The sequence below is a fragment of the Mya arenaria genome, chromosome 6 (assembly GCF_026914265.1).
Source record: "Mya arenaria isolate MELC-2E11 chromosome 6, ASM2691426v1".
Classification (NCBI taxonomy): domain Eukaryota; kingdom Metazoa; phylum Mollusca; class Bivalvia; order Myida; family Myidae; genus Mya; species Mya arenaria.
The window spans coordinates 1,463,811-1,535,899 of NC_069127.1; the positions used below are offsets into that span (position 1 = coordinate 1,463,811).

The 72,089-nt window shown below is 37.0% G+C and overlaps 2 protein-coding genes and 1 pseudogene across 6 annotated transcripts; 2 read left to right on the top strand and 1 right to left on the bottom strand.

Annotated features, from left to right (window-relative positions):
• Nucleotides 1-1,394: 1,394 nt before the first annotated feature.
• LOC128239116 (uncharacterized) lies at nucleotides 1,395-4,943 on the bottom strand. The gene is made up of 3 exons (XM_052955601.1): nucleotides 4,786-4,943; nucleotides 3,779-4,075; nucleotides 1,395-2,350 (listed from the first exon to the last, which is right to left on the bottom strand). The coding sequence occupies exons 2-3, from the start codon at nucleotides 4,071-4,073 to the stop codon at nucleotides 1,794-1,796; spliced, it is 852 nt and encodes a 283-aa protein (XP_052811561.1). The 5' UTR covers nucleotides 4,074-4,075; nucleotides 4,786-4,943; the 3' UTR covers nucleotides 1,395-1,793.
• Nucleotides 4,944-6,605: 1,662 nt separating this feature from the next.
• LOC128237296 (uncharacterized) lies at nucleotides 6,606-52,321 on the top strand. Of its 5 annotated transcripts, none has more exons than XM_052952679.1 (47): nucleotides 6,606-6,859; nucleotides 8,122-8,346; nucleotides 10,531-10,661; nucleotides 11,540-11,663; nucleotides 13,887-13,967; nucleotides 14,330-14,374; nucleotides 15,260-15,355; nucleotides 18,765-18,901; nucleotides 19,393-19,577; nucleotides 20,049-20,180; nucleotides 21,356-21,510; nucleotides 21,717-21,836; nucleotides 22,392-22,567; nucleotides 22,809-22,959; nucleotides 24,339-24,473; nucleotides 25,050-25,210; nucleotides 25,760-25,852; nucleotides 26,625-26,838; nucleotides 27,254-27,364; nucleotides 27,779-27,913; nucleotides 28,296-28,467; nucleotides 30,215-30,375; nucleotides 30,796-30,912; nucleotides 31,160-31,261; nucleotides 34,016-34,114; nucleotides 34,385-34,565; nucleotides 34,723-34,856; nucleotides 35,953-36,027; nucleotides 37,503-37,712; nucleotides 37,992-38,116; nucleotides 38,632-38,770; nucleotides 39,055-39,240; nucleotides 40,019-40,134; nucleotides 40,325-40,502; nucleotides 40,949-41,170; nucleotides 42,832-42,846; nucleotides 45,467-45,645; nucleotides 45,929-46,142; nucleotides 46,458-46,544; nucleotides 46,922-47,107; nucleotides 47,739-47,828; nucleotides 48,392-48,551; nucleotides 48,788-48,957; nucleotides 49,542-49,709; nucleotides 50,067-50,169; nucleotides 50,396-50,563; nucleotides 50,872-52,321. In XM_052952679.1, exons 2-47 carry the CDS (start codon nucleotides 8,221-8,223, stop codon nucleotides 51,003-51,005), a joined length of 6,399 nt encoding a protein of 2,132 aa, XP_052808639.1. In that variant the 5' UTR covers nucleotides 6,606-6,859; nucleotides 8,122-8,220; the 3' UTR covers nucleotides 51,006-52,321. The 5 variants fall into 5 exon arrangements, with proteins under 5 accessions (XP_052808639.1, XP_052808642.1, XP_052808641.1 ...); XM_052952681.1 differs by lacking the exon at nucleotides 6,606-6,859 and adding an exon at nucleotides 6,864-6,969; XM_052952682.1 differs by lacking the exon at nucleotides 42,832-42,846.
• A 5,922-nt stretch (nucleotides 52,322-58,243) lies between these two features.
• Nucleotides 58,244-68,556, top strand: LOC128236789 (5'-nucleotidase-like; annotated as a pseudogene).
• The last annotated feature ends 3,533 nt before the right edge of the window (nucleotides 68,557-72,089 follow it).

Consider the following 72,089-nt stretch of genomic DNA (forward strand, 5'->3'; position numbering starts at 1 on the left):
TTGTATTATATCAAACATAATATTAAGAATCCCAAGAGTAATGGCACAAGGTTTAACTGCTAAATAAGATTACTACGCGATATACTTGCAGCGGACTTAAACGTACCACTTTTTGAGTATGTAAACCGTCCAAATACATCCGAGGTTGTTTTTGAAAAACATGGCCGAGGAGTTCCGAATGGGTACACCGGCGTCACCTTGGTTCAGCTCCATATTGCAACGCAACTATCAATTTACATGATCCTCGGAATAAGAGCTCTTTTGGTTGTTTACCCCTACTATACCTAGCCAGCAGCACCACGGGGCTGTGAAGCGCTAGACATTTATTTTGATCAAAGCTTCCACCTTTTCTCCGCTCAGTATTTCGGATGAGTTTGTGATCAAATTTATTTATTCGTTTGATAAACTGTTAGTATTTTATTTCGCCTCTCTTTCCGCTAGTATCCAAGCTGGCCATTTTGATTGGTCATTGACAACTAATTCATGGATATTGAAAGAAATTAAATGCATGTGTGTTGATTTCATAATTCTTTCTGGCCCTTTTGGAAATGAGGAAGATTGCAATATTATGAGTAGCTTGGCAATGCTTCAGAATATCTCGACACGTGGGATAAGAAGAAAAAAAGCCTAGCTGTCTTGTTTGCCGTGCGTCTTTCATTTGAATTTGATCTTCATGTATACGGACAGTCATGTCGTTCAGAAAAGGACATTCAATGCTGTTGGTTAGTTTGGGACTCTGACGAACAGTAAACTATGAATTTGAACGCATTTGTTTTGTATCTGCGTAGTCACTTGACACTGGCATAGGCAGTGGTCGTCTTATTAACAAACCCATAAAAGGTCTTACGACTAGTGTGCACGTGTGTGGTGTTGTTTCTTTAACATATCCGATGATTTTAAAAAGATGTTGTTTAGATTAAAGACGAATACGGAATACAGTCTTTTCAGGCTGGCGAGCGAAGAACAATTCTTGAATCGCTTTTTTGTAAAACAGACATGTTAGTTCGATTAAATCAAGCTATACTATCAAGTTTCTGCTTTGTCTTTTGTCGTCTGCGTAGTATGTCCGAAAATAATGTGCAGACAGAGTTCGTGTAGAGGGGGAGGCTCTTTGGCTCACAGTGGTGACAAATACAAAGTATATTTACTTATGCGGTAACATATTCATTTTATGACAATGGCTATAATACTAGACTAACATTACAAAATGGCTATTTGACATAATGTGAAAAGCTAGTGACGGCGAGTCTAAGACCGTAAAAGTAACGTACTGGACAGCGTGTGCTTAACCTATTGCTTTTAATCCCTTAACTTCTTAATGATTAAATTTCACTTGATGAAGCATTGCGATAAGTTCAATGTAATAACCCGTATATCAACATATGATAAACTCCTTATAGTTTTATTGATTTTTATTCGTGTGTTTTTTCTCTCTCTTTTTTCAAAACAAAATATATAACAATAACAGAAAATAATATGCAAAAATGAGAAAGTAACAGGTTTCATGGACAAAGAATGGATACAACATTGGTCTCTTGAACTCTCATCGTGGACCTATATGCAACGCCAAGAAAAGATAGCATTGAATACATTGTAATACATATCTGCATTATTTACACGCATTTAATATCTTGTGCAAAAGAAAAATGACGAATAAATGTCTGCTACTGTGGTATCATTCCATCTGTCACCGTCGCATCCCTCTCTGTCTCTCTTCCCACCAGCTCCGTAGAACTGAGATTCTGGGACCGCCAATACATCGTATATATACATGAACGTTTCTAAGCACGTGTTCACGTGTCTCTGTGGAGTGTACATCTACCCAGGGACTTGAAGTGCACGTCTCGCACACACCGTACCACGGCTTCCTTCTGTCCACGACCTTTCACCAGCTCAGCAATACCCTCAACAATCTCGAAGTCTTGTGTGTTCACGTTAATGAGGCTGTGGTCACTGAAGTGGGTGTGTTTGACAGAGCAGGCAAATCTGACTCTCACGTTCTTAACAACGCTTGAATTGTCTTCTATTTTGGTGCCAAGCTCAATTTGCGGAAAGTCAACTTTGTGCACCTCCACGTGTCCAACCTCCTGTCCGTCAGCGTCAACCACGCGGTAGGCGTCTCCCTCCCGGACCGCCTCGATCGTGAAGGCGAATCCGTTCGGGTTGCTATCGGTCCAGAAGAAGCAATCATTGAAGTTGAGTCTGTCGCCTTGGAATGTGAGCCGTCTCGCGTAGCCGAGCCCGATCGATTCCAGCCGCCTGGCTTCCCCCTCGAACAGGTACTCGGAAGTGTCGATATAGCGGACCGTGTACCGGAAGCCGGGTGCTATACGTCTGTCCAGCTCCAGACCTGAAAGAGTGAACACGGTCAAAAACTCCGGAAATCTCGAGAAAAAACAATGATAAGAGAAAATTTATCATCCAACTACATCCTGATTTACTGTTGTTTTTACTGTAAATGTATTTGGTAAACACCTATTTCTTTTGATGTTTTAGCTCTTTTAGACCTTTTGTTACGTTTAATTAAGAGTGTAATGTCTGGACACAAAATAAGATATTTAGGATAAATTTCTTAAAATGAGTACAAATGACTTTTTGAAACAGTAAATAGTATAAAAATGCGTAAAAGTAATTCAAACTCTTTTGGATAAATCCATAACCTCAAACAGCATTGGCTGCAGTGTTGGATTAATTCCGTTGCTAAGCAACTGTTTATCCATCGCCGTAGACTCAGAAATCTGAAACAATTATCGTGTAACAAACAAATCCTAAATAGGCATAGGAGACCCCTTACATCATTAAATGTCAAAACGTGGTGGCAGACGGCCATCCAAAGGAGACAAGTTTTGAAGAGATGCTAGCAAGTAATATGGACGGTTCCACAGATGGCCGGTGCATCTGTTTTTTGTTCATTAAGAACGTCCACATTACCCGCCAATAATAGACTACTCAGAGATATAATTAACAAACATTTCCTGCTGCAAATTTTGAATATTTGTAAAAGGTCTCACTTAGATCGAAATGCGGTTTATTTGTTAAAGCACATATATATATTGTACATGAATGAATGGATGGAGGGCTCCTTTCTCACTTGACCTTATAATATATTAGTAATTCAATTTGTTGAAATAACAGCAATTCTTTTATTGCAAATTATAAGTAACTGCAAATTAAGACTAGCTCTTGGAAATAAAGAATATAATTAGTGTTTCTAGTCACATTGTGTCACAATACTGTTCCACGTAGAAACATAGGTAATGCTGTATAGACCAACACTCTAGCATAAGTCAAACTTGAAAAAATGTAATACAACTCGCAGTAATATATTCACAATGTAAACTGTGTCTATCACTCAAGTAATACAGCACAAATACTTACATTACTTGGCTGCAAATTTGCAAAACTGAACTTTCTCACATTTTCGCTCATGATCACAATCGCTCAAGTGCCCGAAAGAACAGCGACTTCTGGCCTTTTTGCTCTGTCTTTGAGTGTACATAATGATTTTGAAAAGGAAACATGTCTTTATAAGGACTTTATGTGGCGGTAAAATATTGCCAAGAAATGTACGTTTGCTGCGGAAACAACTCGTCAATGCGGCTGTTTCCGAATTTTCCAAAATTTAATTATTACACAAAACTTTGTGGTGTGTCGGTGACGTTGTCTGGAAGTGACTCGGTCTAACTAAAACAACCCACAAATTACTGTAGGCCAGAAATCGCTGTTTTATGAGTAGAATGTATGATGATGTACAAAACGAAGAGGATCGGGTATTTACCTTTCACGCCGAGCTCATAGTCACGAAGTTCCAGCTGTTCTGGTTGAGTATCCACCTTCTCCTCCTCCTCCGGAAGTTCCTGTTCCCTCTTGACCCGGGGCCAGCCACTCAGCAGCTCAGTGATGGACTGGTGACCCGCTCGTCGCTTGCTAGCATCCCGCCGGAAGTCCTCTGAACGTACGGTCGTGTACACAGAGAGATTCCGGAGGAACTGTTCGTCCGCATCTACATGCCTGAGCGGCCCCAGCTCGAGGTCCGTGGACTGGTGACTGGTATACTTGTATGACGGCATCATGTCTGAAAGGTTTAAACATAACATGGTGCTTCGTTCTGTTCAGATAGGTGGCATGTCAGCATAAACCGACTGCTGGCTCGACGGTTTAATATTTCAGCAATGCCAAATTAAGGTAAGCCGTCCACCATTAATACAAACATTGCTACCGATAAAGCATTTTTAAAGAAACAATATGTTATATTTGAATAACATTTTCATGGAGAGCATTTGGTGAATGGCATTCTGTAATTTAAGAAACAAATTAATAAATTTGCTAAATAATAATAGTAAAAAAATGTATCATAACAGAAGCGTCGTAATATCGTGTTATTAATTGCAATCCATGCAAAATTTAGAAAATGGTTAAATAATATAAATTAAACATTGAAATACATTACATGTTCATATCTAAAATGCACTAACACATATCTTTCCATCCTATATAATGGTGTATGGCATACCTTATTAAGATATATATATATCATACAGGTATTATTAAGATGTTTATATACATATATATAATATTTATAATGCAATATGAACAGATTTACCGTTCAATGGTGTTGTTGTTTTAGATTATTATTATGCTGTGTTAGATACTGAAAGAAGATAACGTGATGGCCAATTCCATCAATTTTACCAAAATCGAACAAATATGTTTAAAGATCTACAATCACACGGCAATGGTAAAAATAATATATTATAATGAATTAATACGTGCATAGTTACTTACACTATTAAGAATTATTCCTTACAATATCAATATAGAATAGCAATATAATATGTTTATTTAGTTCGCCTTTTTGGAGATCCTTTCACTTCTAGCGCGTTTAGTGTTATGAAGTTGTTCGAGAAGCAGTCTGGTATTTATTATGTTAATTGATCTGTTCGGTATTTGCATTCCTATTGGCTGACTGGCTGGGGAAGATTCGATCACGGAGCTTGCACGCAGACAGCACATGGTCGAGAACTTTCCTAGGCCCCGACACCGCATATACATTGCATAACTATTGATATTTTGAAATAAACTGGTTTAAACCGCCTTTGACGAGAGAACTACCAGTGCCCCAGTAAGGATCTGGTACTAACCGGTTACTATAATAACTATTGAATATCGAGACAATGAACGCGACGCTTTTTGGCAATCAACCGTTTAATTGACAGATAAATGGTTTATATTTCGTCAATAAAGAATTGTTAATTAGTGCGGAACGGTCCATTTAGCAGTGTTTGAGTGTGTGCTCCGTATTTGTTATCATTAATGACCCCGTATGCACTTCATCTGCATACTACATGTATTTCTTGTATATTCAGTTTGAAATTGCCTGAATGTGTCTTTTAAACTCACACTTTTCAAAACACTGGGTTCCGTGCAAAACATTGAGAGTCCTAGGCATGGTTTTATACAAATATTATTAAAAAAGTATATCATGTGGATGCACATGAACATGTTAAATAAGAATTACGTAACCGGCATGACCTTGACGTTCATGCACTGACGTTTAATTTATTGCTTTGATGAAAATGTTGTTGTTGTTTTTGTATTTTTGTTTATATAATGGTATGTATGTACCTGAACGCATTATTGAAATAAATGGTTATGCAAATATCAATGTTACTTAGTAATTATTTCAAGTTAAGCATGTATGTTCAAAAATACATACATTGTTACCAAGATGTATAATGTTAGTTGACAACATACATGATTATATATTGATGTTCTACTCTTGTAGAATTCAATTGCTCGTTAAAATAGGACTACCATGCAGTTTGCAACATTAATACTAAGGATGTTGAATGCATGAAACAATGTTTTTATATCATAATTCAAACTATTCGCCATATTAAAAATTAAAAATATATGTAGTGACAAAAAACAAGCAGTGAGAAGGTAGTATGATTTAATTAATGTTTTATATAGAGGATTTTTTATAATTATGCTCTATAGCGCGGGAAATACCTATGCACGGTAGTTATACGCACGTGTATATAGCGATCAAAATTATTTCTATGTCGATGAACCTGAGCAATAACTACTTTTCATTGAACTCCGAAGTTTCATTTTCTGTAAATTAGCATGTAAATCATTAAGGTATACCCTGGAATGTGTATGATTGTATCTGTAGATTCAGACGCCTTCTCGAGTCTATAGGCGAGTCCAGGATTTGAAGTTAGAGTGGGCATAACTTAGGGATGTTATATTTTCACTTGCACCCCTCCATCAGACCCGAAATTTATTTTAATTGAAAGTGGTGGCGGGTGGGGGGAGGGGTAATTTTCTGAAATTATTTTAACAATGTGAAGAACAATATTTCGGTGAAATATGTTAATTTGAGGTGTTGGTTGTCTTGAGTAAGAAGAGACAAGCTATTAATGTTGGCATTCAGCTCTTCATAATAGTATGGTTATATAAGTCTTTGATGGAACAATTAGAATTATATTAAACCATTTTAGAACAATAATTTTCCGTTCGTAACGGAACGCAGACTATCCTGATACCCCTGTACATAAAAATGGACTCATCCGTTGATCACGCGCTACTTGCATGAGATTAAGATTCCCACGCTGAACAACATAATATGTTTATCATTATTCTTAAATAATTTATTTCCAGTACTCTTATTTATTATTTGCAGCTATTTCAACATTAAAAATCTATCATTACACCTATAGATATAAAGAATCCGGTTAACTTATAAAAAAGAAAAGAATCAGCGGGATGCTGTGTGTGGTTTAATATAGCAGCCAAACGAAGGGAGGCTACTATAACTGACGGAAGTACAAATAGCAATTGGAGGTCGCATAAGGTAAGGAGTGTAATAACCTATGTAATTAATTTCAACTCCTTATTTATTATTGGAAAATACACGAAGGAAAACATGTTGTTTGTTGGGGAAACGTAATTGAACAATTAGAAGTGAGTAGATGTTTGTGCACTGAGCTTTGCACACAATTTATGTAATTAATGTCCGTACATGTATATACCGGTAGTTTTAGTCACTTGTATGTACAATTAGCATCAGCATAAGTGTTATTAATTAATACATCAAATACATTTTATTTTGTTAGTTGTTAGTATGTGAATTTTAATCTGCATTATAGATTAATTTAAGTTTATCATAATTCTATGTAGGTGTACATGATATTATGTTAAATCTAAATTAATATGTACCATGCAGGCCCCAATTTCTCGAAACATCTTAAGCTTAACAGGGCTTAAGTCGCTTATTTCAATTAGCTTAAATACATACTTATAATGGTTTTTGATAGATAAAAATGGTTTCTTCTAATTAGCATACAGATTTTTCTTATATATTTTCTAAAACCACTTAAAGCTGTAAATATAACGCATATTAAAGAACAGCAAAACTAGTAAGTTAAGCTTAATCCTGTTATAAGGGACTTAAGAAGTTTCGAGAAATCCGGGCCTGGATATTAATTTATCACAGATTATTTTAGATATTGTTACAGTAAATTGTAGCATGATTTATTACAGTATCTATATATGACCTTGGTGCATAGCTGCATTATATATCAATAAGTGTAATAGTGTTATAGTGAAGCAGCTTATGGCTAGGCCTGTCATCAGCATTTTATGTAAGCTCAAATAAGTGAAGACTCATCTTTCTTGTACACTGGACAGGAATTTCTTGCAATTCTGCATGAACCTCAATATTACTTCTACCTTTACAGCTTCTATGATGAACATAGCTTTACTTTCACAGTACAGCTTTTAGGGTCTATTTACTCTTTTGGCATGGAACAGCTGAATTACAGTCTCTCAATGCTGGGATGTGGTGATGGATGAGTACAAAGTCTTATGTTTTCTCTATTAACTGCGCCATGGCTTGAAATATTTTTTTTAGATTGCAATGCCTTGATGGTCACCACACCAGAGCAATGTACATTCATACATGTTATTCACTGTGACTGTTCCTGTTTTTCTACTTGAATGTTAAGGTTTTTAAAAAATTTCCCATGTTTTATACAACATTTACCCCGTTAACTATTGGGATGATGTTTAAATGACTGAAAGTCACAACTAAATTGTTTATTGAATTTTATTCAGGTCAGAACTTTGAGGGAACACATACACTAAGGCAGACATCAACAGATAGCACAGTCACTTCTTGTCAAACACAACAGGAAGAAACGCTGCACTGCGAGGATGCCGACTGTACCAGGTGCCTCCTATGGCCTGCCAAAGGCCGAGGGTCTGTACAGCCCAGAGTATGAGAGCGATGCATGTGGAGTGGGCTTTGTTGTGAACATCGAAGGGAAAAGGTCTCATAAGGTTAGCTTCCTATTTATGTACTGAGTAATTATCAGAATGTACCGTACTCTTTTTCCGGACCGAAAAAGCATGTGTTCTCCAAGTGTCTCTTCATGGAGTGTTTAAAACCATTTTCAAATTCTTTGTCCCATTTCTACTTTGTATTAATTACACCGCCTTTGGAAAAGGGGCTTATAGGTTTACAAATGTCAGAGTAGAGGCCAGTTGGTGGTCTGTTAGTAGGTTGGTCGGTAGACTTTGTCATGTCCGCTTAATAATTGAGAATGGTTTTACCTAGGACCATGAATCTTCAGTGGTATGTTGCTCTTGACCAGTACATGATCTAATGTTTTTGGGGTCAGTAGGTCAAAGGTCAAGGTCACAGGGTGTTTTTTTACCTAGAGCCATGGCCATGGAATGTCAGTGGTAAGTTGCCCTTGACAGTCAATAGTTTAATGTTCTTTACCGGCAGATGAACCCTCTTGTTTGTCACAGTCAACAGTCATATAGATTTAGGATCGAGTAGTTGAGTTCAAAAGTTCATTTGTATATCTTTCCTGAAAACAAGTGCAACCAATTCATAACTTTGAATGCATTCTTTTTAGAACACCTTCATTTAATTGTCCACATGTTTGTGACAAAACGGTGCTCAGGAGGCATAACGTTTGACTAATGTCTCTTGTATAAGAACAAAGTTGTCTTTGATTATGTAGCTATTGGCGATCATATTAACTTAATGGCGTCATAGTCAACTTTTGAAGGTGAAAAATGTTATGCTATGCTCATAAGGTAACCTGAATTAAGCACAGATAAATCTATTGTTTCATAATTTGTAAGTAGTTCTTCAGATCACTTAGGTGTGGCGATGAATCTTCGATAGTAATTAAAATATAAAAGTTGATGAGGTTGACCACTTGTTACCTCCAACAAAGTTCTGAACTGTCAGCCGAATGTGTGTAACAATGATTTCTGGATTACAGAATTGACAGTTAACCAGCAGCCTGTTGACAGGATTCCAATTTGTCTGTACTGTAGTATTGATGAAAACAACAGTAATTGTTTTCACACTTTATTTGGATATTGGGATGGTCAATGACGCAAGCAGCAGAGGGGAATAAACAAGGTTACCCGCCTACTGCTTCCTCTGTATTGGAGATGTTCCATAAATACATCAAACATGTTGTTTTTCTCCAAGACATTTTTTTTCTAATGAGTCCTTTTGCAGATTAATTTCTAGAAAGATCTTCTTTCCTAGATCAATTTCAAAGAACAGAAATGTTTGCTTTATAATGAACTCTACATCTCACATAGCTTGTTTTATGCTCTCTATGCCTGGAGGCTGCTTGTGATTTTCACTGACATGAAGCTCATCCTGGTTATCAAAGATAAACTTAATGTGCAGTATAAGTGAATAGGTTTGAAATTGTAGTATTTTTATGGATAATGCCTTCCTGGCATAAATCACTTCAGCATGCTCTTGTACTTCTCTGGGTTAAATTACTTACAAATGCAATACAAGGGCTCAGCCAATATGTCTGTAACTCAATAGGAAGTTGAAGTTAAGTTACGTCTGTACTGCACTTAAAGTCCTGGGTTATAGACAGTTTTAGATTATCCAACTTATATCAGGCTGCAAGTGAAAATTGCTTAATTGTTGCCACCTGGCAACTGCTCTGAATACTTTTAGCACATAAAAATCAGGGCTTTTTCTATAGTACCCACGGGTCCGACTATCGGACCCGTTCATAAAGCAAAATATAAGATATTTCTCCCAATCTTCAGAAAAAAATCCCAATTTTTTTTAGAAAGTCTTTTTACATGTACTGGTTCATTTTAAACATCCTAATCAATTATGTGATGTAAAGTTTTTTTGATAATTGAATTCGGACCCATTTTTGGTCGTTTAAAGGGAAATAAACTAATATAAAATCATTTCCTAATTCGCTGTCTAAACAGCTTTTTCTTTTAACTGTAAAATTTCCCAATTTCGGCATTTTCACAACGCAAAATTTCCCAAAATGTCTAGGGTCTTTTTCCCAAATTGGGCAGAAAAAGCCCTGAAAATAAAAATGAGCATAATTCAGGGATTGAAAGCAAAAACATGGTAAATGACATTAAAAATAGAAGCAGATAGGGACTTTCTTGCAATTGCCCCTGCATATGTAAATTCAAACAATTGTTCCCAAATTGGCATGTACATCGCAGATTCTGCGCGACTCAGAGACGATGTTACGTCGTATGGAGCACCGCGGGGCATGTGGCTGTGACAACGACAGCGGTGATGGTGCCGGTGTGATGACTGGCATCCCACATAAACTCTACCGAAAGATCATGAGGTATACCCTTCTGTGTCCATGTATTTGTACAGAACACATAACTTATGTCATATGCATTAAAATCTTATTCGTTACCTGAAAATCGTAAAAGAGTACCTTTTTTTTTTTTTTAAAGATTACTGTAATATGACTAAGTGCTAACATATAAATTTTGTCACCTGCTAATTTTCTTGGTTGGACTTGTTTGATGACCCTTCGTTAGTGTGTTGTAACAATCGTGCATCTTTATTTAAAAATAACAACTGTCGTTTCATGATCCTCCCGATGTTCCATTATGACTGTATAAACCGATTTCATCTTTCACAATTAATGAGTTGTTTAAATTTATAAAATTTATATCAGTTATTTGCAGATCTTTGTGTGTTTGTGTGTCAATGTTTGTGTGTCAATGTTTGTGTGTCAATGTTTGTGTGTTATTTGTGTGTAAGTTTGGGGTACCCGAACAACAATTTTCTACCCAGGTACGAAGAGAAATCTGATGAGAGAGTGGTACAGCGTGTACCAGGTATATAATCCTCTGTCATCTCTCTGTCAGTCATTCCTCATTGTCCTCTTGTGAGTATCGTAGGCATTCACAAACAAATTATTCATCTTGCAGTATACGTGTACATGGTCATACAACTAGCACAAATCAATGTGAACAACTTCAGACTCACAGTATTATTATTATTGACTTCCTTAATGAGTACACTATAAAAACAAACAATTTTATCAGATATTTTCCAGAAACTATTACGATTTACTGCATAAAAGTGTTTTTCTCCATAATCTTATGCTTAATGTTAGGTTGAACATAAAGAATTAAACTCATTTCATCACATATTATGCAAACCTTCCAACACAAACTATATGATAGCCATGTGGCAATTTTGTTTCAGTGGCCAAGGCGTTACACTTCCAGATGAGGGGCGTTACGCCACAGGACTTATGTTTATCGAGAAAGATGAGAGAAAAGATATAGAGGAAGAGTTCACCAAAATGGCCACACAGTTTGAACTTAAGGTAATGGCTCGTTTAGTTTTACTTTAATCAGAGCCCTATAGCCTGACAGTTTAAACTTGAGGTAATGGCCTGTTAAGTTTCACAAGAATCTGAGATGTATGGCCACACATTTTGAACTTGAGGGCCTCACAGTTTGAACTTAAGTTAATGGCCTGTTTAGTTTTACAGTAATCTGTGCCTTATGGCCTCACAGTTTGAACTTAAGGTAATGACCTGTTTAGTTTTACAAGAATCTGAGCCTTATGGCCTCACAGTTTGAACTTGAGGTAATGGCTAGTTCAGTTTTACAAGAATTTGAGCCATATGGTCTCACAGTTTGCACTTGAGGTAATGGTCTGTTTAGTTTACAAGAATATGAGCTGTATGACCTCACAGTTTGAACTTGAGGTAATGGCCAGTTTAGTTTACAAGAATCTGAGCCATACTGGATTGCCTCACAGTTTGAACTGCCATATTTGGTTGGTAGTGATGTGTTAGTCTCATAACTGTTCAGAAAATGTACCATCAATTATATACAACCATGAATTATACATGTATTTGGCTTTTAATTGTGACGGGCCAGATTGATTTTCTTCAACAGACTGATTTTTTTCAACAGATTGATTTTCTTAAACTTTTTTTTTCTTCATTATTCAATCGATTGTCTTTCATTTCAGGCAGAATTTCATTCAAAAGAATAAATCTGATATAACATCTAAGTTGAATTAATTTCTTTCATTATGTAAAGCGATGGTACACTATTTCTTTCATCTTTTACCTGGTTATCACTGCAAGTGTATTGATCTTAGCTTACTTCATGGCTAATTAATTACCTCAAATAATCATTAATTATATTGGTATTGATGGTTAAGTTGTATTTTCAGTGTGCTAAAACGTGATCTAACCAGTGTAGTGAGCTTTGGCACGGATAATGTGATTAAAATACTGGTGAATTCTCATTATAAAACCTTACATGAATACTTAGGTTGCCCTTGAATGACATTGGACCCATCCTGTATTGAAACTCACAGCTTTTTAAACATCTTTAACCATTGAAGGCATTTACACGCTGAAATAGATTTTGATCTACAGACTTGTATTCATTACCGCGGAGGTGCATTCAGGTGATTTATTTATAGGCAAATTGTTACCCTAGATATGACAGGAAATGATATAAAGGTTAACAAACATATAAACATGTATTTGAGATATCCTTATAATAGTTTTCACACGTAATTGACTCAGCACATTTTGGTGCTTTTTTTACTTTTCCTATGATTTATTTCATTTAACATGTAAAACTTAAAAGTTCATGTCTTTTAAATAAATTCAGGCCGCATATTTTAATCTTTAGTTTATATTCTCAATTAAAAAACTAATTGATTTCTGGGAAGGATATCATGTTAAGTGTCCTTTTATTAATAATATCGGTATTTATGGTCAAGTCATATTTTCAGTGCACTTAAACATGTGATTAAACCATTGATGCCTGACATATTATTACTCTGCTGTTATTATCAAAAATACCATTGGAAAAGATGTAACCAGTATTAAATTGACATTTAAAACTCTCAATAAAGATACTATGATGAATACAAGTATTCCATTCAAACCCTTTACATTGCACTGACATATTCACGTATTCACGTAAGGTTTTATAATGACACTTCATGATGAACTTTCATGCATAGTGATATCACAGCTATGACAAAGCTATTATTATCTACTGCTTCTTTTTCTAGATAACAGAGTTTTTAATAGTATTTCACCATTACATTATTTTGCATGGCATTAAGAGTATGGTCATGGTACATAAGCTTGAAAATGGTTTTGAAATTTCAGATGGTTGATTTCTCTTAGCCTATTTCATGCAATTCTAAATTTATTTGTGACCATGATTGACCACCTCAGATAGTGAGAGCAGTCATGTAGTAAGGTGTCTGCTTCTCACCAAAGCTGTCGGCTGTTTGAGCCACACATGGAGCACATTATTTGGCCTCTCAAAATTGACTCTTGTACAGAAACTAATTTTTACTTAGAAAATTGACGTCAGTATCATTTCAGCCTATAACTAAAAATAAATTAGTATAAATTCAACTTTCTGAGAAAAACAGACAGGTGCTTGTTGGCATTTCACAGTTAGTGTTTCTGTATTTGACTTCATACTGAAGATCGGAGCTGTGGGTATGTGACAATGATTGACCTTGTCCATGTGTGATTATTGGCCTTGCCCTATTGTTTCAGGTGCTGGGTTGGCGGGTGGTAGATGTGGATGAGACGTTCTGTGGGGAGGTGGCCCGCACCCTGGAACCTCTCATACTCCAGGTATACATACACCTGCATTACAATATCTGATGTTTTTGTTCAATACAGCTCAGGCCTATTAGATATTGTTTTTCCAGTTTGAAAATTGGATTAGAAGTCCTGTGGTTTTCCAAAAAGTTTGAATTTCCTGATGTGATTTTTGCCTTTTATAAATGCTAAAATGGCAATATAGTAATACATGTATATAATCATGTGTGTGAGTGTGTATAGTGGTGAGAGAGTAAGTCATACAGGTAACAGATGTTCTGATAAATTGAAAGTTATTCATTTTCTATGGATAACATATCTGCAGAGTTAGCTACTGATTATATAGTACAGAATATTGAGGATGTCTGTCAAAACAATTATTGATCTTTTTCCAGGTGTTTGTTACTGGTACAGAAGACAAAGCAGAGTTTTTGAGACAGGTAAAAGTCCTTATAATTAATTTTATAATACTTTTATATGTTTTGAAGTGAAACCATCTACATCAGTTCTCAAAAGCCGTCCTTGACTTACTTTGTGACAGATCTGTTTACATAAAATTTGTACTCTAAATGTATAAAACGTACTTGTGATAAGATAAAATCTTTATTTTAAGTTGGGTGTATGTTAACCAGGAACATAAGCTCAATGAGCATTGAGCTATTTTCCAGCATGTATCTTCTATCTATATGGGAAGCCCCTCATGCATCCTCAGTCATGGAAATCTGACTCATGAACAAACCCAAATCTTTATACTGGTACTTGCCATCAAAAGAATTCACCAAGTCTTGCTACATAGAGTCCATAATTTGAGCAAGCCCGGAAAGCATGATGTCAGTGCAGGGATGGTGGACTTGTGCTAATTTCAAATCCAGCATCCTTTACCTACTTGTCCTTGACAATAACAACATGCATGGTTCACCTACTTTCAACTCATAAGCTGTTAGTGATTAAATATACGCTCCACTTAGTATCACTTAACTTTATTTTGACATGTATTTTTTATTCACATCAAACCTGCAAAAACCATTCATCACTCGCAAAATTGAATTCAATTGCTTGTCTACTTTAGGTTTTTTATCATTGTTTCTTAAGAGCTTCAAAATCTGTGAAAAATATTCTGTTATGTGAATGAAGTCCTGCACATATTACCATATGGTGCCTCTGTAGATTAATTTTAAGATTTTAGCTAACAGCATGAACTAACCAAAAGGCCATCATACCAACCATTGAAGTAAATTTCTTGTTATATTTAGTGATATTCAACCATTGTCAGTCATTTTAGATAAGACTGTTTACACCTGTTCTTCCCTTGATTGGTTTTCCAGGTATACCTGCTGAGGAAGTATTCCACCCACAAGATTCCCGAGAAGGGCCTCCGATACTACATCTGTGGCCTGTCAACAGAGACTGTCGTATACAAGGTATGAACATCATGGGTGCAAATCTTGCAACATACCTCACTTGCATGGAAAATATCCATCATGATTATTTTTTGTAACCCCAAATTGCTCTTTTGTAGATGATTTGAAAGCATTTTTGCTTTCCTCTGCTTGTGCAAGGTTAACTTAAATGAGGACAAAAATGGATATGTATTGTCATGTACATGTATGTTGGACTAAAACAGGCACAAGGCAATTAATAATTGATATTTTCCAGGTTGTTTTATCATTTTGTAGTCATTGTGATTCATATAGTTGTTACCAAACATTAAGTTCATGGTGGTCGATGGGCAGGTATACTGTACATTTAAACATTAACCATAGACATGCAAACATGACATTTAATGTTACAGATTTTCACCAGAATGGGAGATGTTATTTACAAATGCCATGTTGATGTTATTTATTGACTTTCCTGGGGATTTTTTTTCAGACAAGTATGAATATGTAACCCCCCCCCCCCCCCCATCATTGTCTGACATTTTGATTCGCGGGCAGTGTCTTGATTGACTGTAATATTTAGGTCACTAGTGCTATTAAGTAACTTGGGTTTTTGCGGCCTATCACCAGCTTCAGCAGTTTCCCTCATGTTCTCTGTGCGTGATTTATATCAAAAGTTACCATCTAGACTGTAGCTTTTTTCATCTCAGCTCAATTTTCCATAAGTATGTCAGTCAATAGAAGATATCAGACATTGGTATGCTATTTAAACTCTGTTTCAACTCATACTATACAATATCACCTTTTAACATCCTTTATGATACGGCTTAAAGTACAACTATAGTAAAATAGTGGCACAAGGCTTTATTTAGTTCATTCATTGTAAACTACTACTACTTAACCTATAAGGTAGATATTGGTGAATGTCTGGGCCAGTGTTTATATGCATGATAGTAATTTATCTGCTTAACTGTGGTACAAGGTCATGATGCTTGAGAAAGGTCACCAGTTTTCCACTTGTCATAATGTAAACATAAAACCTATTTGGATCAAAGAACAATCTAAAAATATCATCAAATCTAAAAATATTTAGAAGGTTATTGTTTATTTTAGTGTTAAGATAAAAATAGATTTCACTGGGTGAATACTAAAAGCTATATATCACTGAAACAAACAATTTTCTTTTCAGTTTATACCTAAAAAGGGTATTATTAACAGTGATTTATAGTTTTTCTAAAAAAAGTGTGCTAACATAATGTCATATGGGAAATGGAATCACTGAAATTTTGTCCTGAACCTGTGCCAGCTGATATTTGACATGAGAGCAGGCTAAAATTCCAAAACAGTGCAAAATTTTAAATTGATATTTCACTATTTGAAACAGCAAAATATCATTTTTAATTCACTGATAAATCTTAATAAACCAATGGAAAGCATATAATTAACAAGGGTAATATATAAATGGTATTAAATTACTAATAACATTTTAGGACAAAAATGTTTTGCTGTCCCAGGCATACTGAATGTTATCAGTTCATAGATTTTCTCCATTGTTTTTTTGCCTAGTCTACATAAAGATGTAAACAACAAGTGGTATATATTTTATATTTGTTTTAAGATTACTACAGCCAGCATACATGTGCATGTTCATGCAGGGAGACTTATCCTTGAATGTTAGCGCTGATAAGGGTATCTAATGTACACTTGTGTAAAATATCGCTCCCTGCAGGTCAACCCATATAATTCTCATACCATTTGAAAGGGTTTTACAAGGAGATAGAGAATATGTTAATAATATACCTGAAAGATTTCAAAATCGGTCATTTCACATTAGATTTCAGTTGATTTAAAGAATAAAAAAACACAAACTGCAACTGCAATAATTTAAAAATGTTTCACAAGTCATTATATTTGTATATTAGAAATCTGTAAAAAAAGCCTTTCAGGTGATAACGATAAATTATGGGGTCACCAGTCATCAAATGCTATCTATGAAAATACAATACAGCCAACTTTGAAAATGAAACTATTATTTGTACTCTGGATACATCAACATGAAATTTATATAAACCTCCTTCACCTTCAGCAAGGTCGTCTGAATGAGTAAACATTGTGAACTTGTATCATAATAATGTCTGAGTGCAAATGTTCTGTACTATTTAAACATGGTTTTAAAACATTCAAGTAGATAAAGATTTGAATGACTTGTTATTGCATTTTATCTTATTTACATGTTAATAAATGGCAGTTTAATGATAGGAAATTGGATTTGTTTCCTTGATCTGAATTGTGCATTATCTTTGTTAATGTGACCCTAGCCAAGGTCATTAAATTCATTCATCAAAAATGGGTTTTGTATTTTTTGACGCACTGCAAATGTCTGGTAAGAACTGTTGTGTTGCTGTCTGCCTTTTTCTCACTTTTGACACCCATTACAATAAAAGTCTTGTGAATATTTCTGTGTACACCTGTTATCAAAAAAGAATCAAGTCAAAATAATCGTCAATTTCGAATGCCTTTATGCGGGTTCTCAGACAATCATTATTGATTTTTCCGTTCGAATGGTACTTTCTAATCAGCCAAAGTCCAAATGGTAGTTGGTTAACCAGCCTAGAGGCTAATGGGATCATACAGTATTCAACTGACCAATTTATTGTCATTTGATGCAGAAAGTATGGAGTGATTAAATAAACAACAACATAGGCGATCAGCGGATTAGGAAAACCAAGACATGTCATGCTCTTACCAAGTTTATAGACTGTAAAGAAGCATTGTATTTTTAGAATAAATCAGCAGTTTTCTCCAAGCAAATTATCAAATTCCTTTCATATTTGACTTTGTTGGAATATAATCTCAGACTAGGACAATTTAAAAGGATGGATTTGCTTTAAAAATTGACAAGTCCATACAAAAAGCACCAGATTTCAGGGGCAAAGTTAGGGTGTCATCTTATAAGCGGATTGCCTTTTAAGGGAAAAAATGTGCCTGTTATTCCATTACAAGGTTAAAAGAACAAAATATTTGAAGGATTGTTACTATATGTGCCTATTATTCCATCCCTAGGTTAATAGAAACAAAATATTCAAAGAAATGTTACTGTATATGCCTGTTATTCCATCCCAAGGTTAATAAAACTAATTTTTCAAAGTGATGTTACTTTACCAGCTACTTGTTCATGTATGAAATACTGTAACTGCCTTTTATTATATCTTAAGGGAAAGTTAATAACCTGTTATCTATATTAAAGGGTATTTCCCCTGTGTTGAATTGTCCCTTGAATGCTACTGACCACTAATTACCATTTCCACACCCTCAGGGTCAGCTATTTCTCTGTCTTATAAAATAATAAGTGTCTATTGTTCCACCCCAGGGATCTAAGAGGTACTCCCCTGTATAAAATACCCTCATGACTGATAAAAATGGCAATGAGCTACCATTTCTCCACTCCCAGGGTCAACTGAACACAAGCCAGCTATGGGGCTATTTCCGGGACTTGAGTGATCCTGACTTTGAGACCCACATCTCCCTCATCCACAGTCGCTTCTCCACCAACACATTCCCCAGCTGGGAACGGGCCCACCCCCAGAGGTTAGTGTTACCATGACTTGTATCTCTCCTATAGCTGAACTGTAACAAGCAGAAATAGGTTTTTTTAGTAAAAAGTAATATGATGTCAAATTTGTCATGTCATAAGGTTAGCTGTATTGGTAATTTTAAAGATCAAAGGCACTTCAAGGTCATTTAAATTTATGTTACTGTTAACAATATTTAGCATGATGCAAAAACCTGACAATTCAAAAATTCACTTTGTAATTGTAAAAGACCTCTTTCTGGTTTTCATGAATCATACCAGTTTACATGAGCATAGCTTGGGTATGAAGAAGGATTAGGCGATTTTATAACCTAAAATGATTGAAACTACAGGAACAAGGCTCCTGCTAATTCTTCACAAGTCTCTCAGAAATGATCTATACCACAAAGAAACACTCCTAACTTGTGTATATACAAACATTTACTATGCATTTGAAGTCCTTAAAGTAATGTTTCTCTTAATTCCACCATTCCCTACTCTATGGCAGGTACTTGGCCCACAATGGAGAGATCAACACGCTGCGGGGCAATGTGAACCTGATGGCCGCCCGGGAGGGTGTGATGCACTCCCCGGCGTATGGGGATAGGCTGAAGAACCTCTACCCTGTCGTGGAGTCCGGCATGTCTGACTCCGGCTGTGTGGATAACGTCCTGGAGTTCCTCTGTATGGCAGGTAGGAAATGAAGAGCCAGATGTTGGAAGTACAGTGTATGGAAATATTGTCCCTTAGTATGTTCCTGTATTGAAATGAATAATCTTTCATGAAATGTGCATTTGAACTCCCAACACACAGAAATTGGATTCCTTGGGCCGTAATCATAAGTGAAAAAATGCTGAAGTTAAATCTTTAGAAACCTGTTTTATACCAAAAATATTAAAACTGGCAAGAAAAATAACAAAACAATAAATGCATGTGATTAAATTTGATGAAAATTGGATAATATTTAAGATATATGTTGATTTACAATATCTGTTGTTAAAAATCAAATAAAATTATTTTGCATTTAGAAGCTTTATGAATGCGGCAACAACGATCTGAGATACACAAGAAATGTGCTTTTAATGAATTAATAAAACACATATTTTTCTTACCCTTCATCTTTTAATGTTTTAATTTAATGCCCATGTTTGTAATGCTACCTAGGTGGTAGAGAGCTGCCAGAGGCCATAATGACCATGGTTCCAGAGGCGTGGCAGAATGACCGGACAATGACCGCAGAGAAGAAGGCCTACTACCGCTGGAGTGCCTTTGCTATGGAACCCTGGGATGGACCGGGTATACTTCAGTATTTTCTTATGCATTGTTAGATGCATTTTGTTTCAAGGAAAAAAGTATTGTGACAGCTTTGGTGTTATCAACACTGCCCTTCAACCTTCATCCTTGGCCATAATTTTAATAGTGTTCCAACATAATTGCTTAAAAATTCTTACACAAGTTGGAAAAGTGATGCGGGCATGTCTAGCAAGGTCAATATTTCTGCGTTCTCTCCTTGGCTTTTCCTATAATACTGATACAGATATATGGGTCCAGAATCTTTTTAATTAGCTGCTCCCTATTTGTTCTTTTCTTAACCATTGACTATGTGGTTTGTTCAGCTCTTTTTTTTTTTTTTTACTACATTTCGTTTCTAACTAACCAATTATTCGTGCATTCATTTAGTATGACTAGTTAAGGGAGGTTATAATTTATTGGTGCTTGAATTTGTCATACCTCAGCAGACAGCTAGAGCTTTTTCACTTTCTATAGCAATCTCCCAAAATTTGGCTACTTCCCAACTGAAAAAAGTATATTTTACCCAAGGGGTCATGGGTTCAATGACCTTGAACCCAAAAAGCTTGTTTGTGTGATAACTCGACAATGCCTGCACCCATGGCCCTCAAACTTGACATTTTGGTTGGGGGGATGACCATTAGATGACCCCTATTGATTTTGAGGTCAAAGGTCAAGGTCACACCTCATATTGGTCTTTAAAACTTATGTCATATTTACCTATTCCCTGCTGCTAAGAGGATACATGTTTTTCTGCAAATATCAGTCATCATCTGGATATGATTAAAAACTGTACCTACTTTCCTCACACTTTGAATGGTCATAATCTTAAAACTGCCTCACAGGCATCCAATGCTAACAACAAATCAGCTGTCATTTCGGTCCATGCATATTTCATTCAATTGTCCAAATATGCCTGACAACATGGTGCTCATGGGAGCATATTGTTTGACAAACATTTCTTGTTTTTGAATTATGGAATGTTTGAGTTTGTTGATAATAGTTGTGTTTGTCATTGAATGTCAATCTTTCTCTGAGATTAAACTCTTAAAATTTCTCAAAATAAAAGGCAATGTCTCTTCAAAATTTTTGCTGAAAAAGCCTTGGATGTAAAAGAGCTCTAAGATCCTTATATCGTAATTGGGCAATTTTAACAACAGTCATTCATCATTCAAATACAGCCCTGCTGACATTTACTGACGGTCGGTACATCGGAGCCATTCTGGACCGTAACGGCCTTCGACCATCAAGGTTCTATGTCACCAAGGACAACCACATGTACATGTCCAGTGAGGTTGGGGTTACTGACTGCAAGAGTCCTGATGTCATACAGAAGGTAAGACTAATTAATATATGTGCACATATATGTGATTGTGTTGAGCTGCTGAGCTTTATTGTCTTGAATATAATGATAACGAATTGATGTGTTGATAAATACAACATAAAGAGTTTGTAATCATCAAATGTATCGGAAAATGACGGTTGTTTCCTTATTTGCTACATGAACTCAACTCTTTACCCTTTGTTTTCATTGTATTACAGGGGAGGTTGGCGCCAGGGCGTATGTTGCTGGTGGACACGCAGGAGAAAGTGTTCATGAAGGATGAGTTGATCAAGTCCCACCTGGCCAACCTCAGGCCTGTCTCCCAGTGGCTGCAAGAGGTACTCAACACTCGTCTTTATGCAGGATTAGTCTTGTTAAGCATTAATTAGCTGTCGATAATAATGACAGTCTGTGTGTGGGTAATGTCATGAGTGCATTTGAACAAAATTTTCCACTGAAATTGTAGGGGGAAAAATGCTGTGAAAAAAGTTATTTCTGGTGTTGTACTCCCAGATGTGAATGTCGGATTATAGAAGTTGAATATTTAAAGAGTAAGGAATCTAATACTGGCCCCTATTTCTTGAAAAATCTAAAGTTCCTGATAACAGGATCAAGCTAAGCACACTATTTTTGCTTGGTATCATGCGCAATATTCTGAGACTTTTAAAGGAAATCATCTTCCAGATGATAACAATTTGTTGAATTATGTGAGTAATTTGGCTAAAATAAATAATAGACTCAAACCTGTTATGCTTAAGATATTTTGAGAAACTGTGGCCAGATGAATTTTGTGTATGATTATGTCTGTTTATCTGAACTATCTTTTTCTTTTCAAAGCTATCCTCTTATACAGAAGTTAATATGTAACTGTTCCACAAACACCTTCCTTCCAGACTCTGTCCATGTCAGAGCTGCGGCAGCATTACAGCCTAGGTCGCAATAAGCGTCATTCGATTGACAGGATGCACATGGCGCACGGGAGTTGCCTAGAGGAGGATCGCAGACTGCCCATGTTTGGCTGGACCACAGAGGCTCTCAACATGCTTGTACTGCCCATGATCAGAGACAAGTAAGTCACCGTGGGCTGCCTATTATTCAGTCCCAAAGGCAGGGAGTCCTTTATGATTAATGTATTCATAGACTTGCATAAAATTTGAATTGGTTTAAAAGTAAGTTGGGGTTGGCTTTTAATTTATTTTTTGATTTCATACTCAAATATCATCTTGGATCATCTTACTATAAGCAATAGAATTATACACTGGCTCTTTATTTTTATGAAATGTCAATCTCTTGCCCTTCTGTGCCTGCAGGAAGGAGGCCCTGGGCTCGATGGGTAATGATGCACCCCTCGCCTGCCTGTCCCTGTACAATCCCCTGGTCTTCGACTACTTCAAGCAGTTGTTTGCTCAGGTCACCAACCCTCCCATCGACCCCTTCAGGGAGAAGATCGTCATGTCTCTGGTAAGTCTTGAGAACACCCACCATCCCATCAATCCTTTCAGAGAGAAGATCGTCATGTCTCTGGTAAGTGTTCATAACACCAACCCTGCCATCGACCCCTTCAGAGAGAACATCGTCATGTCTCTGGTAAGTCTTGAGAACACCAACCCTCCCATCGACCCCTTCAGGGAGAAGATCGTCATGTCTCTGGTAAGTCTTCATAACACCAACCCTCCCATCGACCCCTTCAGGGAGAAGATCGTCACGTCTCTGGTAAGTCTTGAGAACACCAGCCCTCCCATCGACCCCTTTAGGGAGAAGATTGTCATGTCTCTGGTAAGTCTTGAGAACACCAACCCTCCCATCGACACCTTCAGGGAGAAGATGGTCATGTCTCTGGTAACACATGATACTTTTTTCATAGATTTACTTCTACATACTACATTGTTCTTTAAAAAAATTTAAAAGCACAGCTGAAAGTTTAAAGTTAATTGCACAAAGGCCTCCAACCCATACACAAACACAAATACTTACTTATAAAACAAAAGGAAGTGATTGACTCGGACATAAACATTGAGGAGGTTTTATGATGTCAAACATTTTCTTTCTTTAAAGACATTGTGTAAATACTTTGCTATGTGAAATCAAAAGTTTGAACTAGCTTGGCTCTTATTGTACAACAATTGGGCTTACAAGCTTATGCCAGATTAAACCTCTAGCCTTACATGGAGCTACCATAGGTCAGACATATCAAACAACCGTTATCAGACATATGTATAAAATGGAATCGTTCCAGTAAAAGCTTAAACATTGAAAGCCTACCAATGCTTACATTCCCTTACATAAGATCGTGATTGTCCAAACTGGTTTTGGAACATCTAGTTGAAACTGGTATTGCCAAAAATTGTATTGTTTAAAGTCCTGGGATATTAAACATAATTTTTGGCATACTTCGACTGTTTTCCTTCCAATATTTTACATAAACAACAACTTGTAAAAAAAATGTGATGTTGGTCGACCTTTGAAGGGCTATTCCTTAATCAGTGTATAATTTGAGACAAGTTGTCAAGAGTTGTTGTTCTTGATGGTTAGATGGTTATTCCATATAATAACAGTGTGGGACACAACTTGAACTCATGTATTTTCCTTTGCAATGTTCTATATTTTTTTATTTTTTTTACAAATCAGACGAAGGAGAGCCTAGTATTTGTTATTGAGGAAAAATTATGTTTGTTAGGAAAAGTTAATTTGCCAGATTAAAAAAAGTAATTGAGGAAGATCTGATATGAGTGTTTCATTTTTGACATTTATTTTATCCAAGTAACTGTATGGAAAATAAAGCCCTTGCCAAATAAATACCTGACAAGTATTCTGATTTTTTTACTCGTTTACCTCCTCAGGCCTGCCCAGTTGGTCCAGAAGCGAACATTCTTGAACCAAGTGCAGAGCAGTGTCGTCGCCTGTGGCTGGAGCAACCCATACTCTCCCTCTCGGACTGTGACATGCTCAAGTACACAAGCTACAAGGGATGGAAGGTCAGCACAGTTTGTTTGTCAACTTCAGGTGTTACTACAGATTATTGGCTGCAAACAACCTCCTATGATTTACGGTATCTCGTGTATACAAATAAACATGAAGCAAAAACAAATCTTATGAAAATCCTATATCCTGATTATGTGAAATATTAAAAATATATTCTATGAACCAAAATAGGGATTTGTTGACTATGTAGAGGCTGAGTTGTACAACTTATGATGAATTGAACACTGCATAAGTGCGGTCATTTCATACAAAATACTGGTGTCATGTCTGTATCTGTTATGTTTCTTTATGTGTCTGGTTAAAAGTCGTTTTGAGAAGACCACAATCTGTCATCAGAAGTTCAAATTGGCATATCATACACAATAAATCACTATTTTTATGAAAGTTATGCTGATTTTACAAGGTTTGCAATTTTCCAAAGAACTATAATTATTCTTTGTGTATGCCTTTTGATATTGTTACTCCTTATCACAGAATTAATGTTTTCATTGTGTTTAATGCACTGAAAATTTACATTGTTATGAAAGATAAATACATTACGATTTTCATTCCTGACAACCATGTTTTAGACCAAGATTCTGGACAGTGTGTTCCTGGTGTCTAGCGGGGCGGTGGGGATGTTGAAGGCCCTCAACAAGCTGTGTGAAGAGTCTGAGAAGGCTGCCGAGGCCGGGTACCAACTTCTGGTTCTCTCTGACCGCACAGCCGGCAAGCAGTATGCCCCCATCAGGTGAGTTGGATCAGCATGTTTGTGTAATGTGTGGTACATCCCTATAAGCTGGCATCACCCTGTTCAACTACCCAGCAATATAAAGCAATATAAGCAGTTATTGAGTTCTTTCATTAAATGATGATAACATGTTATAACAGTGTATTATGTGCTATTGAAAGTACTGTTGTAGTAAGAATCACATTTACTGTTTATACTGAAACAAGATTAAAACCCTACTGAACATATTGAGTTGTACATGTAGCCCACCTTGGAACTTTTTCAACAATTAGTTAATGACGGGTCATATCCTGTCCTGCACTGGTAAAATGCTTTTCAAGCTTGCTCCAAATAAGGCATATTTATTGCAGGCTTGTTGAAAATATGAAAAGCCAAGAACTCGTCATAAGTGTAAGGAATGGGCTAATGTTCAACAAATTGTTACATCCATGAGGGATTATATCCTCTACCTCCTGCAGTGTTACTCAGTTTGTGAAATGCAGAACCTTTTTCATCAGAACCAAAATCACCTCTGATAACCTGTAGTTGAATATTTGCACTGTTTTTCAGTCCACTGTTGGCAGTAGGTGCTGTTCACCATGACCTGATCAAGAAGAAGCTCCGACTGAAAGTGGGGCTCATAGTGGAGTCCGGTGAGGCCAGGTATGCAGACTCGGTCTTAGGCTATGGGTGGATGTTGGTATTAACAAAAGGGCGCTTCAATTAAGATCTTAAACGCTCATATTGCCAAATTTTTAATATTTTGCAACATATTAATGTGACTTGAACTTAAGCCAACATTGAAAAGAACACAATATTTAGAAAATTAAAATAAATCAAAGTAATTCCATTTTTTATCCTTTATTGAAATGGCCTCTAGGACAACAACCACATGTGTAGCATTTCCCATAATGTCCTAAAATGGTTTGTCAAAATATGCTGAAGAGAATTCCTATTGGCCTGTGGAGCTCTTACTCATGGGTAGTTTTCAGCTTGACTATTAGAAGAATAAGGTGGCTTTACTTCTCGCCCATGCGTCAGCTTCTGTGTTAGCATCTGCGTCCGGTTAAGGTTTAAGTGCAAGTTGCCATTTTCACTTATGACTCCGATACCCTTCATCCAATTCACTTAATACTTCACACATTTGTTTAAGACCATCACACAACAAGGTTACATAACTCTATATTGTCTTAAATACAAAGTATGGCTCCTCGTTGACTTAAGTTTAAGTGCACAAAGTGTCAGGTTAAGTTTAACTTTAAGGGAGAGTTGGGATTTTTACTAATAGCTTCTATACCTTACATTCAATTGACTCTATTTTTAAGACAAGGTGGCATATAGTCGGCGCACTGTCCTACAACAGCTCTTGTTAGTTTGTTAGTCACTTGAATAGTTATGACTTATATTGACTCCTTGTCAATTTATCCACTTGTAGGGAAGTACATCACATGTGCACCCTACTGGGCTACGGCGCAGACGCCATCTGCCCGTACCTTGTGTTTGAGACAATTGCCCGTCTGAGGCAGCAGCACTTGCTTGACCCACCCCTGCCAGATGAAGAGATCTTTATGAACTTCCGGGCAGCCTGTGCTCGGGGCATCTCCAAGGTTATGGCCAAGATGGGCATCTCAACACTCCACAGCTACAAGGTCAGGTTGACCACATACACTTTTTGTCGGACGTTTAACTTGTTTGTATATAAAGTCAGTGATGAAAATACGCTCAAGCCCTGCACTAGTAAAATGCTTGTTGGGCTTGCTCAAAATCTGGAATTTATAAAGCAGGCATGTTTATACCAAGCACTAGTGTATCAAATCCGGGCTTGTTCATTCAAGATTTTATTTTGATGGCTGCATAAAGTGGGATATTTAAAATGGGTAAATACTCAAGACCCATGCAGTTATGACTTTATTCAATCTTCATTAACATCATTATAATGGGAAGGAATGTTCCTATGAAAGTTTTTGGGAATATCTGTGCATTAAAAATAAACATTTGATATTGTGTTATTTACACTGAAAAATATACAAAAGATTTTTACTGAACAGATTTTCACTTTAACAGGGAGCCCAGATATTCGAAGCTGTTGGGCTTAACCGTGATGTGATGGACCTGTGCTTTACGGGCTCTGCCTCCAGGATTGGGGGAGTAGGCTTCACACATCTAGCAGAGGAGGTAAGGGAAATGGACTTTGTTACTTTCTTTACACAGTTGAAATCTCAGGTTTTTACCATGATGTGGTAATATTAATCAGAATGTTCATGTTCTTGGCATCTCCTCAGCTGTGTTATTGTCTACTCCTTAACACTTTCATTTTTACGCTCATCTTTTATAAATTTACAATTTTTATTGGCATTAAATCTTGAGTGAGTTTATTTTGAGACCATGTTAAAATAAGGTTTTGAATCTATTGGAAAATATTTGCATTCGCTATGATGCATATTACTACTAAATTTGTTTGACAACCATGGGTGCACTAACATGGGACATATCCGATTTGGGTTATTAAATCTAAAGAAAATCAATTTAACTTGTGGGGAAAAAGGGAAAATTAAATCTGTTCAAATGTACTAACTGTAACAATTGCAGACCCTGCGCCGTCACTGGCTTGCATATGCAGAAATTGAGTGTGACAGTCGGGTGGTGATGAATCCTGGCAACCTTCACTGGCGGGACGGTGGGGAGAAACACATCAACGACCCTATGTCTGTCGCTAACCTTCAGGTATGTTGCTATGTGGTAACAGCAAGTTCTTAAAAATAATAATTTTACTGGAATTTATGTGTGAAATTGAGATTCTGAAACACTTTTGGCTAGTAAACATTTCAATCAGTTGGTAAATGGTTTGTGACAGAGAACCATGCATTTGTTTTCATGTTTCATCTGGAATCTTTTAGGTAATTGTCAGTCTGTTGGTTCATCTTGACCTGTAAAAACGGTGTTTAAAGGTATTTTTGTGCGTGTATAAGTCTGGCTACTTGTATTAAATGTTCGGGATGGATAAAAACTGTTGTTAAAGTGATAATAGTGCAGTAGATGTTGCATCATTTCACCAGTTACCTTGTTATTGAAATGACACTATTATCCAACATGAAACTATACACAGGATGCAGGACGGACAGGCAACAAAGATTCTTATGCAAAATTTACTGAGACAGCGCTAGATGCGGCCCGACATTGCACACTGAGGGGCCAGATGGACTTCCGCTTCTCAGAGAAACCCCTGGACCTATCGGAGGTGGAAGAGGCTGCATCCATTGTGAAGAGGTTCTGCACTGGTAAGGCTTCTCAAATATGGCCAGGAATTACCTCCTCAGTTTTAGCTCAACTATTCAAAGAATAAGGAGAGCTATACTACTCACCCTAGCGTCGGCGGCGGTAGCGGCTTCGGCGTTGGCGTCAAACCTTGGTTAAGGTTTTGCATGTAAGCACCTTTAAGTCATTATCTCAGTAAATACATCAGTTATTGCATTGAAACTTTGGATATTTATTCCCAACTATCTTACATTCTGAATTAATGAAGTTAGATAACAATTATTTGAATATAATGCAAATAATAGGCCTTTATTATTCGACTTAGAAATTCTGGTTAAGGTTTTGCATGTAAGCACACATAGGTTAATATCTCAGCAACTACTTGAGGTATTGCATTGAGACTTTATACAATGGAAGTCAACCATCCAAACTACTTAATTAACCAAGTTAGATAACTTTAGTTTGCATTTAATGCAAAATAATTGCCCTTTATTATTCGACTTAGAAATTCTGGTTAAGGTTTTGCATGTAACCACATTTAAGTCAATATCTAAGCAAATATATCATGTATTGCATTGAAACATTAGATATGTATTCCCAGATAACACTTTTTTGAATATAATGCAAATTATGGGCCTTTATTATTTGACTTAGACATTCTGGTTAAGTTTTTGCATGTAAGCACACATAGGTTAATATCTCAGCAATTACTTGATGAATTGCATTGAGATTTTATACAGTGGTACTCAACCATCCAGTCTACTTAAATAACCAAGTAAGTTAACTCCAGTTTGCATTAAATTAAAATAATGGCCCCTTTTTTATTTGACATAGAAATTCTGGTTAAGGTTTTGCATGTAACCACTTTTAAGTACCTCAGCGAATACATCATGTATTGCATTGAAACTTTACACACAGGCTCCCATCTATTTAACCTTCTTATTTAATCAAGTAAGATAACTCTATCTTTTATAATATATACTTTTTGCCCCTTTATTATGCGAAATTCGTGTTAAGGTCTTGCATGTTAGCACACATAGGATAATATCTCAGCAACTATTTGATGTATTGCATTGAGACTTTATAAAATGGTATTCAACCACCCAACTTAATTGAATAACCAAGTTAGATAACTGTATTTTGCAAATAATGGCCCTTTATTATTAGACTTAGAAATTCTCGTTAAAATTTTGCATGGAACCACATTTATGTTAATATCTTAGCACACCATGTATTGCATTGAAATCTAATCTAACAGTGATCCATGCATGTTTCGCCTAAATGTTTCAATCCTTACATTGAAAAGTGGCGGAATAGTCGAGCGCGCTGTCTCTGTGACAGCTCTTGTTTTAGATTAGCAGGACAATTGAACATAAGCTCTGATGAATTAAATTTAGTTAGTAATCACTTTTAATTAGAAATAAGTGGCTGTATCTGATAGCACATTTAGAATGTACAAGACAACTGTTTGGCTTATTTTTGAGGTATTTTGTCACAACCTTGGTGTTTTTATCCTCGAGTGCTTAAACTTTAAGTCATTACTCAACCATATATGATATTCTAGTGAAATGTGCACAATACAGACATGAATAGCAAGGCCAGCAACTCTGGCTTTCAAAATTGTAGAGTTATGTTCCTTGTTTGACTGAGACAAAATTAAGAGAGTAGTGTTGGCTTTTCCTCTACAGCGCTATTGTCACGCATAACATATTTATTTAAATGACCTTGACTTTAATACATTTTGTTTATTTTTCTTGAATAACATTTTAGGTGCAATGAGTTTTGGCAGTATATCTATCGAGGCTCACTCAACCCTGGCTATTGCAATGAACCGTATTGGAGCGAAGTCAAACACGGGTGAGGGTGGAGAAAATGCGGATCGCTACCTGAACGAGGACCCCATTAACAACAAGAGGTCCAAAATTAAGCAGGTAATGTGCTTACTTGTTCATTTGAAGCCTCTTTTCATTATTGTTTTACTTCTTTTAATAGAAAAATGATTGTCAACTAGCAATCTTTTACATGCACTGTATGGAAACAAACTAAATAATGTGTGTGTGAGTTATTTATAAAAGTTTGAGGTACAAAATACTGAAAGAGGGTCAACTGTTGCTTTTTTGCACTCTGGGTACTAAAGCAAATAAAGTTTCCCAGGTTCTGGTAGATGGTCTGCCTCCTGACCTAGATGTCCAAGGTTCGATTCTAGTCAGGGAATGTTCTTGTGGCCTCCCACATGCACATTGGTATGAGAACTTGTGAATTTGACCGAGGAGCGGACTCAAGCATTTATAAAATAACCTGTTAGTTTATAAAAATAACTAATGAATGATATGACCTGAATGCTATTGCAGGTGGCTTCAGGCAGGTTTGGCGTGACCAGCTCGTACCTGAGCCATGCTGATGAGATCCAAATTAAGATGGCTCAGGGAGCCAAGCCTGGTGAGGGTGGTGAGCTACCTGGACATAAGGTGAGTGTTAGTAAAAGGGGTACATTTATTATACAGTGCGGCCAACCAGGTCCTCATTATACAGTGGGTTTGGGTACACCCTTGTGAATTCTTGAATATTAGCACTTTGATACCAATTTAATCATGTTTATGGTTACACTTTATATAAGAGAGAGTTGAAGTTTTGTTTAAGTAATAGAAGTTCTTTCTGTTAAGTTTATCAATCTGAATGTAAACAAGTGAACTAGTGCCATTTGTTTGTATGTAGGTGTCTAAGGACATTGCGAAAACACGTCACTCTGTGCCTGGAGTTGGCCTGATCAGTCCACCGCCCCACCACGACATCTACTCCATTGAGGATCTTGCGGAGGTAAGGCACCCAGTCATACATGTCATATTTTAGAAAGGCTCCCCAGGGGATTTTCTCCAGAATTCCAGGGAATTTGGGTCACATACCAACGGATTTTCATCTTTGCCATGTAGCGCTATGGTGCGTGTGCCAATTCATCTTGTTTACCTTTTTTCCAACACTTCCAACTATATTTTAATGAGACACTGTCACTGTCGTATTGCATAATAACAGCACTACATACAAAACACTTAATTAAAATTAATGTCCCTTGCTTTTGTGGCATATTGGGGCATCCATGTCCTATGGACATGTTTCTATTTTTTTTTTTTTAAAGAAATCTAAAAATACTTCTGAAATATGGCCGCAGACAAGTAGTTGCACCCACTTGATGTTCTCTTGTTGTTCCATATCCTTGTTAACTAAACACTTTATACAGGGTTTACAGTTGAGAGTGGTATAGTGATAAAGGTGTCTGTGTCTCACCCAAGAGGTTGTGTGTTTGATCCCAACCAGGGGTACTTTCTCTGAAAATTGACCCAAATACTGGTTTCGAGCCATATTTTTTTTTAAAGATTTATTCATACCATATTTTATCACTGTGTGTTGGATGTTGCAGTCCACATTTTCCCACTGTGTGTTGTATGTTGCATGCAATATTTATGTCTCCCCCTCTCTGGGGGAGACATATTGTTTTTGCCCTGTCCGTCAGTCCGGTAGTCCGTCAGTCCGTCCGTACGTCACAATTCGTTTCCGATCGATAACTGGAAAACCGCATGACCTAGGATCACCAAACTTGGTAGGGAGGTTGGTCGTGAGGTGTAGAGGATCCCTATTGTTTTTGGGGTCACTAGGTCAAAGGTCAAGGTCGCGGCGACCCCCAATATAAAAAACATTTCTGCTCAAAATCTTGAGAACGGTTTGACCTAGGTTCACCAAACTTGGTAGGGAGGTTGGTCATGAGGTGTAGAAGATCCCTATTGTTTTTGGGGTCACTAGGTCAAAGGTCAAGGTCGCGGCGACCCCCAATGTAAAAAACATTTCCGCTCAATATCTTGAGAATGGTTTGACCTAGGTTCACCAAACTTGGTAGGGAGGTTGATCATGAGGTTTAGAAAACTCCTATATTTTGGGGGGTCACAAGGTCAAAGGTCAACGTCGCTGTGACCTCTAATGTAAAATAATATTTCCGTGCAATATCAGGAGAATGCTTTGATCTAGGTTCACCAAACTTTGAAGTGAGGTTGGTCATGATGTCTAGATGATCCCAATTGTTTTGGGGGTAACAAGGTCAATAGTCAAGGTCGTGGTGACCTTCCATGTAAAAATCATTTGCGTGTAATATCTTTATGTCTCCCCCATTCATGGGGAGACATATTGTTTTTGCCCTGTCCGTCAGTCAGTCCATCAGTCTGTCAGTCAGTCAGTCAGTACGTCACACTTCGTTTCCGCCCAATAACTATAGAACTCTTAGACCCAGGAACTTCATACTTGGTATGCTAGTTGGTCATGACTAGTAGATGACCCCTATTGAATTTGGGGTCACTAGGTCAAAGATCAGGGTCAACGTGACCTTGAGGTGAAGAAACGGTTTCCACTCAATAACTAAAGATCCTTTGGGTCCAGGAACTTCATACTTGGTATGCTAGTTGTTCATGACTATTAGATGACTCCTATTGATTTTGAGATCAAAAGGTCAAAGGTCAAGGTTACCTTCAGGTAAAAAATGTTATGTTGGCAGTGACCTTAAGCTTAAAAATGGTTTCTGCTCAATAACTAAAGAAAGCTTGAACCCAGGAACTTCATAGTTGTTCATGACTAGTAGATGACTCCTATTGATTTTGAGATCAGTAGGTCAATGGTCAAGGTCACCGTGACCTTGAGGTGAAGAAACTGTTTCCGCTCAATAACTAGAGAACGCTTGCAACCAGGAATTTCATACTTGGTATGCTAGTTGGTCATGACTAGAAGATGACCCATATTGATTTTGAGATCACTAGGTCAAAGGTCAAGGTTGCCATGACCTTGAAGTGAAGAAAAAGTTTCCGCTCAATAACTAAAGATCCTTTGGTTTCAGGAACTTCATACTTGGTAAGCTAGTTGTTCATGACTAGAAGATGACCCCTATTGATTTTCAGATCAAAAGGTCAAAGGTCAAGGTTACCTTCAGGTAAAAAATGATACGTTGGCGGTGACCTAAAGCTTAAAAATGGTTTCTGATCAATAACTTAAGAACGCTTGTACCCAGGAACTTCATTCTTGGTACGCTAGTCGGTCATGACTAGTAGATGACCCCTATTGATTTTGAAATCAGTAGGTCAAAGGTCAAGGTTGCCATGACCTTGAGTTGAAGAAATGGTTACCGCTCAGTAACTAAAGAACACTTGCACCCAAGAACTTAATACTTGGTATGCAAGTTGGTTATGTAGATGATCCCTATTGATGTTGTGATCAGTAGGTAAAAGGTCATGGTCACGATGACTGTGAGCTGAAAAATGGTTTCCGATCAATAATTGAATAACGCTTGCGCCCAGGAACTTCATACAATGCAAACTTCGTTTACATTTTCCATGATTAATCAACAACACTTTCTTCTCTTCACTATTTAATATAATCGAATAAACCAAACTTCACTGTTGGTTTGTCTCCAGTCCAAAGTTACAAATTTCATGTCCCATCATTTATTTTTTCTCAGCTACGACCACACAATAGGGGAGACAAGCGCTTTTTCAAAAAAGCAATCTCTAGTTTACCAATGTGTGTTGTATGTTACAGTTAATCTATGACCTGAAGAGCGCAAACCCTGCAGCCAGGATCAGCGTAAAGCTTGTTTCTGAAGTCGGGGTCGGAGTGATCGCCTCCGGAGTGGCCAAGGTAGGGAACATATTTTTAAACATGACTCTTAAAAATAAATGTACCAAAAATATAGCTGGACCAGACTATCGGCATACTGAAAATGTATTAAGCTTTAGCTTGGTTGATGGGTACTTAATGTTTCTTGGACAATAATGTTTCCAAAGAGTAGAGTTTAACAGATAAAATAGAAACCAACTCTTATAAAACCAGAAGTATTGAATAACATGTTTACAGATGTGCATCTACACATATTTGCATTGATTTGTAACCCTCTGTCTAACTCAAAAGGGTAAAGCTGAGCACATTGTGATCTCGGGTCACGATGGGGGAACTGGGGCCAGCAGCTGGACGGGTATTAAGGGGGCAGGGTTGCCATGGGAACTTGGTATCTCGGAGACCCACCAGGTGCTCACCATGAACAACCTTCGGTCTCGCATCGTCCTCCAGGCAGATGGGCAGATACGCACAGGTAGGCTCAGATTTTTTTAAAGTACTGATATTTATGCAAATTAACTTAGAAAAACATGCTTGTCAATCAATTTTACAAAGCACAATTTCAAGTTTATTGGAATCATCTTACTTGACAATTAATCTTCTTTCATGACAATGTTTTTCTGTACATTCAGGTCGTGATGTGGTGATAGCGGCCATGTTGGGAGCAGATGAGTTTGGATTTAGCACAGCGCCTCTTATTGTGATGGGCTGCACCATGATGAGGAAATGTCACCTTAACACCTGTCCTGTAGGCATAGCAACACAGGTGAGGGATATGCACTGTGCGGGTCACAGGACAGTGATAAATTAGTTCAATCTTGCATCAATTGTGAAAAAACCTATGCTAAGTCACTCTCATTGGCACGTTATTTCTCAAGCTTGTGGACTTGTGTTGTGTGGAAAACAAGACTTCCAAGGGAAAACTCCTTACATGGCTTTGTTGCCACAAAACAAATTCACATTTACGGGAATAAAATTGTAGGCTTTCAAAAAATATTTTGTTAATAATCCATTTAAATTATTTAGTTCAATTATTTTGTTACATGAGTGTTTAAATCAGTTACAGTCGAAACTCGATGGCTCGATATTCTAGGGACCGGCCAAAGTACTTCAAGCCTCGAGAATATCGAGCCAAGCGGGAATGCTTACAGAATGTTATTTTTTCATTTGTTACATAAAGTCTTATTTACCTCGTTTGTTATTGGCTACGCTATCTCCGCAAGAGAAGGAAGAGTATTTATTGGGCATAGTTATGCACCCTAAATTTCGTAATATGACTTATTCGATTATTAGAAAATATCATTTTATTTTTTATTTATAATAAAAATACATTTATGCGAAAACAAGCAATTGTAAACAGTGGGTAACACAAACATAGCTTAAAAGTTATATCAAAATGCATAGTAATTTAAGGATGGATAACAATTAGAGACATAATTAAAGTGATGGCATGTTTATTCAAACTGTTAAACCATTTAAATTCGATAATAATTATAATATCAGTCAAGCAATTTTAATTGATTAGCGCCTTGTGCTAAATGAAGCCAATCAAACAAATCAAGGCATGAGATTCTTAACTGGACCCGCGAAAATGACATCGACCCAAGCAACCAAATCAAAGTGTGAAATTCTTGTTTGGGACCGCGAAAACGACTTCGAGCGTGGAGAAATATCGACCGTCAAGATATCGAGCCATCCGAACGAAATTTATATAAACAGAGTAAATAAAAATCGGTCCTTTTAATTTGGTTCGAGCCAACGAGGATATCGAGCCATGAGATATCGAGCCAACGAGTTTCGACTGTAGTTTCAGTCCTTGTGGCAAGAAGTGGCAACTTTTTTCATGATATTTTAAATTTTAGGACCCAGTGTTGAGAGAAAAGTTTGCCGGTAAACCAGAACATGTGATCAACTACCTGTTCCTGATAGCTGAAGAGGTAGGTAGTCCACATGTATACACTTTTATATAAATGTATTTTTACCATTCAACACATGTACGTCTTGACTTCATATTACTAAGGCCTGTAATGTTCCGTGGTATTTACCAACTGTGTTGTATTTATAAAAGGTACGAGGGGTGATCCAGAATTACATGGACTTTTCTATGTTTATCGTCTAAATCATTTAAAAATTCATGAATATCTTATTCATAGTGTTCTGCATAGACGATATGAATTTTAGGTCTGTAAATTTAATGCGTTTGAAAAATTACGAGTTTTAAAATTACAGGAATGCACAGTCGGCGCACCGTCTAAAATCTACGTTTCAAAACTTTTTATGTATCTTTCACGACTCACTTTTCTTCCACGTTTATCGACGAAATTCCGCCAAACTATGTCACATATTACGCTGACGTCATACTAATATACTGTTAAAATTTCTGATGTCATTTCCGTTTTTAAGTCGTTATTTTCTGAGGTGAATACACGTACAGTCTGGGATACAACATAGCGTCATCACATTTTGAAGAAGCACGAGCGGTGATAAAGTTTTGCGTTGGATTGGGGAAAACACCGACACAGACTATGAAAATAATGGCCAAGGCAAAATTGAAGCAACCTGTGTGCCGTTCTTTAGTATTCAACTGGCATCAACATTTTAGAGAAGGGCAAGATTCCATAGAGGACAATCAGGGAAGAGGACGGAAGAAGACAAGGGGCACGACGTTAGTGACGTCGGTGAAGAACATCATCGAAGGGGATCGGCGTTGACAGTCCGTGATGTGACATGCGTCGTCAGGGCGGGGTATGGAAGTGTGCAAAGGATATTAACAGACGATTAAGGCATGCTTAAGTTGCGAGATGGGTCCCTCGATTGTTGGACTTGGAGACTGGCGCGCATACGCCATAATCGCCAGATCTTGCACCAATGGATTTCGCCGGTATTCCCAGAAATCAAGAGTCAGCTTAGAGGACATCGTTTTCATTCATTCCATTAACTGCAAGTTAATGTGCATAATGCGATATCCACGTTTTGTAGAGAGTGGTATTCGAATGTTTATACGCAGTGGATTAAGTGCCATAAAAAGTGTGTCAGCGTTGGTGGTGAAAATGTGACGCTTTATGAGCGCAACGTCACTAACGTCATTGGACTGCGCCGGTCAGGTTTAACCATATGTCATTAATGCATTGTAATTCAGCAAGAAAAATTCAGGAATTATACCAGATATGTTATACGAAATGTATGTGAATTTTCTATGTTCTATGTGCAACGATATTTGAATTATTAAAAAAGTCCACGTAATTCTGGATCAACCCTCGTACATTGAAAGAAAATATAGATATAGATATCTAGTTGATAACAGTATAGTATCTTTTTGTGATATTATAAACACAAAAGTCACTAGAAAGCATTTATAAATTAAGTTAATTTATATGTGTTTATTAAGAGAAGAAATATGTTTTTATTCTAGGCCCGAGAGCTGATGTCCCGGATGGGAATCAGGCGGTTCCAGGACCTGGTTGGCCGCACAGACAAACTCAAGTTTTCACCCAATCCCCATAACCCGAAGGCAAAACTGCTGGATTTCTCCGCCATACTGAAAAATGCCCTGGATGGCCGCCCTGATACAAACATTGTGGGAGGTTCTATGTCCCAGGACTTCCAAATGGAGAATAGACTGGTGAGTCTGCAACCAATAACTTTTAATGTATTGAAGTGTCTAAAATTGCATACTGTAATACTCTGTTTTACTCTGTTTTGACCTCTAACCAACTATGATTATGAAATTAGTACTGTATGTAGAAATTTAAAAGTAAATGTTTTTTTTTTAATATAAAAGTTAAGGTAAATAAGCTTAACACACATACATCCCATTCCCCCTGATATGTTCAATACCTCACCCATAAGAGCTGATATTACCATCTACATGTAGATTAGTCAAGTTGATTCAATATTTCAGGACTACAAGGTGATAGAGCAGGCTAGATCTGTGATTGAGGGAAAACAGAAGCAGGTGGTGATTAACATGACCATCACAAATGAGGATCGGACGTTTGCGGCCACACTCAGTAACCTCATCTCCATGTGAGTTACCTTGCCATGTTATATTGCTAAAGCAGAGGTTTCTTTTTAATAAATAGTTTGTTTTAAGTTTAGAGTAATGGAAGGATTCTGCACCCTGTCTTTTTTTGGTAGCACCCTTCTGCCCTCATTAAGACTAGAATGGGCACAATTTTGCCTTCATAGAATATAATTGGCGAAAGTTCCTTCGTTTGATTAAAACTTAATATGTGTTAATACATACAAACTTGTTATATTTGGCAATTGAAACCTAATACAGACCCTTCCCTGCTTGTTGTGGTTAATATTCTCTTATTAGAAACTATATTATCTTTGTTTTTTCTTTGTTTGGAATTCTTATTTGAATCAATCATGAAACAAGTAATTACAATGTTTGTTTTTTTTAAAAAAAAAACACCCCTTGTATCAGATGGCAGGTTATAAGAATTCAGATCTTCAAGCACTTTCAATATCCAGGAAATGACATTAGAATTTTGATTATCGAAATATGCAAAATACACATATGTATGTTATTACAGGAAGACTGTAGAGACTGGACTGCCAGACAAGAGTATCTTGATCAACCTGAAGGGCTCGGGTGGCCAGAGTTTCTGTGCCTTCCTGGCCAGGGGGGTGCATGTCACCCTGGAGGGAGATGCAAATGACTACGTAGGCAAGGTACAGCACTAACATCCACTTTAGATAGGCTTTTCTTTTAAATCTGTTCAATATTTTTAATTGAAGATTTTTTTCTTATATTTTCACTTGTCTCACTTAAGTCTACATACTAACAAAAGGAGACGGGATTTTGCAACTGTAGTTTGATTATATAATAGTTCCATGACTGACTATGATCCAACAATCTTTTTTCTCAATATTCTTTTTTCTCAATATTTTGAGTTGAATAAAAGACTCTTGAAATGTTTCTAGTTTTAATCAGTGGTTATTTGCCAACATTGCAGGGTCTGTCAGGAGGTGAAGTGGTTATCTTCCCCCCCAAGGACATGCCGCCAGCCTTCCGCTCTGAGGACAACATTATTGTGGGCAATGTAGTCCTGTATGGGGCTACATCAGGCAAGGCCTTTTTCCGGGGTCAGACAGCTGAGAGGTTCTGCGTGAGGAACTCTGGCGTCTCCGCTATCTGTGAGGTAAAAGACCATATATTAAGTGTAGTAGTAAGGGTGTATATACATGTAAGTCAGGTCTTAAGCAAGGAAGTTCATTTGGTTTTGCAGTTACCAAGTTCAGTAATGTACATTTGGATTTTTGGATGGGAGACTGGCTTAATTTAATATCTTAGTTGTAGAGTGAATTTATCATAGTGCCGTATGTTCTTAGGTTTCAATATATTTATTTGAATTGAAAAGCTGCAAACTTTACATTTGATATGCTATAGTACCACATTTTCTATCAGCATTCCATATGACAACATGCTGAAATACATTTCTAATACACCTGATAGGCATTTCTGGTGAAAATTGTATCTGGCATGGGGGAGGGGTACCAAATGATTCACCTGCTGTGACGAAATACTTCTTTATCAGATATCTTTAATATTTCTTTAATTATACACCTTAATTAGTCATGATTATGTGATTTCAGTAGATGAGTTCCATAAATATTAATTATACAAAAATATACCGTCAAAACAAAACAGAATAACCATTAAAAAGACATGATACTGGAGGAACTTTTTGACGTATGCAGTGTATAAAAATTACTGCGCGTCATGACATCAGTAAACATCATCTCACACGCTTATACTTTAAAGTATGCTAGAAAAAGTATCTGTCAGGTGTTTCAATTCCGGATAGAAAAATCCAACCCTTGGGCATGCTGGTGCCCTCAGGTCAGATTTTTCTATCTGGAACGGAAACACATGAAAGATATTATTAGGCAATCATCATTATGATTCTGTTCTTTCAGGGGTGTGGTGACCATGGCTGTGAGTACATGACAGGCGGCAGAGTTGTAGTCCTTGGCAAGACAGGCCGTAACTTCTCCGCTGGCATGTCGGGAGGAATCGCATACGTCTACAACAAGTAAGACAGTGCAGAAAATTATGGAATTCAACTTGTTACAGTACAAACAAACATCTTAAACAGAATAAATTGTAAATGTGACCATTTCCATTGGTAAGGAATTATAGACCAGCATAATCTGGGACCAAAATATGTTTTTAGAATTAGGTTTTAACCATTTTCTTAAGTATTGCCACTTTTGTGTATCTAGGTGGGGTAACTTTGCGGATAAATGTAACCCAGAATCTGTTGCCTTGGAGAGCCTGGAGCTATCTGAGGACGTCACGTTTGTACGCAGCTTTCTGCAGGAATTTGTGGACAAGACGGGCTCAACCATTGCACAGCACATCCTTGACAACTGGGCCACCGAGAGGGCTTGCTTTGTCAAGGTCAGATAGAGTTTTTGTTGGAACATTTTGATGGCTTGTGTAAATAAACTCAATAATTACTTGCAAAATGGCTTGCAAATGTGTAATCTATGTAAGTGATCTGTTTTTAGAAGTGCGTCTAGTTTTTAAAGACATTCAACAATCCTTTCCTCAGTTTACCCACATAGGTTTAGAGACTTTAGGGTGTATGCAGCATAACTGAGTTTTTCTTGTTTTAAATACGCTGTCTAATGCCTTAAAAAGCTCAAGGTGAATCTCAAGGGGAGCTTGTAAGACAGAAATAACTAAACCAAACTATAGAAGTTGCTACAGTTTGAAAGGCAACACTTGTTTTGTCATCCATTTAAGTACATGTATTTTGTTGCTCAAAAAATTTCCACTTAAAGAACTGACAACTTAAAGGTATTATTTACTTAAAGTTTATTTTGCATGTTTTTTTTCTGTAGGTTTTCCCACATGAGTTCCGGCGTGCTCTTGATGAACAGACAAAAGAGGGGGCTGGGTCACTTGCAGAGGCCCCTGTCCCCACCCCCCTGGGGGACAAGCCAAGTCCCTTTGGGGAAAACCATGACCCGAAGAAGGAGGAGAAGGACATCGAGACACCAGAGAATGAGTACATAGAGGAACTGATTAACCCCATTGATGATAATGACCCCAACAGGAAAGAGGTGAGATTCTCAGAGTGGATAGTGTCTGCTTACTCCTCTGGGAACTTTTATGGGAATATATTGTCCGATTGATATAAAATGTGGTTTGCAGGCATTGGAGGTTTGACTGGCCTATGCAGGCATTGGAGATTTGACTGGCCTATGCAGGCATTGGAGATTTGACTGGTCTATGCAGGCATTGGCCTATGCAGGCATTGGAGATTTGACTGGCCTATGCAGGCATTGGAGACCTCACTGGCCTATGCAGGCATTGGAGATTTGACTGGCCTATGCAGGCATTGGAGATTTGACTGGCCTATGCAGGCATTGGAGACCTGACTGGCCTATGCAGGCATTGGAGATTTGACTGGCCTATGCAGGCATTGGAGATTTGACTGGCCTATGCAGGCATTGGAGACCTGACTAGCCTATGCAGGCATTGGAGATTTGACTGGCCTATGCAGGCATTGGAGATTTGACTGGCCTATGCAGGCATTGGAGATTTGACTGGCCTTTGCAGGCATTGGAGACCTGACTGGCCTATGCAGGCATTGGAGATTTGACTGGCCTTTGCAGGCATTGGAGACCTGACTGGCCTTTGCAGGCATTGGAGATTTCACTGGCCTTTGCAGGCATTGGAGATTTGACTGGCCTATGCAGGCATTGGAGATTTGACTGGCCTATGCAGGCATTGGAGATTTGACTGGCCTATGCAGGCATTGGAGATTTGACTGGCTTATGCATGCATTGGAGATTATACTGGCCTATGCAGGCATTGGAGACCTGACTGGCCTATGCAGGCATTGGAGACCTGACTGGCCTATGCAGGCATTGGAGATTTGACTGGCCTATGCAGGCATTGGAGATTTGACTGGCCTATGCAGGCATTGGAGATTTGACTGGCCTATGCAGGCATTGGAGACCTGACTAGCCTATGCAGGCATTGGAGATTTGACTGGCCTATGCATGCATTGGAGATTTGACTGGCCTATGCAGGCATTGGAGATTTGACTGGCCTATGCATGCATTGGAGATTTGACTGGCCTATGCAGGCATTGGAGATTTGACTGGCCTATGCAGGCATTGGAGATTTCACTGGCCTATGCAGGCATTGGAGATTTGACTGGCCTATGCAGGCATTGGAGATTTGACTGGCCTATGCATGCATTGGAGATTTGACTGGCCTATGCAGGCATTGGAGATTTCACTGGCCTATGCAGGCATTGGAGATTTCACTGGCCTATGCATGCATTGGAGATTTGACTGGCCTATGCAGGCATATGCTGTTGCAGCAAATGAATCATACTGTGACCAGGCATAGAGATGCTTGCAAAAAACATTCTAGGGACTTGTTCACATTTCATAGGCTCAGCCATTGAAAAAAATATAATATGAAATATATGCTTGATACAATAATCATATAACATCTAAAAAAAAAAAAAATTAGAGATGTATGTTGAAAAATGTGACAGAAAATGCTCTATTCTCTATTTTGAGTCTTGGATTTAAAACATTCTGTTCTATGTGTAGCCAACATAAAATCTGTGAGTGAATCCGTTTGAGGAAATACATTACAAAACAGTAGATTAAATAAAACATGTTTGATGATGATTTATTACATGTATGTCCCATATAACATTCAATATATCTATACTCCATATGTATTTTACTTATCAAAACAGCCCGACATAGTTGAGGTATTTATTGTTTTCATATTTTGAGCAGATTTTTATACATGTACTTGCTTTTACTAGTGTGTGTATGATCTTAACTTTCTATGAGAAAATAAACAACAAATATAGCTTTTAGACACCGATTTTATTTCATATGTTTAGAGTAATTTGTTATTATGTACCCAGACATGTGAGGTTTTTCCAGTGAGGTAGATTAGGGGCTAGGGAGGTAAATTTGTTTCTCCAATGAGGTAGATTCGTTAATCCAGTGAGGTAGGTATGTTTCTCCAGTGAGGTAGATTTTGGTCCTGAGAGGAAGAATTTACAGAATGCACACATTCTGCAATTTCGTTATTTTTGTGTCTTTTTTAGTGTCTTAGACACACTTTATATGATACTCTGTAGTTATTTATCTTCTTCCTTAACCTATTTACTGATGAAAACTTTAAACTTACAAATTTAGAAATCTTTCCAAGTCACAAATTCTAAGCCTAAAGTAGGACTATCTGATTATAACTTGATACTTACATGTAGGCCATGTGGATGGATGTTTCTTTAATCCTAAATGTAATCAAAAAGGAATAATGTACCTAAGTAGACATATCAAATCTATATTAACTATTAATTTTATTGCAAGCATCACATCATTATCAATAAATAAACCTCATGTATTTATTCACATTCACATTCACCTTGATTGCATTTACTAGCAATTACCAAGACAAATTTTTATTATGAAAATTTCACAAATATATAGTTTTTTGGCACAGGTTAGTTGTGTAAGTGCGAACAAATTAAGCGACTTCTGTTTTATTAATCTAGGCCTTTTTACTCACTGTGGTTTTGACCGATGTTGTGACACCATAAAATCACCCATTGATTGTTAACTTTTCATGTTTGTTATAAAAGCAATGGACTATTAATCACTGATTATGCTAAATGGCATGATCATGGCAGATACATCTGCCCGCCAGCAATGTGTGACCGGAAGATTGCTATTATATATCACAATTTTATGACATTACTGGAAGTAAAATGCCATTATACGGCCATTTAAAGCGGTAGATTTCGTTGGGAGAGCAGTAGAATGGCGGGGGGAAGGGGGGTGTGGTCTCAAAAGTGGTAGATTTTACCTTACACTGGTAGAGTTCACATGTCTGTGTTACATAAGTCTGAGATGCACAAGTTTATATTCACTCCTATTTTAGCCAATGATTCTGTTTCTAACAAGCTCTTCCTTTTTTGCAATGAAAATAAATTGCAGTATTGTTATAGCCTTGGCGTTGGTGGCGTTGTCATGCAAAAAAGTTCAGCCTTGCCCATAACTCAAAGGCCATTCAAGATGTTCAAATGAAACTTTGTTCACATGTTGCCAGTCACAAGATGTACATGTACAGCAAGGCCCACAAAACTGCCTGCACTAATTGGCGTTGTTTGAGTCTTTGCCATTGATACAAAAACAAGAACAGATGAGCATTGAGGTTCAGTCTGCACCACTCTCATTTACATGTTATTCTTGTATCTAACACAAAATAACAGTACATACATATATGTATTTACAAGGAAAACTAAGACATGTATTACCTAAATAATAAATACCTGTATTTGTTGTTTACTAATTATGTTTATTTAGAAGCAGTGTGGAGTGTTAATTTTTATTTACTTTGCACAATTAAGTACTTATTTATACTGAACCTAAACACATTTTCCTTCTTCACTGAAGATCAACATCTATTTTAACAGTATCTCATTTGTAATGTTCCTCTTTATAAGTATTTTATTTGCTTTAATATACTGTCAAGTGTGCTGTTATCTGAATGAAACCAATTCTATTATTTTGACAGTAGAAAGCTTTTTATTGAGTGCTGTAGCATGTGTGATGTAGTATAAGTTTTGAAACATGAACACCTTGATGTGTTCTATGCAGTCTTACGATGCTTGTTTGAAAACTGATTTGATCGGAACATTTTCTCTAAAGATAATTGTAGCTGAAACACTTAGTAAATATAATCATGAAGTTTTTCATATGCAATTGCAAACTTAATGTATGATAAATTTATTATTTAAAGAACCTTTACAAAAATTGGATTGCTATATTTCAGGTTTTTTTGTGTTTATTACCTCGAAAATGCGTGAAATGGGTTTTAAATTGATATTTGGAAAACATAAACTTCATGTAGGATGTAAATGGGCTTTGTAAATTTTGTATACAATAAGTCATCATGATTTTTGTGTTCTTCACAGTTTTATTTCTGATGAACTGGCCCTGATTTCTCGAAACTTGCTAAGCTTAACAGGCTTAAGCAGCTTATTTCAATTAGCTAAAATACTTACTTAAATTGAACTTTTATGAAAGGAAAATGGTTTATTGTGATCATCATAAATTTAATTCCTATCTACAGTATAAAAGTTCTTAAAGAAGTAAATATTACGCAAATAATTGAAAAACAAAAATAGCGAGCTTAGCTTAATCCTGTTATAAGGAACTTAAGAAGTTTTGAGAATTTGGGCCCTGTACGGCTGTATAAGCATTATCTTCATGCTGTCAGTATGGTATGGTTGGTTTATTATGGCCTTTGATGTCTTCAACCATCTTGCCATTGAATCATATTCTAATGTTATATCTGTGTATAAATATAACCAGGCTGCTATAGAAGAGGAGGAGGAGGGGGCATCGTCGTCGGACGAGGAACGAAAGGTCAAGGCCGATGTGAACAAGGAGACCGAAAAAGAGGCGGAGCCAAAGGTGGAACCCACCATTATCGATATTGAGGAAACAATTCGGGATGCTACAATGGAACAGAAGAAACTAGATAAACTCAGGTAAGTATTTTTGATATCCTCATAGTGTATGTTATTTAAGAAGAGGTTTGTGTTTTTCATATTGAAACATTGAAATATATACGTTTTAATATTATTAGAGGTGTTAACGTCCATTATTTTTGTTATTCAAATTATGTAAAAGTCAACTGATAAACTTAATCCTGTATATAAAAGTTTATCTGCTTTGTAGCCTAAGGTTGCACAGTTTCATGGAATGAGCAACTTCATGGAAACCTGTTGACAAGTTTATGTCCTATGTTTATATCCTTCGGTTTCTCCACAGAGGGTTTGTGAAATACAAGCGGGCGACAAACCAGTACCGGGACCCAGCGGTTCGCCAGAAAGATTGGAAGGAGATCTACAACCACCGTGCTGTGATGGAGGGTCTGCGCACCCAGGCTGCTCGCTGTATGGACTGCGGGGTCCCCTTCTGCCAGTCTGACCATGGCTGTCCCCTCGGCAACATCATACCTAAGTGGAACGACCTGGTGTTCAGGGTATTACTCTTTGATGGTTGTATAATAACATTACAGTAAGAACTGTATTACTGAATTTTCATATTTGATAAGTCCATAGACAATATCACAAGATAAAATAGAACAAATTTCATCTGAATGTAGACTGTAATTGTTTAAAATACATTCCTTTGTACCAATTAATTTCATGGTTTCATTACCATATTCAGACTTACAATGAATTGTAAAACAACAATAGCCAATATATTTACAGACTAAGTAGAAGAAGTTGACAATATAAATCATAATATGAAAGATAGATGAAAAATCAAATATGAAAGTATCTGTGATTTTCAGGGTAACTGGCAAGAGGCCCTGGCCCAGCTATTGCAGACCAATAACTTCCCTGAGTTTACCGGCAGAGTCTGCCCCGCACCATGTGAGGTAAATGTCCTATACACCAATACAGCTGGTGAACACATCTAATTTTACTGTTGATTACAGGGGAAATATTGCTTTATATATGTATGTCTTATGTCGGCCAACTTGAAAAAAGACTGTTTATAAAACCTTGAATTATATTATCAATACCTGATTCACTTCTTGGGTGATATGCTTTGCTGCATCACAACCCATTCGGTTGTTGCACATGTACAATGAAGTATTGTAATGAAATAAGAGTATTTTCAATGTGCAAGAAAATGGCTAAAAACAATTTCATGTCTCGAACAATAAGTGCAATAGACATTCATTTACAAAACCTTCCACAATTTTTCTTGTCCGGGTGCTTGTGTGTTGGGTATCACAATTTTTCTTGTCAGGGTGCTTGTGTGTTGGGTATCAACAGCCCAGCAGTGACGATCAAGAACATAGAGAACACTATCATCGACTACGCGTTTGAACAGGGCTGGATCAAGCCCGAAGTACCCAAAACAAGGACAGGCAAGAAGATAGCGGTGGTTGGCAGTGGGCCTTCTGGTCTTGCAGCCGCAGCCCAGCTGAACAAGGTAACACACTTGTTTCCCATACTCAATTATTTTAGCTATCAACAATATATGTAGCCTTGATGAATTCTTAAAACTCGGGTATCTTTTTAAGAAGAATAAGGAGTCTCTACTACTTGCCCTGGAGACTTTGTCAGTGGCCGGTTAAAGTTAGTTTGTAGGTAGAATTTATTGAGAACTTTTATGGGATCGCATGTGGGCCCCTAGGGTCAAGGTCAATGTGACTGTTACTAACAATAGAAAAACAGTAAAAACTGAATCTCGCAATGAAGGCTGAAGTTCTTGTCATTGAAAACATGGTTTGGTTGCATTGCAGCATATCTTGGTTACTTTTTTTGTTTGTTTTTTATTGCTTTTGACAGACACTTATTACATTATTATTGTTTTCAATTCTAAGACAAAGCGGAGTGTAGTTGAGCATGCTGTCCTATGACAGCTTTTGTTAATATTGATTTTAACCTGTATAAAGTATATGCCTTACATATGAAACAACAACTTCTCAACAAAGGTCCTAACAGTTTTCAGATCCTTGATATTAACGGTTGAATTTTTGAGTCAATTACAGTATGTTTGTTGCTATGATATGAATTTTTTTGATGTCTGAAGAATCCTGAATTGCTAACTTCTATTCCAGGCTGGTCACTTGGTGACAGTGTATGAAAGAAATGACCGTGTTGGAGGACTGCTGAGATACGGAATACCTACCATGAAACTATCAAAACAGGTGAGAATAGCATACCTGTTTACAGAATACCTGCCATGAAACTATTAAAACAGGTGAGAATATCATACCTGTTTACAGAATACCTGCCATGAAACTATTAGAACAGGTGAGAATACCTGCCATGAAACTATTAGAACAGGTGAGAATATCATTATGTACATGAACCTTCAATTAATAGTAAGCTTCTCCAAGAAAAGGAGTGCTTTCACTCTGTTAAGGTATGTTTATGCTCCCCAAATGGTGATCAGCTTTGACTGTGTGTCCGTCTGTCCCCATTCCATACCTTGAATAACAATCCAAATGTAGTGTAAAAGGAGTGCTTTCACTCTGTTAAGGTATGTTTATGCTCCCCAAATGGTGATCAGCTTTGACTGTGTGTCCGTCTGTCCCCATTCCATACCTTGAATAACAATCCAAATGTAGTGTTTATATGATGAGCATATCCTGGGTTTGATCCCTGGTCTTATAATGGATTATGGTATTATCCATATTTACAACATTGTTGTAAGAAATTTCAACCTGAAACCTATCTTAAAACGCATCTTCAACACAATCTCTCACAGGTTGTTGACCGTCGTGTGCGGTTGATGGAGGCCGAGGGTATCCGGTTCATGACGGGTGTGGAAGTGGGCAAGGATAAACTGGGCTCCAACCTCATACAGGACTATGATGCCACGTGTCTGGCAATGGGCTCCACCTGGCCCCGTGACCTTCCCATACCCGGTATGTACCAACATGGTGGCAAAAGGAAGGGGGAAGGGAGCTGGTTGAGCTGCACATGTAGAAGGATAATGGTTTATGTAACAGATTTTGTCTTGTATTGTTTTCGACTGGGATTTAAAAAATTATGACAAGATGTGTTTAAATGTTAACTCTAATGTAAATTTAAGTATTTGCGTCTGCTAATATTTTTGACATAACCTTGTATTATTTATTTATGTATGTATCTTTATTTTCAGGTCGTGACCTGGAAGGCATTCACTTTGCTATGTCCTTCCTGGAGACTTGGCAGAAGAAGCAGCAGGGGAATAACCTTGAGTACCTGACCTTGAACGCCAAGGACAAGGATGTGATTGTGATTGGGGGCGGAGACACAGGGTGTGACTGCATTGCAACCTCACTCAGACATGTATGTAGTTACTAGTCTCCGGCAATTCTGTTTAATAACCAGTTTTAAGGATGGAGATGTCTTTGGCTGGGCAGACTGGCGGGTGGGCTGGCTTCCAACATTGGTTTCCGCCCAATAAATTGGTGAAAGTTGGTGTGTAGGTAGCTTATGTGAAGAGCTAGTTTTTAATTTTGTCTTATATCTTATGAATGGAGCAGAATATTTATATAAATACTTTTCATGAAACAGTGCATTTTCAATTTTGTTATGTTCTATGCTTATTTATTAAAAAACAGAACTTCATTACTATAATTAAATAAGTATTCTTATAATCCATTTTCCAACTTGTTTAAAACAAAAACAATTACCTTTAATGGTTATCCATTAAAAATATTTTTGTAAACCTTGTTCATTAAAAAAGAGTATTTCACTGCTTTTTGAAGTTATGTGTAAAATGTGCTAAATGATAAAATCTATCACATTATTTGGAATGATGCTGCCTTGTCTCAATCGGTTGGTGCTATTACAAGTACATGTCACGTATGCGCTTTCCTATTTGATGACTTTTTTTTTTATCAAGTACTGTCAATACTTTCATCATGCAGGGAGCCAAATCTATCACATCGTTTGAAATCTTGCCACCTCCTCCCCCAACACGCGCTGCCAGCAACCCCTGGCCAACCTTCCCTAGGGTGTTCAAGATGGACTATGGCCATGAGGAGGTAGAACTCAAGTACGGAAGGGACCCTCGCATCTTCAATATTGGCAGCAAGGTAGAGTATTTAAATTGAAAAACTTTAAAATTGAAAATCATCTTTCTTTTAGTATTGTACAAAATAATGTGACATTTACATGTAGTGGTATTCTTAACCATATGGCGTGCTATATGAAACCATTATTGTGAGTTGTTATTATATTCTTTATTGCATTCATATTGTGTTACACAGAAAAGCACCACTATGGACATATTCTCCTTCTCTATTATAACAAAGATAGTTACAATGAGGTGGACTTGATTTTGAGTTTGCCATCAGCTTGATGATGCCAGCTACATGATGCCAGCTACTTTTGATTAATTCTTTTACAATGTGTGAGGTACCAGGTAATTGTTTTCTTTTCTCCGTATACAGGAGTTTCTGGACGACGGAAAAGGGCATGTATGTGGCATCAAGACGCACCTTGTTGAGTGGACAAAAGATGCCACCGGTAGATGGGAAATGCAGGAGGTCCCAGGTATGGACGTTGGAGGGTTTATCTTGGGCTAAAGTCCAATTGCAATTGGAAATTGATGTGACTAATGTAGAAAATATAACCCTGAAATGATGCAACTGGTGGCTGGAATCAATGTTTTAAGGAGTATTTCAATATTGAATTATTACCAAGATCTGTAAGTAGTTTTGAAATTATTTTGAACCAACTAGATTGTACAAAGATATGTTCATAAACTATTTGTCACCAGGATCAGAGAAGGTTTATAAGGCAGACATGGTTTTGTTGGCAATGGGCTTCCTTGGGCCAGAGAAATCAATCCTGCAAGAGATGTCTGTGAAGACCGACCCCCGTGGCAACGTGAACACAGACAAGAACAAGTATGCCACCAGCATCCCGAGCGTGTATGCTGCAGGAGGTATGGGCCAGGGCTTGATGTTTGTAGAGATAGTCTATGAGTTAAATTATTGCTTGTGAAATATAACAACATAACAAGAAAAATTGTCATGGAACTGATCATATGTCTGAATGTCTGGTTTATAAAATTGCTTAATTACATACAGGTACTGTATGAATTTGGTTCAGAGAATAGTGAGAAACGATGATGAACATAAATATTTTGGCTTATTTTTTGTCCAATTCTATAGTACCAGAAAACATTGTTGTAAGATATGCCAATCTAATGATCTTGTCAGTGTATATCATGAGTACTTACTAAACTTTCAGACTGTCGTCGTGGCCAGTCACTGGTGGTGTGGGCTATTAATGAGGGCCGTCAGGCAGCCAGGCAGATAGACCTAGATCTGATGGGCAAAACTTCCCTTGCTGGGCCGGGTGGTATAGTCTTCCAACCAGAGTAGACCGGCTGATAGTCCACAAATTCCATTAGGCCTGGCTTGATGGTTCAGTGTACCAATTATAAAAGATTAGAACTGATGGTTTATTTTAGGCACTGTTCAGTGGTAGAATATATCATCAGAGGTTGACAAGGCTTGCTGGTAATGTTAATGAAATGAAATGAAATGCTAATTCATACCACACGTATGCAAACTATTTGACTGTCTTGCCGTGGAGTTTGATATGTTGCAACATTCTACATACTTGTTATGGTGCATTCTTCAACAACAACGCCATTCGGTTTTTATTTATCATGAACAAATTGTTGTGAACTTTTGTCTATCATTTGTATTTTGCAAAATGTAATTGGGTCAAGTTGCATGCCTTTGCTGTTTTGATGTGTTTTTGTAGCATTGAAATATTTTTTAAATTCTAAATTAAGATTGAGAGGCTTGTTAAAGGTCCAAAACCAAATATATATATGTGCATGTTTACAATTTATTAATTTTTTTTTAATATACCATCTAAGCAGATATTTATATTATTATATTTATTCATTTGTTATGTCAGTTTTCGATGAATATTATTGCAGTTTTTATCATTTATTTTTAGACTTAGCATCATATCTTTTTATGGATATCGTAATGCTTGGGTGTTGTTCTGTAGAGGATGTTGGCTAACTGAATGGTTCTGAGTAGCATTTATTGTCTACTGATTTCAGTTGAATTAAGCCTGGCTCCAGTATCACAAAAAACTGAAGTCAAATCTTAATCTGAATCTCATTTAAGTCAAATCTCAATCTCAACTCATTTTACCATATTACAAATAAAGCTATTACTCTTTTATCTTTACACTCATCTTAAATGCGTGTTTCTTCATAGAATATGGTGCTTAAAAACTTCGGTCATGATTTCAAAGAAATTTATTATAAGAAAATGAGAACAACTGTCAACTCAATTTCTTAAGTATATTTTTTGCTGTAGAATCAATTGTCTTTGAGACATTGACAAAAGTTTGTATGGACACATTCTTCATAAAAAAACACACAAAAAACATGTACATTTTTAATCATACTATGATCTTATGTGGTAAAGTAAGCCAAGATTGAGATTTGACTCGAGTATTTGTGATATTTGGGCCTGGGCACGATCAACTGATATTGATGGGTTATTGCATCTACTGGTACCATATATCGTGGATATAAGTGCTGTCTCCCACACTAGAGTGCTACAACATGTGCGCATCACCTCAGCATGTGAGCCATCTATCTCTGCACTATAGTCTTCTAGATCTGTTACATGTTTCATATAAATATATCAGTTTGTATCACTAACGATTATACATGTGTTGTTATGTTACCCTTATTCTCAAATTCTATACTTTACATATTTAAAGCATATGCTGACAAAATCATAGGGGTTTTAGGAATCATTATCAGTATAAAGTTGCACAAAATGTTAGGATATATTGAGCTTCATTAGCGGAGGGTTGAGTGGGTCACCTGATGGGTGAAAATATGATAGAATAAAAAATGTTCAAGTTAACATTTGATATAAATATGATTGAGAAAATATGCATAAATTACACTGAAATGCGCCATTTTAGACTAGATTTAGCCAGAGCGTTTATGGGGACGACCATGTTTTAAGCATAGTTTGGCAGTTGATGGGTATGGGCTGTCACGCTCAATGCTGGGTCCCTAAAGTGCGCCCCCCATAATGTTTAATCCTGGATGTGAGCCATATTTAGATTGCTTTTCTTTCCTGGCACGATATGTTTTATCAATTGAAATGATACCAGCCAAAGTTGATATCATTTAAGATGCTCTCTTTATTCGAGTGTCTATCAAAAGCCCCCCCTATCAAAAGCCCCCCGTTCAAAAGCCCCCCCTATCAAAAGCCCCCCCGTTCAAAAGCCCCCCCTATCAAAAGCCCCCCCGTTCAAAAGCCCCCCCTCAATATAATTTTGTTCCATAAGTTTAAACCAATTGAAGAATGTTGTCATATTTTATTGAGTAGATCCAGATCAGACATTTTAACCCTATTTTACGTTAATTTCCTGCACTAATTCGATAAATTAGGCTACTTTAGTGCTTTAGTGCTTTCGGGTCAATTTTTTGTTGGAAATCTTATTCCTGACGAAACACCAAGTAGCTTGGAGTTTCATTTGGATAGAATATTAGCATATTGATAGAATATTAGCATATTGACTTGGTAATCAGCAAGTGAACGGTGTGTTTGATCTGGCTCAACTCAACTCGGACAAGGACTCATACAAGGACTCATACAAGGATAAGGAATTGAAAGGATAACAGTGTAAGACAATTAAATGAATAAATATCTTTAATTTGATTATTAACATTTATAAGTACCTTTATGTATCTATACTGTTTTTCCCTATATATATTCTATATATTCTGGTGGAAAATAAAGATCTGCAGATAATAGCCAGCTGACTAAGATTAACATAAGGATATGTAGATTTGTCAAACATCAACAAAATAAGATGAGTATGAAGTTCACATTGAGTTATGTCGATAATGCATTCAAGGGCTATAATTATTGAATTGTAAATGAACTGTTTCTTTGCAGTGAAATATTAGGACAATGTAAACATAGATTAAAATGAGCATCATATTTTGTATGGAGTTCACATCAAATTATGTCTACATTGCATCTAAAAGGCTATATTTAAGCTGTTAATAAAATGTTACTCTTCACTCTAAATCATACATCAGCACAGAGTAAACCAATCGCCTAAAAAATGACAATAAAACAAATATATTTTTTATTGCTTCGAAGAAAATTGCTTGAAAATTTAAAAGTAAAAAAGTACTGTACATGTTATACATTAATTAACGGTATTGAACAGTTTTGTAAACTAAAAAAAGTGACCATTGAAAAAAACATATATATATATTAATGGTTATATTAAATTTCATCATAATATTTAAAAAAAATGTTATAAAAATATATATATATGTATTTATTTTTTTAGTGGGGGGGCTTTTGAACCACTTGCCCATTTTGAGGGGGGGCTTTTGAACGGGGGGCTTTTGATAGGGGGGGCTTTTGAACGGGGGGCTTTTGATAGGGGGGGCTTTTGAGTGTACCCCGATCACTTCCCTATCCCGATGTATCTTTGTATTAAGTACTTGATGTAATGAAACTGACTGACCTTTTGTAAAGGTATTGATTGCGGTTCTCGTATGTTTTATGTGGCCACATGATTGTGAGAGCCATGAGCAGCTTCATGTTTATTGTCATAATTTTGTTAAAAAGCTAAAATGACATGAAATATGTATAAATGAAAACAATGGTCCTTTTGAAGTGCCCATGTCTGTTTGGAAACAAATCTGCAAAATACCTTAAAATTAGCTGTTAATTTATTGCCGAGTGCTGCTCATTTTATACCAAATTTATTCACTTTCTTAAAATGGGTGGTCCTTAAGAACACAATGAGGGAACAATTTTCACCTGGTGTAAATGCCTTTATTTCAAATTGCCCTTTGTTGTGTATTTTCTTTAATTGATTCTTATTTGCAAATTGTGTTCCCATGTTTGGCCAGGTTTTCATGTAGAGTACCGAAAATGTAGCAGATTGGAGCCTGAAGATGTTCTATAGAGTGTCTATCAAAAGCCCCCCCTATCAAAAGCCCCCCGTTCAAAAGCCCCCCCTATCAAAAGCCCCCCCGTTCAAAAGCCCCCCCTATCAAAAGCCCCCCCGTTCAAAAGCCCCCCCTCAATATAATTTTGTTCCATAAGTTTAAACCAATTGAAGAATGTTGTCATATTTTATTGAGTAGATCCAGATCAGACATTTTAACCCTATTTTACGTTAATTTCCTGCACTAATTCGATAAATTAGGCTACTTTAGTGCTTTAGTGCTTTCGGGTCAATTTTTTGTTGGAAATCTTATTCCTGACGAAACACCAAGTAGCTTGGAGTTTCATTTGGATAGAATATTAGCATATTGATAGAATATTAGCATATTGACTTGGTAATCAGCAAGTGAACGGTGTGTTTGATCTGGCTCAACTCAACTCGGACAAGGACTCATACAAGGACTCATACAAGGATAAGGAATTGAAAGGATAACAGTGTAAGACAATTAAATGAATAAATATCTTTAATTTGATTATTAACATTTATAAGTACCTTTATGTATCTATACTGTTTTTCCCTATATATATTCTATATATTCTGGTGGAAAATAAAGATCTGCAGATAATAGCCAGCTGACTAAGATTAACATAAGGATATGTAGATTTGTCAAACATCAACAAAATAAGATGAGTATGAAGTTCACATTGAGTTATGTCGATAATGCATTCAAGGGCTATAATTATTGAATTGTAAATGAACTGTTTCTTTGCAGTGAAATATTAGGACAATGTAAACATAGATTAAAATGAGCATCATATTTTGTATGGAGTTCACATCAAATTATGTCTACATTGCATCTAAAAGGCTATATTTAAGCTGTTAATAAAATGTTACTCTTCACTCTAAATCATACATCAGCACAGAGTAAACCAATCGCCTAAAAAATGACAATAAAACAAATATATTTTTTATTGCTTCGAAGAAAATTGCTTGAAAATTTAAAAGTAAAAAAGTACTGTACATGTTATACATTAATTAACGGTATTGAACAGTTTTGTAAACTAAAAAAAGTGACCATTGAAAAAAACATATATATATATTAATGGTTATATTAAATTTCATCATAATATTTAAAAAAAATGTTATAAAAATATATATATATGTATTTATTTTTTTAGTGGGGGGGCTTTTGAACCACTTGCCCATTTTGAGGGGGGGCTTTTGAACGGGGGGCTTTTGATAGGGGGGGCTTTTGAACGGGGGGCTTTTGATAGGGGGGGCTTTTGAGTGTACCCCCTTTATTCGTCCCAGCCTCCATATCATTGTAATGGACCGTTATATACATGTAACTGCACCATATTGAGAGCACTTACAGCTTCTAGATACATTTTGTACAAGGTGTAATGTTTCTTATTATTGTTGCTCTTGGAAGAATAATTACTTTTCAGCACTGGCGCAGTCGTTTTAAAAATCATGTACACGTGTTTAAACAATGAAAAAACAATAAAAGCTTTTGAAGTTCCATCGTTTTTTTTTTAATTATATCTTTGCTACATATATATTTGTAACATTAAGAACGCATGTTTTATCACATTAAGGTGGATTCTATTTTGATGAATTATTTATCAACACAGTACCACTGTAAGCGAACTATAATAACCTTATTTCACCAAAAAAATAAATATTCTTTTAATGTGAGTTTGAACCATCAAGCTTCCTAGTGAGCAAAATATGAAGGTACCGTTAAATCCTAGCATTCAGTAAATGATCTTGGTCTAATGTAAAGTAAACCGTATTTTTGGTAAAGGAAATTAAAGAAAAAATAGTAATATTATAGTTGAACCCCGTGGGTTCGAATTCCTTATTGGCTCGCTCTCGATGTTAAGAATCCATTTCTTAATACTGGAGGTAAGGATTCCCGCTTCGCTCGAATTATCCGAGGCTCGAGGTATTTTCCACGGTCTCCATGAATTCGAGCCAGCGAGGTTCGGCTATGCTATCAGTCAAGGAAACACATCAGCACGGCCACGGTGGGGGCGGAAGAGGAGGACAGGGTCATATTCCAAACGACAGACCTCACTTCTGCCGCGTCGCGGAAACAAATTATATTGAAAAAGACCAAACACCGATCTTTTCAGACGAGTTAATAAGTTGATCTAAAAAAGGCAAGGCAAACTGGATGGTTAATATTTCATTTTTTCGAACGTTTTTGGTTCCATTCAAGTTGTACTTTCGCAGACATAGACACACTTTTGAAACTGAACATGATGTCAGGTCTCAATCATTTTTTACACATACTTGCTAGAACTTCTTCTCATTGAATCGGTCCCTTGCATTATATGATGTTAGCTTTTTTAAACGTACTCGGCCTAGTATATGCCAGGGTGGGTAATATCTATTTATGTTTACTAAATACATCATGTAACGAGAATTATTTGTATGTTTACAATACTTTTTACATATCTTAAGTCTTGACAATATAATCTGAAAATAAATGTCATTAGAATAATCGATCAGTCTTACCAAATTTGACAAACATTTCCAAAACACTGTACTTAAAGCTGCACTCTAACAGATTGAACGTTTTTGCAACTTTTTTTTTGTTGTCCTGGAACGAGCCATTTTTTTTGCGAAAATCCATGGAAACCAGTTAGATAAGACTGCTGTCAAAAATTAGATCGCAGATTTTTATATTTAAGTAAAAAAATGATGTTAAATGCATTTTCCTTAAACTGTTAGTAACGGTTTAAGCCATAAATATTAAATTTCGAACAGAAATATGAAAATCTGCGATCTGATCTTTTGTCAGCAATCTCTTGAACTTTATTAACAATTTGTAATTTATTTAACATGTTAGTAATCCGCAACCTATACCCGATCAAAAATCCCCCAGCATTCACGTACCAAATTATTATTTTTAATCCTACCAGAAAAAAATACATACATAGTCGTTTTTACTCAAGACCTAATGTCTTATATTTTAGTGAAGTTTTAAATTGTAAGAACCCGGATACCATAAGGAAAAAAAACATTTTTTTTTTGTAAAAATCTTAGTTAATCACTTTAAACGAATCTGATCATGTATTTAATAGTTATTCATTTGTTATCTCATAACTGTATCGATTAAATTGTATCCTAATTCAAATAAATTAATTTGTTTTGTCATAAAAAATATTATATTTAAACTTACGACATTCCTCTTAGTAATTATATTTGTTTTGTATCATGATAAACTCCAAACCTGTTGTGAAGCCGCCATTAACCCACATCGTTATACCTGTGTTAACATATATATATATTGCGTTTTCACATGCTTTTACTTAAATGTAAACTGTGATATAATAAAAGAATATTGAGTTGAGTTGAACATCGCAAATGGCTCGATAAAATAAATAACTTCTATATGGATCGGAAAGTTCCTCACATCAAGCCTGTGTTCTGCCCACCCAACCTAAGTGACGGTACGATATTGCATTTAAACTATGACGTACTAATTGGCTCAAATATAGCCCAAACCGACAGTGCCTAACAAGAGATGCACTTCTATCTAAATAATAAAGTTGCACTACAAAGAATTGCGGTTGTATTTACGACACATGTGTGCAACTCTGCTTTAGTTATGTACTTCTTACTTGAAGGGACATATCTAGATAACATGGTGTTTAAATCTACAGCTATGGTTAGGGATAGTTTCAGCTGTACTTTACAGCTTAAACATTAATTAGAAATACAAAAACAGCGATACATTACAGTAATTCTCATAAATATACAGCTGTAGCAATATTTAATAGGTGACTGTTGTCATAAGGTAACTATTAAGCCACTCGGTACCCATACATTACAGTTATTGCCATAAATATACAGTTGTTGCAATATTTGATAGATGACTGTTGTCAAAGTGTAACTGCTGTGCCACTTGGTAGGTATACATTACAGTTATTGCCATAAATATACAGCTGTTGCAATATTCGATAGAAGACTGTTGTTATATGGTAATTGTTGACCCACTTGGTACCCATACATAACAGTGATTGCCATAAATATACAGCTGTTGCAATAATTGATAGGTGACTGTTGTCATAATGTTACTGTTGACCCACTTGGTACCCATACATAACAGTGATTGCCATAAATATACAGCTGTTGCAATATTTGATAGGTGACTGTTGTCATAATGTTACTGTTGAGCCGCTTGGTACACATGTATTACGGTGATTGGCATTTATAGCTGGTGCCATATTAGATAGGTGACTGTTGTCCAAGAATACCAAATTATATGTTTTTACTCTTTTTCGCCGTCAAACATTAGAATTATGACACTATTGTCCCAAAATACCAAATTATCAGCGAACCCGTACACCGAAATCGACGGGGGATGACATCAAATAGAGTACCAGCATAGGTCAGGATAGCTTTTTGATTTTTTACTCCACCCACTCCATAAGAATTTCTAGCAAGGTTACATTATTGGATCTACTTTTCTCCCACCTCAGATAAGTAGATCCAATAATTTAACCATGCTGGATATTCTTTTCTCCCACCTCAGATAAGTAGATCCAATAATCAAACTATGCTAGATATTCTTATCTTGCCCACGGGCGAAGATAAAATGCTCGTATGGAACTCCTTTTACCACATTGTAATTACCTCCCTTGTAAAAGACTGTCGTCAGTAGCATCAAGGAAATCTTGTCTTATGGTAATATTTAGAACGCTAATCAATTATTTCTCGCTTCAAATATCACCATAAAACAGTTTTCAGGCACCATTCAAGAAATAATGCTTCATTCTCCTTAAAACTATTTAAAAAGACCGATTTGACTATTAACATAAACCGGATCACTGCGCGTATATCCATGACAACCACGTGCTATCGCATATCCATACGCAATTATTTTCACTAAGCAAAAAAGAGTTCCAGCAAAAAATACATTTTTACTTAATTTTGTTTAACTGAGGTGAGAGAAAAAGCATCTACCATACCCGCTCGTATAAGATAGGTTCATCTCGACTCTCGCGCAGGGTGTTTTGCGGAAACACGGTAAACCTCGTTTCCGCAAAACACCCTACGCTCGGGTCGGAATGAAACTATCTTACACTCTCGGCCATGGAAGATACTTATATTCTCAACAAACCGGAAATAGAAATTTGACAGCTACGTCATAAGCTATTATTTTGCTAGACGGCGTCCCACGGGAAGCGGCAAAGAAATCAAAATACTACTAAATCTAAGAAAATTAGCATAAAGAAACATTTTATATTTTTTTTTAGTGTAATATCGTATTTATTTCACTCTTGATTAAAGAAAAACTATATTCTAACTCGTGGCTTCGCCACTATTGAAATTGTGTTTTTTCTAAGAAAATCGTGAAATTAAATAAATCTTATACTGAAATCAGCATATATCTTATATATATAATGTTTTAATATCAGTAATGTAACTAAAAATATATGAAATTAGTGCTGCACTTACGAATGTAGGGAGTGTTCTGTTGACAAATAATCATAGGAATGAAAACAGCGTTTAAAAGTGTGTATTTTGTGGCCTAGTTTGGTAATTTTACTTCATACACAATATTGGTTCATCAAACGAGTCAATTTGAAGTGATATTAATTAACGATATGTCGATTATGTCACCCCCCCCCCCAACTGCCAGATACGGCTCATTTACATTTCCTTTATATCGTTTTGCTTTTTTATATATAGAACTGATTTCAATCGCGTGAAGTACACACTTTGTTATGCGTAACTTATCACTAACATGTATAATTAAAACATAAAAGTTTACTTTTCGCAAGGTTCAGAGCATTGTTTTTAAAATGCTGAGCAGCCGTGATGGTAATATTATAACAAATGTGGTCACGTGTGACCAAATTAACATGGTAAACGACAATTCTTGGTCTTAATCTATCATGCTTCGTTCTTGTTTCATTAGAAAGGTCGTGATCTAGGAAGTCCTTTAAGTTTAAGTGTCAGCTATATACATTTCTGACACCAGTTTTTGGGGAACCACGAATTTGACCTTAAACCGGAATGACTCGCGCTGTTCCTTGGCAACCTTTTTCTCGATGTCATCAGTGCGAATACTGACGTGAGCAGGGAGCCCCTACTACGGGACATTAAGGTGGTGAAGTCCGTTATAAAGACAATCGGGGGTGAGCAGATTGGCATTGTGGGATACACCACCCAGGATACGGCATTTATCTCCAGACCAGGTGACACTAATGCTTTATTGGGGTCGATTCCCGCCCCCATGCCCCACCCGCCCTATTATTGCCCAATTGATAAGTGTACATGTACCTGTCTGTATTATATACAACAACAAAGAACACGCACAGTTACCCGACCAGTTGGATGAGAACCCCACAAAACCTCTAAACTCTTATAAACAAAATGTATTAAATACAATTACAGCATGCACGTGCTATACGCAATAGAGTAATATGTTTAAAGGGGCCCGCTCACCAATTTTATTTTTCTTCTTGTTCGATTATTTCACCATTTCACCGATATATTAATTTTTTGAATAGACACCAAATAACCATTTGAACATGTTCCCTTTGTTGAATCAACCATTCATTTATCAGCTTTATGACTATTTATTTTCATTTTTACTTTTTAGGCCACGCCAAACTTAACTTCTGTTTTACATATTTTCAAGAACATTTTTAGGGCGAGCGAGCGAAAAACAAGTCATACTTTTATTATTTCAATAATATAACCTAGCGGCGAAAGGCGACTTTGATAAACAAATAAAAAAGACATTCTAAAGGCGAGCTTAAAAGTTGTATATAACATTCACCTTCACATATTTTATGCAAAACACGCTTTATCTGATCGATATATGCTGTTACACCCTGAGAAGATATGTGTTTTTTTATTCAAATTTATATTACAGAAATATGTTGTGCAGATATCAATATGTACATTTCTTGAAGAAAATAATAATTGATTAGGTTGATATTCGAAACGTTAATAATATTAGCTCAACATTTACCAAACAGGACATTTTTCATTTCATAATAAATTTTTGATGCCACTTGTAAATTAAGTCGCCAAGAGCTGGTTTTGATACCTCAGGAGTTAGTAGTAGATTACCAAAGATCAATTGTCAGTCACTGGCCATATTCTTTGGACAGCCAATCCAATTGTTACCATAGTTTGAATCATGGTCAAATCCTCCAATTTTTCAAGTACAATCCGTTTACTGCCATGATTGGTAAGTCTTCCCAATCCAATGTGTCTTTTTGATGTTCCAAGAAAATGTAAATATTATGAAACTGCTAAGCCCAACCACACTTTCTTCTGTAATGGTGCCTATAATTCTTTTTCTATTTTGCCTCATGAAATTAAAGGGAATATAATCTCCCGTTAGTCATGCAAGTCGAACCGCAAAATGATATCCGGATGATAGGATATTAACTGATTTTGCATTATGATATGGTCTTAATCAACTTGGTTTCAGGTGCAGATACAGAATAGTATGTTCCACCATCATGTGTTAAACACTCAATTCAGACAGGTTGACAAATAATACGCCATTATTGTTGATATCCTCAACTTATCGACTTTTCAAAAACAGGCATTATTAATTTTGATTAGAAAATTGAAGGCATATGTTTAACATTTAACTTGTAAACAATTTAAGAAATACTACGAAAAAAGTCTCGGCAAAATTCTAGGTGCTAGCCCATTTTTTACTTTTTTAAAAAAATAATGCATTTCGGAAAATCCGACGAACAACTGATCAATTTGCTGTGACCTTAATGTATTAATTTTTATTCATATCTGATTCGCAATTTTTTTTAACATTAATATAAATTTTGATCTAAATAAGGCCATTTGCATGGACCGTGCAGAATAATTGAGTTGGTTATTGATGTGAAACTGGGGCCATACGAGTCATGAGCTGAACTCGTGACTTTTAAGCATCAAGTTCACTACCAGAACCTTTTGTAATTGATAAAGCAGATATTCGTTCGGATCAGAACCATAACAATATTTAAAGTCTAAATTTATAAGTATCTTCATTGACGCGTCAGGTGTGCGTTCTTTAAAAGTATAGCCCTTACAGGTTTGATTCGATATTGGTATTTTTTTCTATAAAGATATGACAACTTGGTCAGTATCAAAACTGTTCTAAGCAAGGCTAGACCTGCCTTTATTATAAGTATAAGTATATGCATGTGTATACATATCAGCATGATATAAATTATAATATCACCAAGGTCCGAATGTGCGGTTTGATGACGTGGAGACGGCGGTGGGTGCGGAAGTAAACCGGCTCCGGCAAGTGGGAGTCAACAAAATTATCGCCCTTGGCCCCGCTGGATTCCATATGGACAAGCGGGTCGCCGCCATTTCCGGTGTGGACGTCGTGGTCGGCGGACACACAGACACCTTCCCCTACACAGGCAAGTAGCATTCAAGCTCACAATGAAGAGGCGCGTGTTAATAATTAAACGTAAATATATATTATAATATTCAAACATTGGTGTCTATAACGTCAGAAGGAATGGATTCATAGCTGTACTGAAAATGCCTTCAGTTTACAGATTTATTTCTGCATATGACGGTTAAGTAATGATCGAAATAACAAATGGAGTCAATATGCTCACGTTGTACTTACAAACACGTGTTGTTCTTATACAATTGCAAAAACAAGGTACATCAGCACAAATCTACGAGTCTTATTATGCCGAGTATCATTTATGGTCATCATAATGCCAGGTGGTGGTGAACCAGATGGACGGTGGCCTTGCACTTGTTGTGCAAGCGTTCACGTTTGGCAAGTACCTCGGATACCTCAACGTCACGTTCGACGTCGCCGGCAAAGTCATCGATTATGGCGGCAACCCGATTCTCCTAGACGCCAGCGTCGAACAGGGTACAGCTAATCAAAAAAAGATACTGCCAAATGAACATTCTATTTTTAAGGTATTGTAAATCATTACTAATTGACAATCACTGCATACTACACGTTAGTATTTGATGTTGTTAAAACAACTTTCAATGCTATTTCTTCATGCTGATAATGACTTTGTCAGGCATACTGTGTTTACGAAGTAATAACTTTAACATGGTGTTTAGTTTAGTATATAGTATATAGTTTCGGTAACAGTTTTTTTATCATAATATTGATGTAAGTTTAATGACTGTTATCATGATTATGAAGCTAAAGAAAGAAAAACGCGGCCCTGACATCACAAATAATTTCAACTCAATCTTTTCCGTAACAGCATGGCAGTTATTGCATATGTTTCTAAATAGAGTGACATTCTTACGTTGAAAATAAGCAACACTGACATGATATCTCTGCCGTACCGGTTAGCGAGTTTACCGCATAAGCTGATGTGCCAACAACCAATAAGACATGGAACAACTTCCAGTAAACGCTTACAGTCGAGGTTCACCACTTGACGTCGTCACCATCGATGAAAATGGTGTACGTTGGAGCGACTATCTGTTGAACAAACGTTGTTGTTTTTTAAGGAAATTTGAGAATGAAACTTTTCCAGACGCGGCGATGCTGCGCGAGCTTCCTACTTGGCGGGAGCCGGTGAACGCTCTACAGACTCGCGCTATTGGGTCTACCAAGACGCTGCTGGACGGACAGAGGGACCACTGCCGCTACTTGCTACCACTTCAAATAATTAACACGTATAAGCATCTTTATTTGCCAATTGGCTTTTAGCTTAAACTTCTCCGTATTAAACACTGCCATTCCAATTCAATTATATCCTTATGCAATACCGGGATAAAGTGGTTTGAGGTGAATTTGCAAAAAAGTACGTACAAGTTTTGAACGTAAAAATGGTGACTATGTAAGTAATCCTTTATGTATTGATTATGATTGCATCATTGGTATCAACTAGCGCAAAATCACTAGTTAATAAAAAATACCCTTATATTCTTTAGAATACCACCTACAACCATTAAGCAGTCGACTTAATCTTTAATGCACCAGTCAATTGTAACCACGCCCCCGGGGATAGCCGGGGAAATGGGCCGTGCTTTTACCTTTCAGTTGGCCCCGCAGTGCCGGGTGACCTGGGGCCGTGTTTACAATTGACTGGTGCATAAGAATGAAACTTTCGCGGCCTTTGAAAGATCCGCCTATCATCCGATACACACTCCCTGCGTCTGAACATAGTGTGTTTACCGACTTGATGAACATTTTTTTGATTTGTTATGTATTACATGTATCAAACACTTTCCGCATATTGTATGTGTTGAGTGTAAAATAAAACATTCACTGTAAATGGTAAAACTGCACGGACGAACAACCAAACAGAAGTAGGTTATAAATGTATCCTCCTCAAAACCAACCCTAAGGTCGCGGGATCGAGCTCTACCTAGGGCATTTTCTCTTAGACTATATCTCGCAAAATCAGTGTTGTTTGCTACAAAGACCTTGTATAAAAACGTGATTCTAAACTAGCAGATTATGTCACAATCCAGCTAAAGTATTGAAACATAAGCTAGAAAAAATATTAAGCAACAATTTATGCGTTTGTTTGAATGATGCTATCCCTTGGATTTACCGTGTTTCCCACCTGCAGGTAAAATTGTTAGGTCACGGACGGAATGGTGGATTACTTTGCGCGCTTGGGCGTGAACGGAAGTCACTAGGCACCCGCCGCTATCGACATCGTAAACAGTGGAGGAGTTCGCGTTCCTGTTCCAAAAGGTGCGTTTATAGAAGTCATTGTAGAGTTCCTGTACCAAGAGGTTCGTTTATAGAAGGCATTGTAGCGTTCCCGTACCAAGAGGTTCGCTTATAGAAGTCATTGTAGAGTTCCTGTACCAAGAGGTTCGTTTATAGATGGCATTGTAGCGTTCATGTACCAAGAGGTTCGCTTATAGAAGGTAATTGTAGCGTTTCTGTACCAAGAGGTTCGTTTATAGAGGGTCATTGTAGCGTTCCTGTACCAAGAGGTTCCTTTATAGAGGGTCATTGTAGCGTTCCTGTACCAAGAGGTTCCTTTATAGAGGGTCATTGTAGCGTTCCTGTACCAAGAGGTTCGTTTATAGTATGTCATTGTAGCGTTCCTGTACCAAGAGGCTCGTTTATAGTAGGTCATTGTAGCGTTCCTGTACCAAGAGGCTCGTTTAAAGAAGGTCATTGTAACGTTCCTGTACCAAGAGGTTCGTTTATAGAAGGTCATTGTAGCATTTCTGTACTAAGATGTTCTTTTATAGGTCATTATAGCGTTCCTGTACCAAGAGATTCGTTCATAGAAGGTCATTGTAGCGTTCCTGCACCGAGAGGTTCGCTTATAGAAGGTCATTGTAGCGTTCCTGTACCAAGAGGTTCGTTTATAGAAGGTCATTGTAGCATTTCTGTACTAAGATGTTCTTTTATAGGTCATTGTAGCGTTCCTGTACCAAGAGATTCGTTCATAGAAGGTCATTGTAGCGTTCCTGTACCGAGAGATTCGTTCATAGAAGGTCATTGTAGCGTTCCTGTACCAAGAGGTTCGTTTATAGAAGGTCATTGTAGCATTTCTGTACTAAGATGTTCTTTTATAGGTCATTGTAGCGTTCCTGTACCAAGAGGTTCGTTTATAGAAGGTCATTGTAGCATTTCTGTACTAAGAGGTTCGTTTATAGGTCATTGTAGCGTTCCTGTACCGAGAGATTCGTTCATAGAAGGTCATTGTAGCGTTCCTGTACCGAGAGATTCGTTCATAGAAGGTCATTGTAGCGTTCCTGTACCGAGAGGCTCGTTCATAGAAGGTCATTGTAGCGTTCCTGTACCGAGAGGTTCGTTTATAGAAGGTCATTGTAGCGTTTCTGTACCGAGAGGTTCGTTTATAGAAGGTCATTGTAGCGTTCCTGTACCAAGAGGTTCGTTTAAAGAAGGTCATTGTAGCGTTCCTGTACCAAGAGGTTCGTTTATAGAAGGTCATTGTAGAGTTCCTGTACCAAGAGGTTCGTTTATAGAAGGTCATTGTAGCGTTCCTGTACCAAGAGGTTCGTTTATAGAAGGTCATTGTAGCGTTCCTGTACCAAGAGGTTCGTTTATAGAAGGTCATTGTAGCGTTCCTGTACCAAGAGGTTCGTTTATAGAAGGTCATTGTAGCGTTCCTGTACCAAGAGGTTCGTTTATAGAAGGTCATTGTAGCGTTCCTGTACCAAGAGGCTCGTTTATAGAAGGTCATTGTAGCGTTCCTGTACCAAGAGGCTCGTTTATAGAAGGTCATTGTAGCGTTCCTGTACCAAGAGGCTCGTTTATAGAAGGTCATTGTAGCGTTCCTGTACCAAGAGGCTCGTTTATAGAAGGTCATTGTAGCGTTCCTGTACCAAGAGGTTCGTTTATAGAAGGTCATTGTAGCGTTCCTGTACCAAGAGGCTCGTTTATAGAAGGTCATTGTAGCGTCCCTGTACCAAGAGGTTCGTTTATAGTATGTCATTGTAGCGTTCCTGTACCAAGAGGTTCGTTTATAGTATGTCATTGTAGCGTTCCTTTACCAAGAGGTTCGTTTATAGAAGGTCATTGTAGCGTTCCTGTACCAAGAGGCTCGTTTATAGAAGGTCATTGTAGCGTTCCTGTACCAAGAGGCTCGTTTATAGAAGGTCATTGAAGCGTTCCTGTACCAAGAGGTTCGTTTATAGAAGGTCATTGTAGCGTTCCTGTACCAAGAGGTTCGTTTATAGAAGGTCATTGTAGCGTTCCTGTACCAAGAGATTCGTTCATAGAGGGTCATTGTAGCGTTCCTGTACTAAGAGGTTCGTTTTTCGATGGTCATTTTCACTTATGATTCAATTGTTATTAAAGATTTTATTGGCCGATTTTGTACGTTTGTGCAAGTTTTTATTAAAAAGCTATAATGTTGTTCTAATGCCTTAGTTTCTCTCTCTATATAGATGTGAAGCAGATAATAGTGCGACCTTGTTGTAGGAAAGGAGAGCCTCACCCATCAGATAACGTAGGCTAATGTACTTGCAATTGAAGAGACATTTATTTATATCTTACACAGGAGTTTTGACCGCTGGAGATGCAAATGCAATTTTTCCGTTCCGGAACGAAGTGGACCTTGTGCGCGTGCGCGGAAGTGACGTCTGAAAGCAACTGGAGCACTCCGTGAGGGAGTACAGCTCAAAAATAATGTTATTAATTGGAAAATACTGAACAGGAAAGGTTAAAGCAAACTGCCACATCTAGTCGAACTCAGATACAATATTTTAAGGTTCACCATCGGTATGTTCTACATGTATTATTTTTATTATTTATAATACATATTTTAAATTTAAATTGCCAGTCCACTTTTCAGGAGTCCGAGTAAGGTATAACGTCAACAAGCCGGTCGGCCAGCGCGTAGTAAGCGTTGACGTCAGATGCCGAGACTGTGACGTCCCGACCTACTCCCCACTGGAGAACGACACCATTTACAGCGTGTTGATGACAAACTTCGTAATCGAGGGCGGGGACGGCTTCTCATTCCAACCTATTGAACGTGTACTCTACAGTAAGCAGCTTGGAATGTTAATTAAAAGTGTTGGATTCAAGTATCAAGATGAACTGCAATATGAAATATTCGATATTCACAATTATCTGTATTTTTTGTCCGTGATAAGCCTTCTACGGAGAGTAATGGACTGAACAGCTACTTGTCAATGACGTTTCTTGTTTCATAGGCACTGCATACGTATATATGCCCATGAACCAGTATGTCTACTCATTCAGATCTGCTACAAATCAATTTTGAAGTAAAAACGTATTATATATCATTCCGCTTTAATATATTCTAGAATACAGTAGTAGTTGTTGTAACACCACTCATGAACATTATCATTATCAATGTATAATGTCAAAGCATACATACATATATCGTGGAAAAAAACTCGAGCACATTAGTTTCTGATGCCATGCTAAGCTTAATTGCCTTTTATTCAGGTATCCTTGACGTGGACCATCTGACGGTGTACATAGAGAACCACAGCCCAGTGTGGGCGGAAGAGTAGGGCCGGACCACATTCCAAACGGCTGACCTTACTTCCGCCGAGTCGCGGAAACAAACCAAATTGAAAAAGACCACGCACCGATCTTCTCAGATGATTTAATAAGTTGATCTAGAAAATGCAAGTCAAACTGGATGGTTGATATTTTATTTTCCTGAACGTTTTTGGCTCAATTCAAGTTGTTTCGCATACATAGACACACGTTTGAAACTGAACATGATATCAGATCTCAATCAAATGTTTTACACAGACTTTGTAGAGCTGATTCTCAATGAATCTGTACATTGCAGTATGTGATGTTTGCTTCTTCAAACATCCTCAGTCTAGTATACGCCAGCGTGGACAATAACAATGTATGTTTATTAAGTACAGCATGGTACACTATTTATATGTTTACAATACTTTTTACTTACCTTTTATCTCGACAATAAAAAGAAGAAAAATAATGTTATAAGTATAATTGATCAGATTTAGAGCCTCAGTGCCACTTACGATTAAACAGTTAAAAATAAATAAAATAAAAGTGAGTATATATAAAGTGATAGCGTCTCATATAATGTCTTATAAAATTCCGAGGTCTACTTTATTAAAAAAGAAATGTATGGGAGATACCAACGAAATTCTAATCTGTTCCACTGACTTACTATATGCTAATGAGGTATATAAGTGGGCGGAGCATAGCATCAACTTTGTTTAGTGAACAATCGCAGATAGGTACTTGCTCATGTTTTTGTAAAATGCACTTTCTTTGTATGATGGAATCTAAGATACTAAAAATGGAACCCATCAGCAAATGTTGATATTTGCTTGAAAACCACGGAATTATTCAGTATCAATCTTGACACACGCTCACTGATTGGCTATGTTTAAATTTTGTGAAGAAATTTAGATTATCTGATAGGTTTATGTAACTTTCTTTACCATAGCCCATTTCACAGTGGTTCCGTAAAACGTCGGAGAGTTTCGGTATTTCCATTCACGTGGCGAATGATGACCCGCCGACTGTGTTCGCCAATCGTAAAACGTCGGAAAGTTTCGGTATTTCAAATCGCGAAGCGAATAATGACCTCACTGTGTTCGCCAATCAAATGCTGGTAGAATATCTTCTAACATGTCATTAGGTCTCCAAAAATATAGAGTCGGTCGGTAGGTATATTGTTTTTTTGTAATCCGGCGTGTTGGATGTTGTAAGCTGATTGTTGAAACCATCGATATGAGTTAACTTAAATAATTTGTGGGAAGGTTAGATTGCCGATGGTCTTGCTGTGTGGAATAAGCTTATATGAAGTTTTAGCTTCTTGATGGCAGAACGCTGTACAGATTATCACAATATATGCATTGCGGAGCCATTTCAAATTTCAACGGAAGTCATCGTTGTTAAGCAACAATACAGCAAATATCTCTAAAATATTGTGGTCATCGTCTATTTTTTCAACAAAGAAAACAAATACGTTTCGAATACTAGCGTCCGTTAATTTGCGAGACAATGAAATTCGGAGGAAAATGGACTATGCGTTTAAAGTGAATACTACGTCACTCTTGTGTATCATTTATAAAAGTATGAATCCCGACCCTGTTGGGTCAGTGTCTGACTCAGTCAATGTTTACATATTATCGCAAATTTGAAAATCTGATGTTGCCATTTGAACCGAGGGTTTTGAGGTTTTTAGTGTCAAGACAATATTATTTTCACCTTTATTCAACAAACCATCGATTATACAAGGCATTGCCGCATTCAGCACTCTCAGTGCTTTGATTAACGACGGACATAGGACTAAACATAACTTCTCTCAATGATTACAAGACTGATGAAGTAAGAGAAACTTCAAGGACATTGTATCAAGCCCATTGGCAAGATTCTGTCTAAATGCGATAGTTACCGAAATACTTGTCTGGTTCCCTGCTTACTGATATACAATAACGATAGTGTTAGGGGAAGGAACTCTAAACTACCGAAATACACCCAACGTAACGAGCAACGATAGAATGAACAATTATCGTACATAAAATATAAGAGCTTGAGAACGTTCATTGGAAGCTAAGTAAGAACCCATAGGGGTTAAACTACACTAGCCCACACATGTATGACCATTCATCGCACCCAACGGCACATAAACCAACCCCAATAATGCATCAGAACAGCTAAATTCCAGTGATGCAATATTTGGACGATTGACAAAAGTAAATATCTCGTTTGAAGAAAACCACCCCAATTATATCGAAGTTTGTTAGCTTTATAACTTCTGTTATGTAAATACTGCCGTATGCGTATACTTGGTTAGATGTATATGGTAGTATTAAAGCAAGGTCTCTGTCGAGGCTTTTATTGCTCCTTACCTTGTTATTAGGACCTGTTTGTAGTAAGATCGTATTCTTATCTGTTTAGTACTAAAGAAGATTATATATTATATAACCCTGTTTAATCATTATATATGACTCCTTTCTATATAATTTACCAGCATGTACCATTAGAAACCGAGGGCCGAGCGCAAGGTGGACATAACTCCTACTGTTTGTAGACACCGAGAGCTGTGCTCCAGGCGGACATAACTCCTACTGTTTGTAGAAACCGAGGGCTGAGAGCCAGGCGGACACAACTCCCACTGTTGTAAAAACCGAGGGCTGAGCGCCAGGCGGACACAACGCTTACTGTTTTTAGAAACCGATTGTTGTGTGCCAGGCGGACACAACTCCTTCTGTTTGTAGAAACCGAGGGCTGTGTGCCAGGCGGACATAACTCCTACTGTTTGTATAAACCGAGGGTTGTGCACCACCGGCGGACATTACTTCTACTGTTGGTAGAAACCGATGGCTGAGCGCCAGGCGGACATAACCCTTACTGTTTGTAGAAACAGAGGGCTGAGAGCCAGGCGGACATAACTCCTACTGTTTTGTATATGAAGCTACTTATTGCACAGAGCCCTCAAAATGTATCAAGATGTCTTTCATTGGCTCGCCCAAAACCTTTTTAATTAAGGCGCTCTTTCCATATATCAGGATGCTGACGGTATCCCCGTATAGAATTGGTGACATTGAACCATAGTTATGCGTTGAGAAAGAAGATGTATAATATATTGCTAATATAATGTTTAAAATCGGAAATGTTTCCTTGATGACAATATCGAAATATACATAGCAAAATTACATACCACATAAACTACAATAAACTACAATGCTATTATCTACATTGTTATTTAGCTTTCTATTAGCAACCAGCGTAAAACATATATTATAATAATTTATCTTGCATCAAAACGTAACTGTACCGTCTGGAGTAACAGGACTCACATACCTTAAGGAAGAAACCAATGCATTAGAGCCAACGGCCAGAGCATACCTCCATTATCGTTGGTACGCGGTGTTAAAAGATTAAGGAGAATTTGGGACGCACAATCTGGCGAAAAGGAGAATTTGTGACGCAAAATCTGGCGAAATGAGGTAAGCAGAAACCGCTCCGTACAATGATTCTAAAACTCGTTTGAACACAAATCGTAATGCATGATTTGGATACAAATAATTAGTATTAGGCACGCAAG

Bases quoted from the DNA above. Each gene is read 5' to 3' on its own strand.
- LOC128239116 (XM_052955601.1), bottom strand. From the start codon at position 4,073: ATGATGCCGTCATACAAGTATACCAGTCACCAGTCCACGGACCTCGAG. The intron at 2,351-3,778 runs GTAAATACCCGA...TCACTCTTTCAG, and splicing joins CTATGAGCTCGGCGTGAAAG to GTCTGGAGCTGGACAGACGT.
- LOC128237296 (XM_052952679.1), top strand. From the start codon at position 8,221: ATGCCGACTGTACCAGGTGCCTCCTATGGCCTGCCAAAGGCCGAGGGT. The intron at 22,960-24,338 runs GTAAGTCTTGAG...TTACCTCCTCAG, and splicing joins AGAAGATCGTCATGTCTCTG to GCCTGCCCAGTTGGTCCAGA. The intron at 30,913-31,159 runs GTGAGTGTTAGT...GTTTGTATGTAG, and splicing joins GTGAGCTACCTGGACATAAG to GTGTCTAAGGACATTGCGAA.